Source organism: Diceros bicornis, chromosome 17 (genome assembly GCF_020826845.1).
Source record: "Diceros bicornis minor isolate mBicDic1 chromosome 17, mDicBic1.mat.cur, whole genome shotgun sequence".
Taxonomy (NCBI): Eukaryota; Metazoa; Chordata; class Mammalia; order Perissodactyla; family Rhinocerotidae; genus Diceros; species Diceros bicornis.
This window is the reverse complement of record NC_080756.1, coordinates 62337765-62409853: the sequence shown is the minus strand read 5'-3', so window position 1 is coordinate 62409853 and position 72089 is coordinate 62337765. Positions and strand designations below refer to the sequence as shown.

The 72089-nt window shown below is 40.6% G+C and overlaps 1 protein-coding gene across 2 annotated transcripts; it reads right to left on the bottom strand.

The window, feature by feature from the left end:
- Positions 1–18888: 18888 nt before the first annotated feature.
- Positions 18889–57358, bottom strand: USP18 (ubiquitin specific peptidase 18). Of its 2 annotated transcripts, XM_058559183.1 has the most exons (10): positions 57087–57358; positions 55908–56004; positions 54420–54565; positions 27017–27096; positions 26688–26720; positions 26093–26188; positions 25430–25597; positions 21784–21915; positions 21212–21261; positions 18889–19507 (listed from the first exon to the last, which is right to left on the bottom strand). In XM_058559183.1, exons 1-10 carry the CDS (start codon positions 57142–57144, stop codon positions 19462–19464), a joined length of 906 nt encoding a protein of 301 aa, XP_058415166.1. In that variant the 5' UTR covers positions 57145–57358; the 3' UTR covers positions 18889–19461. The 2 variants fall into 2 exon arrangements, with proteins under 2 accessions (XP_058415166.1, XP_058415167.1); XM_058559184.1 differs by lacking the exon at positions 21784–21915 and having other exon boundaries at positions 26574–26720.
- Positions 57359–72089: the final 14731 nt, after the last annotated feature.

Below are 72089 nucleotides of genomic sequence, written 5' to 3'. Positions count from 1 at the left end.
ATAAGACCTTTCTCCTTTTTATCCCCCATTTTAAACAATGAATTAGACATCCTTCCACAAACCAAAGTCCCTTTGTGGCTGTGTCATGGGATCTAGCACCATACACCAAGGGACCCAGGAGGAATCTTGCACACCTGTGTATCCAGTAATAGGCAGACAGACCTTGGTATCGGCTGCAGAACCAAAGGAGCCAGCAAACCTGCCCAGACCCTTCTCTCCACAGTCAGGTAAAACCTGGAGAATGCTGACCTGGGCAGATATCCATACCAAGAAATAATTTACAGAAGTCCAGCCATCCCAAGGGGAGATTCCAGTATGCCATTGAAGAATATATATATATATTCATATATACATATGTATACACATATATAAGTTTGGTTACAGTGGAGGCAGTGGTAAGAGAAACTTTCCTAGCACTGCCCCCACCAAAGGAAACACTGCACAGGGCTGACCTATCCAGCAGTGGCAACTTCTCCCAACAGGGGAAAAGGATAACAGTGAGTGCCCGGCGACCCCAGTTGTGCAGGAGGCAGCTAGAGAACCCGTTTCTCTCCAGCAGCACTCAGAGTACTGAGGCAGCACGTCAATGACTGGGGGGAGGGAGGAGATTGGGAAAGAGGCAGATAAGAATTTCAGTGGTCATCAAAGAGATTGTGTTCAGCAGGAAGTCCACTCACAAACCTCTGGGAGTCCTACCCCTGGGTATGTCCCTGCCAAGTCCACAGGCACCCACACACTCAGAGTGCTAAACCCACACCCCCCTCAACTCTGTGGCCAGCTCCTTGTGCATGCTTCCTTGTGCTGTGTCCAGAGAGATCCAGTAGACTGGGAGTATGCTCAGAAAACAGGCTATAGGTCTGTGAGTAAAGAATAAACCACAGACTTGAGCGATAGTGCCACCTTCTGGAAAACAAAAGAGAGGTTTTCAGTGCCCAGCCTGATGAGTTGTAAGAACCAGAGAAGATATAAAACCTTAAGAATTCTGCCAAAGAAGGAGCTAGAAGAGTGGAGCAGATGTAACCATACAAAGATAAACCTCAGATAATAACACCACTGAACAAATACCCTATCTGAAGGCAACTAGCAAAGATTTAAGGAGGTGTCTGCTACTTCAATGCGAAAGTAGCAAATGCAAAACTCCAAGGAACAAGAAAAATCAAGGAAACATGCAATCATAAAAAGAAAATAATAATTCTCCAATAACTGAGCTCAAAGGCATAGAATTTTGTGATGTAGTTGATAAAGAATTCAAAATAGCTGTTTTGAAGAAACAATGAGTTATAAGAAAACTAAGAAAGACAATTCAATGAAATCTTGAAAAAACATATGATCAAAATGAGATTTTACCCAAGATAGAAATCATAGAAAAGAACCAAATAGAAATGCTGAAGCTGAAGAATTCAAAGAATAAAATGAAAAATACAATAGAGACCATCTAAGTAGAGTAGAGCAAATGGAAGATAGAATAATTGAGCTGGAGCATAGGAATTTTGAAATAACCTAGATAGAGGAGAACAAAGAAAAAAGAGTGAAAAAGAGTAAAGAAAATCTACATGATCTGTGGGAAACCTTCAAAAAAACAAATATTAGAATAATCGGGATTCCAGAAGGAAAGAGAGGGAGAAGGAATGAGAAAATTTATTTAAAGAAATAAAACTGAGAATGTCCCAAACGTGGGAAAGAGAATTAGACATCCAAGTTCAGGAACTTAACAGATTAACCTATTATCTTAATGCAAAAAGACCTTCTCTTGGTGACATCAGCATCATGGCAGAGTGAGTTGTTCCCTTTGTCTCTCCCCGCTAAGTTATAACCAACTGGACACCCATTGAACAACAAAGGACTCCCTACACAGCACAACCGAATGCCTAAGAGATCCATGCATCTGTACGTCTGAAGGTAGGTGGATTGGACCTCCAAGAGGCAGGGGAACTAGGGAAACAACCGCCTCCTCCTCCCCCACCGGCAGCAATCCTCACACCTGCACATCCACCTGTGAAAGGAAGCTGCAGGGGCAGACAAGGCACTCGCAGCTTAGTCCCTGGCCCCCAGCAGTGGTGGGTGGCACACACACCCTGAGGATTTAGGACACAGAGTGGAGTCAGTGACCCAGCTCCCTCCCCCGGCAGCGGCAATCCATAATGCAGATCTGGCATGTGTGCCTGCCAACAAAGGCTGCAGGGGCAGACACAGCACTCGCAGCTTAGCCCCTACCCCCCAGCAGATCCAGCATGCTGGGCCTGTGAACAGAAGCTGCAAAGGAAGACATGGCACTCGCACCTTAACCCCTGATCCACCAGCAGATCTGGCACACACACCTACGAACACAGGCTGCAGGGGCAGACATGGCACTCATGGCTTAGCCTCTGCCCCCCACCCAGTATTGGCGGGTGGCATACATGTCCTTAGGATTCAGGACACAGAGCAGAGCCAGTGAACCAGTGCCTCCCCCCACCCCCCAGCAGTGGCCCAGTCCCTCCAACAGTGGGGACAATTTACAAAACACGAATTTTCCCAGCTAAGGCAGGGCACCCTCACTTGAATTTTCAAAACACATCCATTCATCCCAGTGACCAGAGGCTGCACAAGGGAGCAGCAATGACAATCACTTCATGCTTAGCCCCTGCCCCCTCCAGAGATGACAGATGGAAACTGTGACCTGAGGCTTCAGAAACCACAGCAGAACCCGTCACCCAGCTTCCAGTGGCAGCTCTACCAGGAGTAGGGGTGCTGCATACAAGTCCCTGGGTTCCTTGGCCCCCAGCAGCAACAGTGACACCCATGAACCCAGCAACCCTGGAAGCGATGAAACCATGAGCCCCAGACAACCCAGGAGCAGCAGCACAGGTGGTGCATGGGGCAGCAGCGTCCAAGCCCATGGAGAGCCCACAGCCAGTGAGGAACCATGAGACCCAGGTGACCTGGGAAGCAGCAAAGGGGCTCACAGCCTGGTGACCCCAGTGGCAACACCTGAGATGCAGCAACATCATAAGCAGCAAGGCAACAGCAACCTCAGAGACACATGAGCAGCATAAGGTGCACACTGACAATGCCTCTAGCAGAGACAGTGCAGAGTGGAAGGTGCACACTCTCATATACAACCAGAAGCAGCTCAGAACCAAAGTAACCAAAGCTGTACCCAAATAAGAAAGGTGGTTACTACCACAAATACACTGGCAGAGGATCAACTCAGGAAGTACCATGAGAAACTACAGTAACACGGCAGAACAGAAAGAAAATGACAAGTCTCCAGAAACCAACTTTAAGTCACAGAAGATTACAATCTAAGTGACAGAGAATTCAAAATGGCTGTCATGGAGACACCATTGAGTGACAAGAAAACTCAGAAAGACAATTCAATGAGCTCAGGAATAAAATAAATGAACAGAAGGAGGACTTCACCAAAGAGATTGAAACTCTGAAAAAGAAACAAACAAAAATTATGGAGATGAAGACCACAATGAACGAGATGAAAAATAAAGTAGGAGGCATTAAAAATAGAGCAGACCACATGGAAGAGAAAATTAGCAAGCTCAAAGACATAAATATAGAAATGATTCAGGTGGAAGAGGAGAGAGCAATAAGATTTTTTAAAGATGAAGAAACTCTATGAGAAATATCCAACTCAATTAGGAAAAGTAACATAAGAACAATAGGTATCCCAGAAGGAGGAGAAAGAGAAAAAGGAGCAGAGAGCTTATTTACAGAAATAATAGCTGAAAACTTCCCAAACCTGGGGAAGGAACTGGATATACAACTATGTGAAGTTAATAGAACACCTAATTATCTCAACACAAAAAGACCTTCTCCAAGACATATTATATTAAAACAATCAAAATTCAATGACAAAGAAAGAATATTAAGGGCAGTTAGAGAGAAGAAAATAACTTGCAAAGGAACTCCCATCAGGCTTTCAGTGAATTCCTCAGCAGAAACTCTATAGCCTGGGACAGAATGAAATGCTATATTTAAAACATTGAAATATAAAAACTGTCAGCCACAAATACTCTATCCAGCAAAGTTATCCTTCAGATATTAAGGAGAAATAAAAGCTTTCCCAGACAAATAAAACCTGAGGGAGTTCATTGCCACTGGAGCTGCCTTACAAGAAAGGTTGAAAGGAGCCCTCCTACCTGAAACAAAAAGGCAAAGGTTTATGAAACTTGAGCAAAGTAATCAAGATAGAGAATCAGAAAATTGCAGCTCTATACCAGAATAGGTTAGCAAAAACTTAATTATAGCATAGAGGCTAAAGGGAAATAAAGCATCAAAAATAACTATAACCACTTCAATTTGGGCACAAACTCACAACACAAAAAGGATAATTAGCAACAACAAAAACATAGAAGGGGAAGAGGAAAAGGATGGAACCTGCATAGGCAAATGGAGATAAGATGCTATCAGCAGAAAAAGGACTATCTCATCTATGAGATCTTTTATACAAACCTCATGGTAACCACAAAACAAGAACTCGGAGGAGAGTCACAAATCATAAAGAGAAAACAGAAAAACATCACAGAAAACCACCAAACTGAAATGGAAGACAGAAATACAAGGGAAAAAACAAAAACAATGGAAATATAGAACAACCAGAAAACAAGAGATAAAATGGCAGTATTAATCCCTCATATATCAATAATCACCCCAAATGTAAATGGATTGGGTTCACCAATCAAAAGACACAGAGTGGCCGGATGGATTAAAAAACAAGACCCAACAATATGCTGCCTCCAGGAGACACATCTCAGCTCTAAAGACAAACATAGGCTCAGAGTGAAAGTATGGAAGATGATACTCCAAGCAAATGGCAACCCAAAGAAAGTGGATACAGCTATACTTATATCAAACAAAACAGACTTCAAGACAAAAACAATAACAAGAGACAAATATGGACAATATATAATTATAAAAGGGACATTCCCTGGGGCTGGTCTGGTGGCATAGTGGTTGGGTTTGCACACTCTGCTTCAGCCGCCCAGGGTTTGCGGGTTCAGATCACGGGCATGGACCTGCACATCGCTCATCAAGCCATGCTGTGGTGGCATCCCACCTACAAAGTGGAGGAAGATTAGCACAGATGTTGGCTTGGGGGCAATCTTCCTGGAGCAAAGAGAGGAAGATTGGCAACAGATGTGAGCTCAGGGCCAATCTTCCTCACCAAAAACAAAGGGGGGATTCCACCCAAAATACATAACACTTATTATTATATATGCACCTAACATAGGATCACCAAAGTATATAAAGCAAGTATTAAAGACCTAAAGGGAGAAATTGATGGCAACACAATAATAGTACGGTACTTTATATACCCCACTTACATCAGTGGATAGATCATCCAGACAGAAAGTCAACAAGGAAACATTGGCCTTAATTGAAACACTAGAACCAGATGGACTTAATAGATAAATATAGAACATTCCATCCAAAAGCAGCAGAATACACATTCTTCTAAAGTGCACATGGAACATGCTCAAGGATAGACCATATAATGGGAAAAAAAACAAGTCTCAATAAATTTAAGAGGATCAAAATCATATCAAGCATCTTTTCTGACTGCAGTGGTATGAAAGTGGATCAACTACAAGAAGAAAGTTGGCAAAGTCACAAATGTGTGGAGACTAAACAACATGTTACTGAACAAGTATTGGATTAAAGGAGAAATCAAAAAATACCTGGAGACAAATGAAAATACAACACACCAAAATCTGTGGGATGCAGCTAAAGTGGTATTAAGAGGGAAGTTTATAGCAATACAGGCCTACCTTAAGATATAGGAAGAAATCTCAAATAATATAACACTACACCTAAAAGAACTAGAAAAAGAAGAACAAAGGAAAGCCAAAGTCAGCAAAAAGAAGGAAACAATAAAAATCAGAGCAGAAATAAATGAAATAGAAACTAAAAAGATAATGGAAAGGATTGATGAAACTAAGAGCTGGTTCTTTGAAAAGATAAACAAAATTAACAAACCCTTAGCTAAATTCACTAAGAAAAAAGTGAGAAGGCTCAAAAAAATAAAATCAGAAATGAAAGAGGAGAAATTACAACAGATACCACTGAAATACAAAGGATTATAAGAGAATACTATGAAAGGCTATACACCAACAAATTGAATAACCTAGAAGAATGGGATAAATTCTTAGAATCATAAAACCTCCCAAAACTGAATCAAGAAGAAATAGAGAATCTGAATAGATGATTCACAAGTAAAGAGCTTGAAATGGTAATCAAAAATCTCCCAAAAAACAAAAGTCCAGGATCAGATGGCATTCTCTGGTGAATTCTACCAAACATTCAAAGCAGATTTAATATCTATTTTTCTCAAAATCTTCCAAAAAACTGAAGAGGATGGGACACTTCTTAACTCATTTTATGAGGCCAACACTATCCTGACACCAAAAACAGACAAGGACAACACAAAGAAGGAAAATTACAGGCCAATACTGCTGATGAACAAAGATGCAAAAATCCTCAAGAAAATACTGGCAAACCAAATACAGCAATACATTAAAATGATCATACATCATGATGAAGTGAGATTTATACCGGGGATTCAGGGATGGTTCAACATCTGCAAATCAACCAATGTGATACACCACATCAACAAAATGAGGAATAAAAAACACATGATCATCTCAATAGATGCAGACAAAGTATTGACAAGATCCAACATCAATTTATGATAAAAACTCTGAATAAAATGGGTATAGAAGGAAAGTACCTCAATATAATAAAGGACATATATGACAAACCCACAGCTAATACCATCCTCAATGGTGAAAAACTAAAAGCTAGCCTTCTAAGAACAGGAACCAGACAAGGATGTCCACTCTTACCACTCCTATTTAAGACAGTATTGGAAGTCCTAGCCAGAGCAATCAGGCAAGAAAAAGAAATAAAAGGGATCCAAATTGGAAAGGAAAAAGTGAAACTGTCACTATTTGCAGATGACATGATTTTATATATAGAAAACCCTAAAGAATCCATCAAAAAACTTTTAGAATTAATAAATGAATACAGTAAAGTTGCAGGATACAAAATCAACATACAAAAATCAGTTGCATTTCTATACACTACTAACGAAGCAGCAGAAAGAGAAATTAAGAATACAATCCCATTTACAGTTGCAAAAAAAAGAATAAAATACCTAGGAATAAACTTAACCAAAGAGGTGAAAGATCTGTACACTGAAAACTATAAAACCTTGCTGAAAGAAATTGAAGAAGACACAAAGAAATGCAAAGATATTCCGTGCTCTTGGATTGGAAGAATTAACATAGTTAAGATGTCCATGCTTCCTAAAGTAATCTATAGTTTCAATGCAATCCCTATCAAAGTTACAACAACATTTTTCACAGAAATAGAACAAAGAATCCTAAAATTTATATGGTACAGCAAAAGACCCTGAATAGCCAAAGGAATCCTGAGAAAAAAGAACAAAGCTGGAAGTATCACACTCCCTGATTTCAAAATATACTATAAAGCTATAGTAACCAAAACAGCATGGTACTGGCACAAAAACAGACACACAGATCAATGGAACAGAATTGAGAGCCCAGAAATAAACCCATACATCTATGGACAGCTAATTTTCGACAAAGGAGCCAAGAACATACAATGGAGAAAGGAAAGTCTCTTCAACAAATGGTGTTGGGAAAACTGGACAGCCACATGCAAAAAAATGAACGTAGACCATTATCTACACCATTCACAAAAATCAACTCAAAATGGATTAAAGACTTGAATGTAAGACCTGAAATCATGAAACTTCTAGAAGAAAACATAGGAAGTATGCTCTTCGACATTGGTGTCAGCAACATATTTTCAAGCACCGTGTCAGACCAGGCAAAAGAAACAATAGAAAAAATAAACAAATGGGACTACATCAAACTGAAAAGCTTCTGCACAGCAAAGGAAACCATCAACAAAACGAAAAGACAACCTAACAATTGGGAGAAGATATTTGCAAACCATATATCTGATAAGGAGTTAATCTCCAAAATAAATAAAGAACTCATGCATCTCAACAACAAACAAACTAACAACCCGATTAAAAAAATGAGCAAAAGACCTGATCAGACATTTCTCCAAAGAAGATATACACATGGCCAACAGACACATGAAAAGATGTTCAACATCATTAACTATCAGGGAAATGCAAATCAAAACTACAATGAGATATCACCTCACGCCCGTCAGAATGGCTATAATTAACAAGACAGGAAACAACATGTGTTGGAGAGGATGCGGAGAGAAGGGAACTCTCATACACTGCTGGTGGGAGTGCAAACTGGCGCAGCCACTATGGAAAACAGTACAGAGATTCCTCAAAAAATTAAGGACAGAACTACCATATGATCCAGCTATTCCACTGCTAGGTATTTATCCAAAGAACAAGAAAACACCAACATGTAAACATACATGCACCATTGTGTTCATTGTAGCATTATTCACAATAGCCAAGATTTGGAAGCAACCTAAGTGCCCATGAAAGGAGGAATGGATGAAGAAGATGTGGTACATATGCACAATGGAATACTACTCAGCCATAAGAAATGAAGAAATCCAGCCATTTGTGACAACATGGATGGACATTGAGGATATTACACTAAGCAAAATAAGTCAGAGGGAGAAGGTCAAATATTGTATGATCTCACTCATAAGTAGAAGATAAAAACAACAACAAACACATAGAGACAGAGATTGGATTGGTGCTTACCAGAGGGGAGGAGGGGAGGGAGGAGGGCAAAAGGGATGATTAGGCACATGTATGTGGTGATGGACTGTAATTAGTATTTGAGTGGTGAACATGATGTAATCAATGCAGAAATAGAAGTATAATGATGTATGCCTGAAATTTATACAATGTTACAAACCAATGTTACTGCAATAAAAAAATAAATTAAAAAAAGAACGAGAGAAAGTACCTCAACATAATGGGCATATATGACAAACCCACAGCCAACATCATACTCAATGGGAAAAAGTGAAAGCCATTCTTCTGAGAACAGGAACAAGACAAGGGTGCCCACTCTCGCCACTCTTATTCAACATAGTACTGGAGGTTTTGACCAGAGTAATTAGGCAAGAAAAAGAAATAAAATGTATCCAAATTGGCAAGAAGTTAAACTCTCGCTGTTTGCAGACGACATGATTCTATATGTTGAAATCCCAAAAGAATCCACTGGAAAACTATTAGGAATTATTAACAACTACAGCAAAGTTGCAGCGTACGAAATCAACGTACAAAAAATCAGTTGCATTTCTACCAATGTGGCATCCCAGGGGATGCTGTCAGCCTGTGGGGCCCAACTCCCCCAGCTGCAGGTGAGCTCAGGTGCACCGAGTGGACTGAGCACACCATCTGCAGCACTGCCACTCCAGGTTTCACAAATTCCAGTCTAGGACCTTTGGCAGTCCTTTGCCACACCACCTTCTTTCCTCAAAGCAACACCTCCCACCTGCAGAGCCCTTTGCAGCTTACAGCCCGCTCTGCATGAATGTCATTTCATTCAGTCCTCCCTCGCAGGGGTGGCCGTCACTGTGTGTCCTCTATGTTGTAAACGAGGAACCCAAAGCTCAGGCAGGTGAAGAGACATCTCCAAAGTCTCCCAGCCAGAGAGTGACACAGCCACAGTTCCAGGCCAGCTCCCGCTGCCCTCTGGTGCCGCTGCCGGAGATGCAGCCTGAAGAGAATGCACCTAGTGCTTTGTAAGTAGGAAAACACCAGCACCATATGGGGGCCGCCTCTCCCTCTGCACCCCCGGAGTCTCCACGTGGGTCCCCCTCCTGCTGGGTGCTGGGCACAAGCATAGGAGAACAGGGACACAGCACAAGCCTTCTCCCAGCCCTCTCCCCCCAACTTTTGTAGCTGGTTCAGCCACCCCCCAGGAACATGGAGCCCGGAGCAGTAACGGCAGAGGCCCAGGAGGCCCCTGCACAGTTACCCTGACCTACTCAGCCTACCACCAACACACCACACTCTCTTGCATACCTCAGACATCCCTGGCCTGTGTCTCTTGTATCCTGGCCCATGCCCTTTTGGTTCCAGCCCAGTTCTCTAGTTCACATGTCAGAAGTGGTTTAGTATCTGCCCTCTGAGCCCTCCCTGAGGCTGAGGTAGGGCAGTAGGAACTGTGTGCCCAGCACAGCCCAGACAGAGCCCACACATGGTGCACTGAAGTGAGGAGAGGGGGGAGACCCTGTCCGTTATTCAAAAGCAATTGCCATTATTTTCTGATTTTTTTCCCTAATATGATAACTGTCATTGTTTTCTTATTATTCCTAAAGCAATATGTGTTCAGTGTGGAAAAAGAGTTTACAAAGTAAGCAAAATGAAGACTATAAAAATCCTTGCATCCAGAGACAGCCACTGTCTACACCATATTTCCATAAACGTGCATTATTTTTACAAAATGGAATCATAATGTTTATCTGGTTGTGTAAACTGCTTTTAAATATTTAACTCAGTAAACCCTATTCCATATCATTCACTATTCATTTCACCCCTGGTTTTCCTATTCTCATGACTCTGACCACCATCTAGAATACACTTCACATCTGACACAGTGTCCTCACACATACACACACACACAACTAAGACCAACAATCCACAAAACACTTGACCCTTACTGGTAGGGATGCTCTCCAATGTTTACTATCTTATTTAAAAAACCCAGGTTAACCCACTAACTAGGTTCATGGCCCACCAAAGGATGTTGAAGGCAGTGTGAGAAATTGTGGGACACTGTCATTTTAAATGGCTGCAGTGTGTTCCCACTGCCAGGGACACCAGATCCCTCTGTCAGACAATAGGGTATAAACCCACTTGTCCTCCTGAACAACCAGGTCAAAAGAGGAATAGAGACACAGGGAGCCCAAAGGGCACACAGAGGTCATCTGGCCCTTGGTTTGTTTTTATTTCTTTTCTGACAGGGAAACTTTGTTCTGGTAACACCGATGCAGAATCCCAATGTATCAAATACAGGACAGAGCTGCTCTGGGTGAGGCTGTGATGAGGCCTGGACTCCTTCCCTCTTCCCCCATACACATGTCCTGATGGCTCCCTTAGGGTTCCTAGCAGGATAGCTTGACAAGCACTGAAGGAACCCAACACCTCTTCTTCCACATTCTGAGTCTTATGAATAATGCTGCTATGAACATTCATTTACAAATTCTTGTGTGGACACATTTTCATTTCTCTTGAGTATACCCTAGGAGTAGAATTACTGGGTCAAATGGTAACTCTCCATTTAATTGTTTGAGGAACTGCCAGACCGTTTTCCAAAGGCCTGCACCAGCTCACATTGCCGCCAGCAGTGTGTAAGGGTTCTCATTTCTGCACATCCTCTCCAACACCTGTTATTATCTGACTTTTTAATTATAGCCATCCTAGTGGGTATAAAATGGTATCTCATTGTGGTTTTGATTTGCATATCCTTGATGACTAATGATGTTGAGCATTTTTTCATGTGCTTTTTGGCCATCTTCTTTGGAGAAATGTCTATTCTAATCCTTTGTACATTTTGTAATTGGGTTGTCTTTTTGTCATTGAATTGTAGGAGTTCTTTATGTATTCCGAATACTATACCCTTACCAGATATATGATTTGCAAATATTTTATCCCATTCTGTGGGTTGTCTTTTCAATTTTGAGGAAATCCAACTTATCTTTTTTCCTTGGTTGCTTGTGCTTTTGGTGGCATATCTAAAAATCCACTGCCAAATCCAAGGTCACAAAGATTTACATCAATATTTTTTTCTAAGAGTTTTATAGTTTTGGCTCCTACGTTTAGGTCTTTGAGCCACTTTGAGTTAATTTTTGTATGTAGTGTGAGGAAAGGGTCCAAATTTATTATTTCGCTTGTGGCTATCAGTTGTCCCAGCACCATTTGTTGAAAAAATTGTTCCTTCCTCCTTGAATGGCCTTAGCACTCTAGTCAAAAATCAACTGACCATCGCTACATGAGTGTATACCTGGACTCTCAATTTTATTTCATTAATCTGTACATCCTTCCTTATACAAGTACCACACTGTCTTGATTACTGTTGCTTACTGAGAAGTTGTGAAATAATGAGCAAGTCCTCCAACTTTGTTCCTGTTTTTCAAGACTGTTGTAGCTATTTTGGATCCCTTGAGTTTCCATATGAATTTTAGGATCTGTTTGTCAGTTTCCACAAAGAAGTCAGCTGGGATTCTGATAGGCATTATGTAGAATCTGTGGATCAGTTTGGGGAGTCTTGGCATCTTAACACTATTAAGTCTTGTGATCCATGAATGTGAGATATCTATTTATTTAATTTCTTTCACAATGTTTCATAGTTTTCAAAGTATAAGTTTTGCAATTTTTTTGTCAAGTTTATTTCTAATTATTTTTTTCTTTATGATGCCCTGCCAAAGGCAACAGTTTTCTTAATTTCATTTCCACATTGTGCCTTGTAAGTATACAGAAAACTGACTTTTGTATATTAATCTCGTACTTTTCAAGCTTGCTGAACTCATTTATTAGTTCTAATAGTTTTTAGTGTATTCTTTAGAATTTTCTATATATAAGATCATGTTATCTGAGAATAGAGACAGTTTTATATCTTCTTTTCCAATCTGGATGTTTTTTAATTCACTCTCTTTCCTAGTTGTCCTGGTGTTATGGACTGAATTGTGTCCCCCCCCCCAGTTCATATGTTGAAGCCCTAACCCCCAACATGACTGTATTTGGCAATGAGGCCTTTAAAGAGGTAATTAAGGTTAAATGAGGTCATAAAGGTGGAGTCCTAATCCAACAGGATTGGTGTTCTTTTAAGAAGAACAGAGAGGAAGGTGCCTACACAGAGAGAAAAGGCCACGTGAGGACACAGCAAGAAGGAAAAATCAAGCCTGCCGACACCTTGCCTTGGACTTCCAGCCTCCAGAGCTGTGAGAAAATAAGTCCTGTTTAAGCCGCTCAGTCTGTGGTATATTGTTATGGCAGCCATGACAGATTAAGATACCTGGCTAAAGGGCCAGCCCCATGGCTTGGTGGTTGGATGCGTGCTCTGCTACTGGCGGCCCGGGTTCGGATCCCGGGCGTGCACCGACGCACCACTTCTCCAGCCATGCTGAGGCCGTGTCCCACATACAGCAACTAGAAGGATGTGCAACTATGACATACAACTATCTACTGGGGCTTTGGGGAAAAAAAGGAGGAGGATTGGCAATAGATGTTAGCTCAGAGCCGGTCTTCCTCAGCAAAAGAGGAGGATTGGCATGGATGTTAGCTCAGGGCTGATCTTCCTCACTAAAAAAAAAAAAAAGATACCTGGCTAGATACTCCAGTACAATATTGAATCAAAGTGAGAAGACGACACCCTTGTCTCGTCCCTGACTATAGGAGGAGAGCATTCAGTCTTTCACCACTAAGATATAGCTGTGGGCTTTCCATGGAAGCCCTTTAGCAGGTTGAATGAGTTCGCTTCTATTCCTAGTTTGGTGTGTGATTTTATCTTGAAAGGGCGTTAGATTTTGTCAAATGTTTTTTCTCTGTCAAATGAAATAAATGTGGTTTTTGTTTTTAATTCCAATGACATACTGTATTACATTGATTGATTTTCATCCAAAAACAGGGAAAACTGAGGTTTTGTCCAACTCACCCTGCAAATCAGAGACAGATCTAACTAGGGATCCAAGAGCACCGGACATCTGGGCTAAGAATTTGAAACCGAGGATGAAAGAGCTAAAATTTCCCTGGATTAGGGTGAAACCGTGCCTGTACCCAGAAGGTTAACATGGGAGACAAAGTAACCAAAGTTTCTGAGCTTGTTTTGCAGAACAGGAAGACTGCTGATAAGAAAGCAGCTTGTTGACAGCCTCCCCCACCCCCAGCCCAACCCCACCTGCCTAAATAACATATATCCGCCCCCCCCCAACACTGAGAAGCTAAAACGACCAATGGTAACCTTCAGGCAGCACAGACTAAAAATCCACCACATGCAGCACAGAGAACCCCCCTCCCCTAATTTGCACATTCAACCCATGAAGAAATATGAAAGACAGCCGCCCATGCACAGAGGACTCTTAGAACTTCAGCCCCCAAGGTCACATGCTCCCCCTCCCCCATCTAAAACCTCAAATAAAAACCCTTGCTTGCAGCTTTTTGCTGAGTTCGGGATTACAGCAGTAAACTGCTCATTCTCCTTGCTCAGCGCTTTGCAATTAAATTCCTACTTTCTTCCGCTACACCCTGTATCAGAGATTGGCTTGCTGCCGACTGGTAAGCAAACCCACTTCAGGTTCGGTAACAAATTCCGTCAGGCTTTGCTCCTCAAGACTATCTTCTATTGCTGCCCATACCCAGGCCAAGATCAACGTCTAGGTCTAAACCGAGCTTTACAGAGACACTCTCTCGGCACCAGGAGTATGCTGGCTCTTGATTCTTCCGGAAGGTAAGGAACGTGAAGTCCAAAGCACTGGGCTACAGGGCCTGCCTCCACCCTGCGGAGCCCCCTTCGCAGGTTCTGGAGCAGAGAAAGCTCTGCAAACACCATTCCCCTCACCCTGAAGAGTCAGTCTGCGGAATCCCGCCCTCGCGTCCGGCGACCCCCACCTCGGTCCGCAGATCTCCAGACTTACTCAACCACACCCCGCAACCCCCCTTGTTCCCGGTAATACTCCAGAGCATGCTCTGAGAAGCCCAGAGGAAAGGCACAGCAGGGGACCATTTGTGGTGAAGAGCCAGAGGACTGGGGGTCAGATTTCAGGGATCCCAGCCCGACCAGTGACCAGCAGGGCAACTATGGCCAGTTCCCAGTTCCCTCAGTGAACTCATACAGAGGGGCGGAGGTGGGGGCGGGGGGGAGGCATGCCTCCAGGAGTCCACGCTCAACTAGCCCAGCACCTGACGGCGAACCAGGGGGCCTGGAGAGCACAAAGCCAGGGGCAGCAGACTGACCAGCGCAGGCCTGGCGCGCCGGGAGTCTCGGGTATGTTGCGCGAGCGCGCGGCGAGGCTCACGTGCACGCGCTTCCGCGAGCCGGCGCAGGGCCCCGAGTGCGCGCCCGGTCGCGTGGCGCAATGTCCACCCCGCCACACCCACCAGGGTGGAGGGACTCCGGCGGGTCTCCTCCTGAGTTGTAAATGCAATTGCGTGTCCAACCCCGCATTGGACACTTGGGAAAGTGAGGCCAGGAGAGAGGCAGGGACTGGCCCGAGACAGAGATGGGCAGAATGCAGAGAAGGGAGGGTTCTGGCCTCCTAGGGCCAGGGCTGAACTCTCCTATGGTGTTTGCTTTGAGAATGACAGCCTCTAAATCCTGGGGAACTCCTGCCCACCCCCTCCTCTGTGGGGCTGTTTACTCCTGGCATCCCCCATCCAGCGCGCGCGCACACACAAATACACACACTGGCTTCACAAACGCAAACCATAGGGATGCAGTCGGGAGGAGCTGACACTGTGGAGGTGAGAAGGGAGGAAAAAGAAAAAGGTTGGAGGCAGCTCTGCCATGGGGTACACTGGCCCTGCAGCAGGCTGGTGGGTGTGTGGAAAGCAGTGGTCTCAGAATCATTATTGATTCATAGGGAGGGCACTGTGCTGGTGCTGTGACCATAGTACCCAACCTCGAGGACCCACAGAACCACCTCATACAAGAGGTGATCTGCATGTTCTAAGATTAAACTATGGTGATGGCTGCACAATTCTGTAACCTGCTTGGAAAAAAAAAAAAAACACTGATTCATACACTTTAAACTGGTGAGCTCGTGAAATGCAAATTCTCTCTCAATAAAGCATGGAAACTAGAAATTCAAATCAAATTAAATTACAAGAAAATAAATAACATTACATTAGTGCATATCTGGATCTGTGGCCTAAAAATCTGTGCCCATCACAGTTTAGGTTCAGTTGCATGAGGTTATCATACTGACAAGAAGAAATTATTAAAATAATAACCTCACCTTGTGATACCAAACCAAGTGGGCTCCCCTCCTGGTGAGTTAAATGAAACTCTACACCAGTGGAAGCTGTCTCACAAAGTAAAGTGTATTTGCAGCAAATAGGAGGCCATGAGGAATCATTTCCAAAGTCATGGTGTCCCGAACAAAGGGAAGGAGGAACTTTTATTTGGTTGGGGAATGAGTCTTCAAAAGGGAGAAGCGGGTATTTGCTTGCGCAGGCTCAGTTGGAGAACATGCTTCCACATAAAAAGGCCTAAGCTCCTCCTGGAGAGATTCTTGCATTAAAAAGAAGGCAAAGGGCCATGGGCATAGCTCTTGTGGTGAGGCTTGGTCAGTTTCAGGATGGCTGGTGGTTACATCTCCCTTGAGTTTCTCGCTTGGTCAGTTTCAGGATGGTTGGTGGTTATATCTCCTTAACATAAAAAGGAAAAGAAACAACTTGGAAAAACAGTTAAATGCTTCCAAACCCACCCTTAAGTTTCTCCAGGTGCCTAGTCGGTGACACTTTGACACTATTTCCATTGAGTATAAGAAAAATAACAGGATGCTCTTGAAGGGTGGAATTTTGATGGTATTTGACCAGGGACTCATGAATACCTGGATCCACTCCCCTCTCTTCAAGGAGCCCAAAAGAGATTTATGCAAAATGAACAAAGGAAAGTAACTTTTCACTATTAGCTAGAGCTTCGGCCCCAAACACCAATACAGAACTCCAGAGAACCAAGCCACGCTACATGGACGACTCATTTTCCTGATATCAGACAGGTCTCTGTATCCTCTGTTCACAGAAGGTCAAAAGCCACTCTATTTCCACCCTGAAGTCCAATCCAAGCTCTTATCAATCTTCCAGAACCAAAGGAAAGAGGGAGAGAGAAACAGAGCAAGCTTGCCCAAAACCTGGTATGAAAGGACAGAACTCCCAGATGGGAACCGCCTCCAACATCTTATCTACCATTGAACTGTCCAAAAAGACCCTACTCACATGCACCCCCAACTTTTAACTCCCCGTAGTGACTCCACGCACTAGCAGATATAACTAAGTAAAAATTTTAATTTCTGCAACTTAAGTAATAATAAAGTTCAAGTCAAACAACAGGCTGGGAGGAAACATTTGCCATCTATTCTCCAAAATGTATAAAAACTCCTACAAGTCAAGAAGAAAAGGTCGAACACCACAACAAGGACAAAAGACATAATAGGAAATTCATAGAAAAATATAAATGGTCAACAAATATATGGAAAGAGGCTCAACTGTATTAATAATTGGTAAAGATCATATTTAACCAATAATGAGATTTTTTTTACCTATCAGACTGACCAAAGTTAAAACTTGCACAGTAACTTGTGTTAAATGGAGTCAATTTAGCAGCTTCTACCACAATTTTTAGACACTCAAGCCCTTTGACCCAAAATTTCACTTCTCAGTACCTACAGAAATATTTACAGATGCACAAAAATATTTCTAAAGATGTTCATTCACTCTGCATTTTTTAAATGGTGAAAAACAATGGAAATGCTCTAAATATTTATCAGTATGGGAATGGAAAATATAGTACATCTATCTGTGGAATTAAATGCAACAATTTAAAAGAATACTATCCACCTATATACAGACTTGGAAAATTTTCTAAGACATTAAGTGAAAAATGCAATGAGCTGAATAATTTACACAGTATAATTTATGATGTAAAAATTATGTCTGTGATATATATGTATGCAAATACATAAAAATAAGGCCTAGAGGGATACACACCTTTTACTGCATTGAATAGTGTCTCCAAAAAAATTCATGTCCACCTGGAACCTCAGAATGTGAAATTATTTGGAAATAGGGTCTTTGCAGAAGTAATTAGCCAAGTGAAAATGAGGTCACGTTGGATTAGGTAGGCCCAGTGACTGGTGTCCTTATACGAAGGCCCTGTGAACATGGAGGCAGAGACCGGAAGGACACAGCTACACGCCAAGGAGTGACAAGGACTGCCAGCAGCCACCAGAGGCCGGGAGAGAGGCATGAACAGATCCTCCCTCAGAGCCTCCCGAAGGAACCAACCCTGTGGACACCGCGATTTTGGACTCTGGCCTCCTGAACTGTGAGAGCAAATTTCTCTTGTTTTAAGCCACCCAGTTGGTGATCATTTGTTACGGCAGCCACAGGAAACTAACACACACCTGTTTCACAACGGTTAGCTTTACGGAAGAGATTCTATATATTTCTATATTGTTTGAATATTTTACAGTGAGAATTTATTCTTTCACAGCTAATTTTTTTCCAATAAAATAATAAAGAAATTACCCACGTTTTATGTTGGAATTTTCGGCTCTGCCACTTATCAAGTATGAAATCTTGAACGAGTCATTAAACATATAAATGTCTTGATTGCTTCATCTGTAAAATGAGGATGTTAACATTTACCCTGCTCACCTCCCAGGCTGGTATTGGAGTCTCCCTGACTCCTCTTCTCTCACTGTCTACATCCATTCTTCCTCCAAAATGGCTCCATAGACTGTGAATCCCTTTCCATTCACACTACCATCCCTGTCTCTAATCCACGTCACCAGCCCCCAGATTAATTTCACCAAAACACCACTAAATGTTTCTTTCCTTTTTGAACTCCTTCAACAGTTTCTCATTACCTATTTAGATCCAAACTTCTTAGCCTAGTTCAAGATCCTCTACATTCTGAGCCCCACTTACCTTCTATCCTTATCACTCACCACTTGCTTCCTTGGTAGAGGGAAGCCAGGTTTGTGAATGATCTTTGAACCTGAGCCTTGCCATTTTCAACCATGCCTTTGAGTATGCTTTTCCCTGTAAACAGATTATCCTCCACCCTCACCTCCTTTCCATTCTAAAAGGCTTCTCTCATGGCCCCACAACAGAAGCGATTTCACTTTCCTTTGAATTCCTGTAGCACAAACCCACAGTATCTTATGTATTTTAATTACCACCATTAAACTGCAAACTCCTTTTGAGAGAAAAACTTTATTGATTATTGTGCCTAGCACACTATCTTATGGAGAACAGGTGATCAATACATATTTGTCAAATAAATGAATAACAATTACAAAACACTTGAGTTTTATGGAAACAATATGGGCTCTAAAATTTTTTTCATAATATTCACCTGGTACATACCAGTATGGTCAGGCTAGTTGTAAAATATTAACTACTTCCCTACGCCCTTGCCACCCAAATGCCTTCCACTACCATTGCTGGCCAGGTCTCTCATCCCCTGGGGGCACCTGGATTCCCATAATCTCCCACTAAAGGATTAATGCCTTGCACAGTGGGAACTCAGGACCCTACTCCAGATGTGTGGCTAGGGTCCACTGTTGGAAGTATCTATTCTGACTCATCTAGACCTGTGCAGTGTCACTGTTAAATATTTTGATAATCACCCCTGATTTATAAATAAAGTTTAATTATACAACTTGAAAACGATGCTTCTTCTCATTGCAAAATCTCTTAAGAGCAGATCCGGGAACAGAAAAGGTAAATGATACTTCGTCAGTCTCTGGAGGTTTAGGGCACATCCATTAAGACTCAATCTTCATGTAAACTAGAAGATAAGCAATTTCCCCCCTAGAAAGAAAAAAAAAATGCAACAGCATAACAGAAATGAAACATTCATAGTTAAGTGATACATTATTAATTCATGACAGGACAAGCCTGGGAAACTTTCCAAGGTGTTCTTCAATTCTTTGTCTATCAAATACCTCAGAGGGGAACAAAACAGGCGACCTGGGAAAATAACCACTAAGTTGCTATTAGTTAACATCTAAATCAGTGGTTGACAAACTACGAGCCGATGAGCCAAATCCAACTCTGTTTTTGCAAATAAATTTATCCGAACACAGCCACACTCATCCCTTCATGTATTGCCTATGGCTGCTATTGTGCTACAAGGACAGAGTTGAGTAGTTGCAACAGAGACCGTATGGCCCACAAAAGCTCAAATATTTACTCTCTGGCACTTTACAGAGAAAGTTTGCCAAACCCTAATCTAAAGAGTGGGCATCTAAAGGAGATGCTTAGAAGAAAGAGAAGAGGAAGATGACACATAGATGTCTGGCCACATGCCTAGTTGGGTAAGCAGTGTGGGACAGGTTGCAGAGACTGAAGAAAAGACCCAGAGGCAGTGAACGAGACGTAAGGATTTATTGGGAGTTACTTACAGGGAAATGTCCAGTGGTGACCGGCTGGATGGACGTGTGCACCACTACCGTGGGCAGGGAGGGGGCTGTTTATATAGGCGGGGGGGCACAAAGGCTATGTGCTTGCCAAGGGGGCTCTCCCTGGTATGGCCAGCTACTCCCAGGAATAGCAGCTCACGTGGAGGGGCTCTGTGTTCCTTTAAGACATGATGTTCTTTAAGTGACATAAGGTAGGATCTGGGCTGGCCAGGCCCTGGATTCTTACAGATCCCAGCAGCTGGGCGTTCTGTCCAGAAGGAGCCAGAAGGACACATGGTTGCAATAGGCTTGTAGGCTCTTGCTGAGCAGGCAAGGCCCAGGCCCCAAAGTAGAAGACTGGAGGAGGATTTCAAACACAAATTTCACCTAATTTATTATTTTTCAAATGATTGGGCCTACTTCTGCACTGAAATCATCTTAAATATCACCTTTAGTATACAATATCACCTCTAACCCTGAAACTCAGCTGGAAAAACGTACAAAGTCTCTCTGCTTTAACTTCATCCAGCTTTTTTCTCTCCAGTTTCCCCTCTGTAGTTGTTATTTTTAAAAATATACCTACTGCTATTTACTAAATGCAAGCTACTGTAGCAGACAAAGAAAGAGGAAAAGAGTGACCCTTACCCCCAAAGAGTTCATGGTCTAATGTGAAAGTTATATAAGCAATTACGAAACAGTGTGATCCTTGCTATAAAGGAGGTATGCTCAAAATGCAGTGAAAGCATATGAGAAGCCCCTGCAAACCCACCTCCGCGAATCAGTGGAAAGTTTTACCAAGCAGGAAGAGGCCATGAGCAGAAGTATTGAAGCATGAGTGGGAGTTCGCCTCGATGATAAATTAGCAGAGGGCAACACAGGCCAGGAACTGCATGTACAAAGCCATGGAGGATATGATGTTTGGGGAGCTACCTATACTTTCGTATTGTTGGAGTCTAAATTGTGAGAAAAGCATGGTGCGGTGGGATGGGTATTGAAAGAGGAGGCTGAGCAGTTAGTCACTGGAGAGTTGCAGCTGAATCCATGAGTGTTTCATACAGTAACAAGAACCCTATGTAAACTCATTGGATTTCCATCACTCAAACACTTCTCTTACCAGCGGTAGTTATGATTTCCATAGGTACACTGGATGTCTTCCCAGGACACCTGGAAGTACATAAACAGATGAAGTGAAGCAGCCAGCTGGCATTTGCTAAGCATCCAGAGAGTACAGGGTGCTACAATTTGCCCTCCCTCACTCATCCAGGCAAACCCACCCCTAGTAACTCCCAAGACTTGGATCATTCGGTGATAGGATGCCATGTATGTGAAGTCTCTTTTAGTACCCCTGTCCCTCTGTTTCACCTTGGTTATGCCTAGCCCAGAGTTCTAACTTATGTATTTCTAACTCGTCTTGCTTTCCCTAAGTTTCCCACAGAGCATGAAGCTGCAGGGCACTGGGCCTAGGACACCAAAAACCTAGACACTGAGCTAAATGGGCTCTTACAGAGCTGTGAGCCAGATGGAGACTTCATGCAGAAGGGCTTTAAACCTCATAAAAGGCCCCCAGCACAGAGAGAACAGGACCACATTGTGTCTTGGCATTGAGGACCCATCTAGTCCTGGGCTCAGAATTTATTAGAAGTGGCTAATCCAGGGCAAGAGGCGATTTTGGATAATGTTCCTCACCCCACAAACGTTGGAGTCATTGAAGCAGAACCATTTTCCATCCACAGAATTCCGGATATAGGCACAGTAATGACCAAAGCCAGCCATCCCCACATGGGCAATCACAGCAAAGAGTTCATACTGTCCTCCAGGCTGGAAGGACAGAAGGCACAAAATGACTCATCCATCATCCCTCCTCTTCTAACCCTCATCTAGAACAAGGAAACATTATTTCATCACACATTTATTCAGTGCCTACTGTATGCTACACACTGGTGCTTCAAGGGGACTAGAAAATAGTCCTTGACCTCAAGAATCTCACAGCTAATTAAACCAGAATTATAAAGCCATGCTATATACCAGATTTATTTACAGGCGAGTTTGGGAAGACCCAACTTTTGCCCCAAAAAGGAGAAGGAACAACCAGCTGAGGAAAGCTCCCCAGAGAAGATATGCTTGAATTGATTTTGAAGGATGAACAAGACTGGCAGACAAGTTATGGGAAGGGTGGACCCAGAAATTACAAAGGCTCAGCAGCATAAAAGAGCGAAGATATCGAGGAAATGGAAGTCAGGGAGGGTGCTGGGAAGTCACAAGAGATCAGGCTACCAAGGTCAAGTCAAGAATTAGAACTTTATCCCATGAGTGACTGGAAGCCACCAGAAGGTTTTAAGCAGAGGAACATCATCATCAGACTTGTGTTTGAGAAACACTGAAATAATGTGGTTTGAAAAATGGATTGAGAAATCAGGTGAGACAGAAAACAATGAGATAAACGAGGTACCACAATAGTGCAAGGAAGAAATGGTGACAGCCTGATTAATTACTTTCAGCAGGAGTCACTAAAATGATCATTATTATTAACATAATAATTATTAGCTGACTTTTAGCATTCACTATGCATTTAGTTAAGTCTTATACATGTATTATTTCATTTAATATTCACAACAATCCTAGAAGCTGGGTGCTAATATAAATCCTATTTTACAGAGGTGGAATCTGAGCTAAGGGAGATAAAGTAATTTACCCAAGGGCCAGAGCTTACAAACAGAAGAGGCAGGATTTCAAGCCAGGCCCGCCTGGCTTCAAAGCCCAAGCTCTTTTTTTTTTGTTCGTGAGGTAGATTACCCCTGAGCTAACATCACCAGTCCTCCTCTTTTTGCTGAGGAAGACTGGCCCTGGGCTAACATCCGTGCCCATCTTCCTCCACTTTATATGGGACGGCGCCACAGCATGGCTTGACAAGCGGTGCGTCGGTGCGAGCCCAGGATCTGAACCCGTGAACACCGGGCCGCCGAAGCGGAGCGCGTGAACTTAACCACTATGCCACCGCAAAGCCCAAGCTCTTAATCCCTACACTGTACCGAGGAAGTGAGAGTAAAGGTGGAGATGAGGAGACAGCTTTGTGCAAAATTAGGGAGAAATAACTAAACGTATTTTGTAACTGGTTGGATGTGGTGGTGGAAACAAGTAGGAGGCACTATAAGAACAAATCCCAGATTTCTGGCTTGGAAATTAGGAAGATGTTGGTACCTTCAAGTTAAATATGGAACACAGCTGTTTGAGAATGAAAATAATGAATTTGGGGACTGTGTGACAACATTCAGTAGGAGGTAAATATACTGCTTTGGAGCACAACAGGAAGACCTGGACAGAAGATGTAGATTTGGAAATCTTCATTGGAACCATGAGAATTAATGGGAAGATATTTGAAAAATGGAGAGAAGAAGAAATGTAATTAAAACTAAATACCAATAAGAGGATGGGCACTTTCTCCAGCAATGGAGAAAGAAACCCTGGGAGAGAAACCTAGGGTAGACAGATTTTGAAGGAGAATAGGATCAATAACACAGAATATCACAAAAAGATCAAGTAAAGGAAAGACCAACAAGTATCCACTAGATTTGGCAGTAAGTCATTCTACTCCCTCAAATCTTAGAAAGTCGAGATAAGAGACAATTCTCTGTAAAGGGAATAGTGATGGGAGAGACAGAGTTTTGACTGACTGTGAGCAGGATCTCCACATCAGTCAGGAATACTTTATTCTTTTTTCTCAATACTGTCAAATAACGTCCCTAACCTAAGACATTGAACAGGATCAATAAGAGGGGTACAGGGGTGAGGGTAGAGCAAATGAAGCTCAGTCACCCAAAAGGGAGGGCTCAAATTATTCTCTATTTTCATTTGAGGACTTACTCTGGATTTTAAAAATGCAGGGCAATATCTAGATCTAACTATCAGTTTATAAGAAACACAAGGGATAGAGAAACATGTTAAATGACACCAACACCAACCAATATTCAACCAAATAAATTGCAAGGAAAATAAAAGGAGAGGAAACATAAAAGAAACTTAAAAGAAGAAAGGGAGGTAGGGATGGGGGAAACAAACTTAAGCAAATTCAAGTGTAGACCTTGTTTGGATCTAGAGTCAAACAAACCAAACAACTCATAGGACAGTCAGGAGACATAATGAAATACTTACAAATGAAATGGTATGGTGTCTGGGATTTGCTTCAACATGACCCAGTAGAGGTTCGGAGAAAGAAGAGGATGGAGGTTAAGTAAACTAAGACTGGCCACAAATTTTTATAACTGCTTAAGGTGCTTGATGGACCTGGGGATTCACTGTATAATTCCTCACTACCTTGGTATATATTCAAAATTTTCCATAACAAAGTCTTTTTAAGTGGAAAAAAATTTTAGGACCTACTTCATCAGGTAGACTGTGCAAGCAGAAATAAGGAAAACTAAAAGCAAAGAAAATGAGGGTCCTACGAAATGCATATGCCCTGAATAGGTAAAGAAACCTTGAATAATAGGAGCTATTACAACATATTATCAAGATCAGTTTTAAAATACCATGGTTCTAGAGCATGAATAGTAAACAGACCAATGGAACAAAACAGACAGTCCAAAAATGGACCCATATATATATGGGAATACAGAATTTGCTAAATGTAGCATTTCAAACCTATGGAGAAAAAATATTTGTCATTTTCTCTCTCAGAATCTGCCAATAAATTATTGGCTCAGGACAACTGAATTCAACTTCACTTTGATTAAATTTGGCCCAATGAATGGCTACTTTCTCATTATCCTCAAAGTGGGCATAAGCTGTTTTAAAAATAAAGCTAGATTGGTACTCTATTTAGAACCCAAGGTGTCGTGTTTACCTGTGTATATGTGAGCATTACACATTTTATTTAAAAGGAAGGTCCCGAATTATGGGTTTTTTCCCTCAGTGCTGTTAGGTATATGAGCACAAACATAATATTTAGAAATAAAACCTTTTGAATCTTAAAAGAAAAGCAACTACAAACAGCAAATGGTGGTGGTAGTGTGGTGATAACAACCCATCATTGTTATTCAAGAACACACAGGTTTCCATCATTAAAATATTGTTAAAAAATAAGTGTTTCCTGAATATATGAATGTTTCTATCAATCACACCAAGATGTTGGTGAGTTTTACTCCCTTTGTGTATCCTGAGCATGGTCAGCAGAGGACATGATTTCTGAAACAAGAGAATGACATAGATCAGACACCCAGAAATGCCATCTCTGATGAGTGGGTGACTTCAAGCAGCTCAGGGGAAGGGGAGACAAAATCGAACAGACGTGGTGTCCGAGAGACGGAAGATGGAAGAGAGGGGAGGAGCACCTCACCTGTGCCTCAGCATCACAGGCATCTCGCTCAGTCAGAAGGACCTGATTTAAATCCAAGCTCTGGGGGAAATACAGTGAGTGGCAGATTTTTTCTGTCCGCATATTCCTGATGGAGAACCGCATGAGGTGGACTGTCAAGGTCTGGGGCAAATGGGTCAGCTGCAAGACCTGAAAAAGCAAAATCCCTACGGAGATGAAGTCTTAAGGCACCTGACATGGGTACATTCAAAGAAATACCAGGGCTGATGGTATGTTCTTCTTCCCAAAAAGAGGGGAGCAGAAAGATACAATACAGAGTTTAGGGCTCCCGTTTGCTGAATCTGTTGAGCTCTCCCACAGAAGGCGTAAGCAGCCCCAGGGTTCTACACAGGTGCTGGAACCCAGGGGAACTACGGAGTCTGCTCTAGGGAGCTAGTCTAGCCCTGAGGGAAAAACTCTGCCCGCTGCTCTTGGACCTTCTCCTCTTGTCCTTCAAAGGCTCGGTCCCTCTCAGTGATGAGCACACCCACAGCTCTGAAGCCCCAGGATCCCAGATACTAGCCTGATATGGACTCCCTCCCTCACTCATCATGAGGTGCCCTCGGGGACTGCGTGAAGACTCTCAGGAAATCCACTTGGGGCAACCCCAGACTAGGGAAGTATCGGGTTTCAGGGAGTGAGTACCTGTTTCCTACAGGTCTTCTTCTCACAGTTTTCACAGAAGAACTTGCTTTTGTCTGATAACTCCCTGGGCTGGAAGAAACAGCGAAGTGCATCCTCCTGTCCCAGGAGAACAAGAGCAGGGTTGGTATTTCCCCTCTAGAGCACAACCCCTCGCCCTGCAGATGGTGATTTAAGTCTTTCTTCTGGTTATCTCCATGTCCCCATTAACGTGGTGCATATGGCAGGATCTCAAAAAGTACCTACTGATCGCAGGGAAAAAACAGGAGGGACGCTTGTTAAGGGAGCAGTGTGAGGAAAGGGAAAGTAGGAGAAAAAACTTTTTTTTTCTTTTTTTTGCCAAATCAAAGGAGAACTTAGCCAGAGCCATGCAAAGGGAATAGAAATGATTTTTTTAAACCCAAGGGTGGATTAAAGAAGCAAGAGGACATTGGCAACATTGGGTTGTGGGCGAACAGCAAATTCACCAAGAGAAATCCCTCACCAGTGTTTTCAGGGGCTTTGAGTCCATATCGAAAAGAGGAAGGGGGAGGGTCAGCATGCTACTGTTTCTGCTGCTCTCCACAGTACATTCGAGGCAAACCAAGGACTCCCTCACCCGGATCGTATACAGGGCCTGTAGCCTCTCCACCTGCAAGAGAGAGGAGCGGAGAGGTTAGAAGGGGACAAAGCCAGGAATAAACAGGTCAGGCCAACTCCCAGAAGTTGAAGCCACTAGACAGAAGTTCCAAAAATGGCAGCCACTAACGCTCTTTGCTCTACTCAAAAAGGTGAAAAATAATAACAGTGGTACTATTATGGAATTGTGATAAACATTTTATGTGGATTTTCTCTTTTAATCCTCTCTACACATTACATTAAAGAAAGCTGAATGAGTTAAATGAGCAGCATCTTAAACTTCTGAGTTCTCAAGTTCTAGGATCTTACCAAGTTCACATCAGTGATTTGGTCCTTAATTAGGTTCCAGACTGTGAGGTAGAGTTGAACAGCATCATGCTGGACAAACACTGGCCAAAGAGAAAAGTAACAGCCGAGTTAGTGAGGTCGCCAGGGACACTTCTCATGAACATGTGCCCTCGCCACCTAGATGCACGTAAGCACTCATCACTCTGTCTTTTCCTAGCCTTCCCCCTCTTTTCAAGCTAAGTTTCTACTAGACGTTAGGTGCTAAAAATGAAAAATAAGCTTGGTGTTGATTTTTGAAAACTCCTCTTAAAACTTAAAATCCAGTTCCACTGTATCACATAAGTTTTCTGTCCTCTGACCTGCCACCCACCCCTACTGGTCCTCACTGGGGGACCCAGCTAGATAAAACTAATAGTCAGCAGTGGATTCTCTCCTATGTCTATGCCAAGCCAATACTCTAATTGACCCCTCTAGTCATTCACTTCTCTGTGCCTTTATGTATTTTCTTTATTCACCTCCCTAAAAATTGACCAGTTTCCCAACACTCATATCTGACCCAGTTCTTCCCCAAAGGTGTCTAGGAGAACAAGAAGGGAAAAGACCATCTCAGTATGAGATGGTGTTAGCTAAGAGGAGGCAGGAATTAAGCAGTGATTCCTACATATGTTATATAAGTAAATGTAAGGCTAAAAGTGTTGTGTACAGATATAAATCAATTTGTGTTGTTCAAAAGAAACCTAGGAAGACACAGAAAATGAAAAACACACTGAGGACTATTTTACAAAAGGCCAGATGTCTGGCAAAATGCAAAGACATTTCAAGAAAAGGTGGTTATTGTAAATGTACTAAATATTCATATCTGCTATCTGAACACCATTTTATTTCCTTCATGATACTTATCGCAATTTGTACTTAATATTTTTGGGTTTTATTTTGTTTTGTTTTATTTTTGTTTTGGCCCATCTCTCCTTTAAATTGTAAGCTCCATGGAGGTAAAGACTCTATCAGCCTTCTCCCTTATCTACAGCAACAGCACAATACCTGGCACATAACAGGTGAACATTATATATTAGTTAAATAGATTAGTTAATCCATATTCTAAAATAATCCCAAAACTTAGAGACAAACAGGCTAGCAGCAGGGCTGAACTGACGCTGTCCCCAGGGAATTATTTACAGAAGGCTGCCTGCCACAGAGCCAACACTGGACGTAAAACAAGTTGGATCACCTTGCCATGTGAAGACATTCTCTTGTCTGACCGTAACAGAACCAAGAGTCCCAATTCACCTAAGAAATATAGGGATACTTGCCCAACCCATAATTTAATTAACGCCTGCTGTGTGCAAGGCATTGTGCATGCCAGAGAAAGTTCCTGTCCCCAGGAAACCTATATTCTAATGGAGGACCAGTGTCCATGTACAGTCAGCCCTCCATATCCGCGTGCTCCACAGCCACAGAGTCAACTGTCGGACCGAAACACCTACAATGGTTGCGCCTGTACTAAACATGTACAGACCTTTTTTTCTTCTCATTATTTCCTAAACAAAACAGTATAACAACTATTTACATTGCATTAGATATTATAAGTCATCTAGAGATGATTTAAAGTATACGGGAGGGGGCCGGCCCCGTGGCTTAGCAGTTAAGTGCGCGTGCTCCGCTGCTGGTGGCCCGGGTTCAGATCCCAGGCGCGCACCGCTTGTCCAGCCATGCTGAGGCGGCGTCCCACATAGAGCAACTAGAAAGATGTGCAACTATGACATACAACTAGCTACTGGGGCTTTGGGGAGAAAAAGGGAAAAAAAATTAATTAATTAATTAAAAAAATAAAGTATACGGGAGGATGTGCATAGGTTATACGCAATACTATGCCATATTCTATAAGGAACTTCAGCATATGTGGATTTTGGTATTCGTGGGGTGGGGAGGGTGCCCCAGAACTAATGCCTTGTGAATACTGAGAGATGACTATAATCATAATTCAAAGAAGAATAAGAAAAATTCCCTAAGGTGTACAAACTGCTATGGAAAGCTAAAGGAAGGTGAGAATACAACTGGAATGGTAGAGTGAGGGTCTCCCTAAATCTATTCCTCCATAAAAGCAATGAAAATGCTGGCAGAAATTGTCAAAATCAATTTTTTCAGGACTCTGGAAATTAACCAAAAGTTTATAAAAATCTAAGGAATATTTATTCAAAAAAACTGCAAAACCTAAGTAAGAAGAGCAAAATTTGAGCCTTCTTCAACTTGGCCTGTTCCCATTTCCTCCTTCCTCACTCTGTGGTAGCCCTGAAAACCAGAAACCTTACAACTGCCAGAGCGAGCAGACTGGGACCACAGCTCCTCAAAAAGTCTCATCACAAGAGCATTTTCATTATTTTATGTCTTACAGCTTTGTGGAAAAGCCTCATTTGAAGGAGACTGTCATTATTTGACCAGACTCAGAGCTCAAAGCCCTCTTCTCAGGGCATTTGTGGAAAACAACCAGTGACAGTTAATATCACGGTTACCTCAGGCTGCAATACCAGCTGGGGCAAAAAAGAGCCTAGCCAAAAACTTAAAAGAGATCTGGGGAATGAGATGTCCATAGGGGACTTTTAGAAGCTCTGACATATTCCTGGTGATCTAGAAGGCCATTTGCATGCCCAGGTAACACCTGAGAGGGCCCCAATCTCTTACCTCTGGCTGAAAAAGCAAGAAATGAAGGCTAAAAGTATCATAAACCACCTAAGCCTTGAAGGTGTGCCACAACAGACACACAGAGCCCTCAGCAAAGACTAGCAGACTTACTGGTTCAAGCCATTTTAAGAAATCTCTGACCAATCATTAGCTGACACATAAGCTAACCAAACAGAAACTTCAGTGGCCACACACTACGGGGAATACAGACTTTGCAGAATTAGTCCAGCACAGTCACTAAACAAACAGCAACAACAACAAAACCCATTCTAGGGATTTCTGATTTTCACTGTTGCCACATTATATTATTTAAAATGTTTAGTTTTTAACAAAAAATTACAAGACACACAATGAAACAGAAAAGTGTGGCCCATACACAGGAAAAAAGCAATCAGTAGAAGCTGTCACTGAGAAGACCCTGGTGTTGGCCTTACTAGACAAAGACTTTAGATGGGTTATTATAATATGTTCAAAGAACTAAAGAAAACCATGTCAAAATAACTCAAGTATGAAAACAATGTTTCACCAAATAAAGAATATCAATAAGAAGAAAAAATTATTTAAAAGAACCAAATAGAAATTCTTGAGTTGAATAGTGTAATGACAGAAATGAAGAGTTCACTAGAGGTGGTTAACAGCAGATTTGAGCTGGCAAAAGAAAGAATCACCAAATTTGAAAATAAGTCAATTAAGATTATACAATCTGAGTAATGAAAGAAAAAATGAATGAGGAAAAATGAACAGAGCATCCATGAGTTCAGTGATGAATTCTACCAAACATCTGGGGAAGAAATCATACCAATTCTCAAAATCTCTTCATAAGATAGAATCAGAAGGAATATTTCCTAACTCATTCTATAAGGCCAGATTTACCTTAATAACAAAATCTGACAAAGACATTACAAGAAAAGGAAACTACAGATCAATATCTCTTGTGAACATACATGCAAAAATCCATAAGAAAATATTAGCAAATAGAATCCAACAAAATATAAAAATAATTATACACCACAACCAGGTGAGATTTATCCCAGGTATGCAAAACTAGTTCAACATTTCAAAATCAGTTAATGTAATCCATCACATCAACAGGCTAAAAAGAAAATACACATGATCATATTAGATGCAGAAAAAGCATCTAACAAAATTCAACACTCATTCATGATAAAAACTCTCAGCCAACTAGGAACTGAGAGGACCTTTCTAAGTTTGAGAAGGAACATCTTCATAAAACCTAAAGCTAACATCACACTTAATGGTGAGAAACTAGAAGCTTTTCCACTAAGATCAGAATAAAGACAAGAATATCCCCTCTTATCACGCCTTTTCAACATCATATTGGAAGTCTCAGCTAATGCAATAAGACAGGAAGAGGAAACAAAAGGTATACTTATTGCAAAGGAAGAACTAAGTATGCCCGTGTTTGAGGATGACATGATCATCCATGTAGAAAATCCAAAAGAATCAACAAAAAACTCCTGGAACTAATAAGTGATTATAACAAGGTTGCAGGATACAAGGTAAATATATAAAAGTCAATCACTTCCCTATATATCAGCAATGAACAAGTAGAATTTTAAATTAAAAACATAATATAATTTCATTAGAACCCATGAAAATGAAATACTTAGGTATAAATCTAACCAAATACATACAAAATCTATAGGAGGAAAGCCACAAACTCTGATGAAAGAAATCAGAAGAACTACATAAATGGAGAGACATTCCATGTTCATGGATAGGAAAACTCAATATTGTCAAGGTGTCAGTTCTTCCCAACTTGATTTATAGACTTAATGCAATTCCAATCAAGATCCCACCAGGTTATACTGTAGATATTAACAAACTGATTCTAAAGTTTATTTGGAAAGGAAAAGACTCAGAATACCCAACACAATATTGAAGGAAAATAACAAAGTCAGAGGACTAATTCTGAACTTACTACAAAGCTTCAGTGATCAAGACAATGTGGTGTTGCAAAAGAACAGAAAAATAGATCAATGGAACAGAATAGGGAACCCAAAAATACACCTACATAAACAATGTCAACTGCTCTTTGACAAGCAAAGGCAATACAATGGAGCAAAGACAGTCTTTTTACTAAACGGTGCTGGAACACCTGAATATAAACATGCAAAAAAAAAAAAAAGAATCTAGACACCAACCTCACATCCTCTAAAAATCTTATTCAAAATGGATAACAGACCTAACTGTAAAATTCAAAACTACAAAATTCATAAAGATAATACAGGACAAAATCTAGATGATCTTGAGTTTGGTGATTACTTTTTAGATATAACACCAATGCACAATCAATAAAGGAAAGAAATGATAAGCTGGACTTCATCAAAATTAAAAATTTCTGCTCTGTAAAAGACACTGTCAAAAGCATGAGAAAACAAGGCACAGACTGAGAAAAAATATTTACAAAAGACATATCTGATACAGGTCTGTTATCCAAAAATATATAAAAACTCTTCAAACTCAACAATAAGGAAACAGACAATGTGATTTAAAAATAGGTAAGAAACCTGAACAGACACCTCACCTAAGCAGATATACAGATGGCAAATAATCATATGGAAAGATACTCAGTATCGTATGTCATTGGGGAATTGCAAATTGAAACAACAATGAGATACTGCTACACACCTATCAGAATGGCCAAAATCTGAAACACTGACAACAACGAATGCTGGTGAGGACGTGGAGAACAGGCACTCTCCTTCATAGCTGGTGAGAAAGCAAAATGGTACAGCCACTTTGGAAGACAGTTTGGCGGTTTCTTAACAAAACTAAATGTACTCTTACAATAGGATCCAGCAACTGCACTACTTAGTATTTATTCAAAGGAGTTGAAAACATGTCCACACAAAAACCTGCACACACATGTTTATAGCAGCTTTATTCATAATTGCTAAAACTAGGAAGCAACCAAGATGTCCTTCAGTAGGCAAAAGGATAAACTATGGTACACCCAGACAATGAAATATTATTCAGTGTTAAAAAGAGCTGCAGAGGATTCTAGGAATATGGAGGAATAGGAAGCACCACGAATCGGTCTCCCCATTTAGACAACAACTGCACAAGGCAGAATCTGTCTAATATAATTATTTTGGAACTCTGGAGTCTGTTGAAGGCTTGCAATTTCAGAGGAAGCCTTGGAAGATAAATTGTGGTTAATTTCAGTCACCATCAGCTCTTAGCACAGTAGCAACCACCTACCCATCTCTCACCCAGCCACGTGGCAGGTAGTTGGGCACATGTTCCTGGGGAAGCTTGTACGCAGCATGTCAGAGCTGGGGTAGGAAGAAAGGATTTTTTCCTCCAAATATTGAGGATCTGTGCTCTGGTCATTCATTGATGCTTCTGATCACAGAGGTGCAGACAAAGAAACAGGCAGCCATTGTTGTTGCACCTCTCCCCATTGTTGCAAGCCCCTCCCCCTCTGGCTCAAGTGACTTCCAGGGGACTTAAAGGGCCAGTGCCCTGATTCTTCCCCCTTCACATTTCGCTTTTCCCCTTTCAAGACATTAAAGCCTAGGACATCCAAAAACAACAGCATGTACAGGGAAAATTAGAAACTGACCATGCATGCAATGAGAAAGGCTCAGAAAGACCAGGGAAGACATTACGTTTACACCTCAGGCTGATTCTTGGTACAGAGACAGCCTACAACAATCAAAAAACCAAAATCAACAAACAAAATAACAACAGCAAATCCTGGGGAAGGGAAGAATCTGATTTCCAGAGTTGCAACATTAATAGATTTAAATGTCCAGTGTTCAACAAAATATCACAAGGTATACAAAGAGAACAGGAAAGTATGACCCATTAAAAGAAAAAAATATCAACAGAAACTGCCTCTGAAAAAGACCTAACGGTAAACACACCAGACAAAGACTTTAATACAACTGTCTTACTTATGCTCAAAGAACTAAAGGAAGATGTGGAGAAAGTCAATAAATTGACATTTGAACAAAATTGAAATATCAATAAAGATACAGAAAACCTAAAAAGAAACAAAAAGAAATCTGGAGCTGAAAAGTACCATAACTGAAATGAAAAATTCATTACAGATATTCAAAGGAAGATTTGAAAAAGCAGAAGAATCAGTGAACTTGAAGAGTGGACAATGGAAATTACTGAGGCTGAAAAGAAATTCAACAGAGCCCCAAGAACCCGTGGGACACCAACAAGCTGACCAAAATATGCACTGAGGGAGTCCCAAAAGGAGTACATAGAAAGAACAGGGAGAATACTTGAAGAAATAATGGCTGAAAACTTCCCAGATTTGATGAAAGACATGAATATAAACAAATAAGAAGCTCAACAAAGTCCAATAAGATAAACTCAAAGAGACCTATCCCAAGACATACTATAATCAAATTTACAAAAGTGAAAAAAAAAAAAGCAAATCTAAAAGCAGCAAAAGAGAAGCAAATCACCACATACAAAGGATCCTCAGTAAGATTATCTTCAGATGTCTCATCAGAAACTCTGGAAGCCAAAAAACAGTGGGCCAATATATTCAAAGTACTAAAATAAAAAAACTATCAACCAAGAATCCTATATCCGGCAAAACTGTCCTTCAAAAGTGAGGGAGAGGTGGAGTGATGTCAGCATCATGGCGGAGTGAGCTCGTCCCTTAGTCTCTCCTCGCTAAGATACAACAAAAAGGACATTCAAATACCAACAGTGGACATTCACACAACACAATAGACGTCTGAGAGATCCACACAGCCATACGTCTGAAGGTGGGGGTGCTGGATGCCCCCGGAGACAATGGAAGGATGTAAGGTGATCTACTCTCCCTCCCAAGAGGCAGCAATGTAGACAGCAAAACCTCATGTGGCGGCCAGCGCATGACACAGAGAGGAGAAGGGAAAAAAGGCAGCCCTCCGCAGGAACACTTGTGCTCTCGGAGTTGCCTCCCAACCTGTGGTAACGCTCCACACCTGAGACAGCTAAGCAATCATGGGGGCGTCCACACCAAGCTGAGCAGCCCAAGCCAGCAGACAGTGAGTGCAGAGCGGGGACACATGGGATCACGCTAGTGAAAGAAAGCGTCCCTCCCCCCACCCTACGTGGCACACAAGCTTGGCCAGTCAGCTAGAACAGGGGATCCCCACCACAACACCTATGCATACATGTGTAAAGCAGCAGCCACCAGCGGGCAAATGCAGACGGGCCCTGTCAGCACAGCTTCCAATGGACAGGCACATCTTCCAGGGGTCGCAGAGGACTCAGAAAACACAGCTCCTGCCTCCCTAGTGGTGGCAGGTGGAATCTGAGACCAGATCATACCACAATGCAATGGCACAAGTCCACCCCATCAAATAGCATCAAGAGGTATATGAACACTCCAGACCCCAAGGAAAATGACAAGTACCCAGAAATCAATTCTAAAGTCACAGAAATTTACAATCTAAATGACAGAGAATTCAAAATAGTTATCATAAAGAAACTCAACAAGTTACCAAAAAACTCAGAAAGACAGTTTAATGATCTCAGGAATAAAATTAATGAACAGAGAGAATTCTTCACATAAGAGATTGAAACTATTTAAAAAACCAATCAGAAAGGTTGGAGATTAAAAACAGAATGAATGAAATAAAGAAAAATCTGGAGTCCTTAAAAAATAGAGTTCATATTATGGAGGACAGAATCAGTAACTTAGAGGATAGAAATATAGAAATGCTGCAGATGGAGGAGGCTAGAGAACTAAGACTAAAAAGAAATGAAGAAATTCTCCGAGAAATATCCGACTCAATTAGGAAACGCAACATAAGGATTATAAGTATTCTAGAGGGAGAAGAGAGGGAAAAAGGAACACAGAGCTTGTTCAAGGAAATAATAGCTGAGAACTTCCCAAACCTGGGGAAGGAGCTGGAATTACATGTAAACGAAGCTAATAGAACTCCTAATTACATCAATGTAAAAAGACCTCCTCCAAGGCATATATTAGTAAAACTGGCAAAAGTCAATGACAAAAAAAAAAATATTAAGGGCAGCAAGGCAAAAGAAAATAACCTACAAAGGAACCCCTATCAGGCTTTCAGCAGATTTTTCAGCAGAAACCTTACAGGCTAGGAGAGAGTGGAACAATATATTCAAAATTCTGAAAGACAAAATCTTTCAGCCAAGAATACTCCATCCAGTGAAACTACCCTCTACATACGATGGAGAAATAAAAACTTTCCCAGATAAACAAAAGCTGAGGGAGTTCATCACCACAAGACCCCCCACTATAAGAAATGATCAAGGCGGCCCTCATACTTGGAAAAAAACAACCGGTTTACAAAGCCTTGAGCAAGCATATAAATAGAGAGACAAAATCAGAAAATTGCAGCTCTCTATCAGAACAAGTTATCAAACACCTGATTATAACATTAATGATAAAGGGAAGGAAAGCATCAAAAATAACTATAATCACTTCATTTTAATCACAAACTCACAAGATGGAATAAGTTGTGACAACAATAACTTAGATGAGGAAGAGGAAAGGGAGGGAACCTGCCTAGACTAAGGAGATAAGAGGCTATCCATCTATCAGAAAATGGAGTATCTCATCTATGAGATCTTTTATACAAACCTCACAGTAATCACTAAATGAAAAATCAGAACAGAGACACAAATGACAAATAAAGAGAAAACTGAGACAACCATCACAGAGAAACAACAAACTGAAATGGCAGTCAGAAATACACAGGACGAGAAAAAAGGGAAATACAGAACAACCAGAAAATAAGTGATAAAATGGCAGTCATAAACCCTCATATATCAATAATCACTCTAAATGTAAATGGATTGAATTCTCCAATCAGAAGACACAAAGTGGCTGGGTGGATTAAAAAACAAGACCCAACAATATGCTGCCTCCAGGAAACACATCTCAGCTCTCAAGACAAACACAGGCTCAGAGTGAAGGGATGGAAGACGATACTCCAAACTAAGGGCAAACAAAAGAAAGCAAGTTTGCCATATTTACATAAGACAGAGTAGACTTCAAGATAAAAAAAGAGGGCCGGCCCCGTGGCTTAGCAGTTAAGTGCGTGCGCTCCGCTGCTGGCAGCCTGGGTTCAGATCCCAGGTGCGCACCAATGCACCGGTTCTCTGGCCATGCTGAGGCCATGTCCCACATACAGCAACTAGAAGGAGTGCAGCTATGACATAGAACTATCTACTGGGGCTTTGGGGGAAAAATAAATTAATTAAAAAAAAAAAGATAAAAAAAGACAATGAGAGACAAAGAAGGGCAAGATATAGTGATAAAAGGGACACTTCACCAAGAGTACATAACACTTATAAATATATAAGCACATAACACAGGAGCACCAAAGTATTTAAAGCAACTATTAACAGAACTAAAAGGAGAAATCAACAGTAACACAATAATAATAGGGGACCTCAACACCCTACTTACATCAATGGATAGATCATCCAGACAGAAAGTCAACAAGGAAACAGTGGAATTAAACGAAAAACTAGGTCAGATGGACTTAACAGATATACATAGAACATGTCCAAAATCGGCAGAATACACATTCTTCTCAAGCGCACATGGAACATTCTCAAAGATAGACCGTGTGTTGGGAAACAAGGGAAAGCTCAATAAATTAAAGAAGATTGAAATCATATCAAGCATCTTTTCTGACCACAATACTATGAAACAAGAAATCAACTACAAGAAAAACACTGGGAAAATGACAAAGATGTGCAGACTAAACAACATGCTACTGAACAACCAAAGGATCAATGAACAAATTAAAGAAGAAATCAAAATATATCTGAAGACAAATGAAAATTAAAATACACCATACCAACTCATATGGGATGCAGCAAAAGTGGTCCTGAGAGAGAAACTCGCAGCAATACAGGCCCACCTTAACAAACAAGAAAAGTCTCTAGTAAGTAATCTTAAACTACACCTAACAGAACTAGAAAAAGAAGAACAAACAAAGCCCAAACTCAGTAGGAGGGGAATAATAAAAATTAGAGCAGAAATAAATGAAACAGAAACCAAAAAGACAGTAGAAAGGATCAATGAAAGAAAGAGCTGGTTCTTTGAGGGGTCAGCCCCGTGGCGTAGCGGTTAAGTGTGCACGCTCCGCTGCTGGTGGCCCAGGTTCAGATCCTGGGTGCTCACCAAAGCACTGCTTGTCAGGCTATGCTGTGGCGGTGTCCCATATAAAGTGGAGGTAGATGGGCACAGATGTTAGCCCAGGGCCAGTCTTCCTCAACAAAAAGAGCAGGATTGGCATGGATGTTAGCTCAGGGCTGATCTTCCTTACAAAAAAATTTAAAAATAAATAAATAAATAAAGAGCTGGTTCTTTGAGAAGATAAACAAAATTAACAGACCCTTAGCCAGCCTCACTAAGGAAAAAAAGAGAGAAGCCTCAAATAAATAAAATTAGAAATGAATGAGGAGAAATTACAATGGATGCTACAGGAATACAAAGGATTATAAGAGAGTACCATGAAAAACTATATGCCAACAAATTGGACAATCCAGAAGAAATGGATCAATTGTTAGACTCATAGAACCTCCCAAAACTGAATCAAGAAGAAATAGAGAATCTGAATAGACCAATCACAAGCAAAGAGACTGAAACAGTAACCAAAAACCTACCAAAAAATAAAAGTCTAAGTCTGGAGAATTCTACCAAACATTCAAAGCAGATTTAATACCTATCCTTCTCAAATAATTCCAAAAAATTGAAGAAGATGGAACACTTTCTAATTCATTCTATGAGGTCAACATCACCCTCATCCCAAAGCCAGACAGGGCAATACAAAGAAGCAAAGTTACAAGCCAATACTGCTGATGGACAGACACAAAAATCCTCAACAAAATATTCACAAACCGAATACAGCAATACGTTAAAAGGATCATACACCATGATCAAGTGGAATTTGTACCAGGGACACAGGGGTGGTTCAACATCCACAAATCAATCAATGTGATGCACCACATTAACAAAATGAGGAATAAAAACGACATGATCATCTCAGTAGATGCAGAGAAAGCATTTAACAAGATCCAACATCCATTTATGATAAAAGCTCTCAATAGGTATAGAAGGAAAGTGCCTCAACATAATAAAGGCCACATATGACAAACCCACAGCCAACATCACACCCAACAGGGAAAAACTGAAAGCCATTCTTCCGAGAACAGGAAAAGACAAGTGGGCCCACTCTTGCCACTCTTATTCAACATAGTACTGGAGGTTTTGGCGAGAGCAATTAGGCAACAGAAAGAAAGAAAAGTTATCCAAATTGGAAAGGAGGAAGTAAACTCTTGCTGTTCGCAGATGGCATGATTCTACATATAGAAATTCCTAAAGAATCCACTGGAAAACTATTAGAAATTATCAACACCTACAGCAAAGATGCAGGGTACAAAATCAACTTACAAAAATCAGCTGCATTTCTATACTCTAATAACGAACTAACAGAAAGAGAACTCAAGAATACAATCTCATTTACAATTGCGACAAAAAGAATAAAATATCTAGGAATAAATTTAACCAAGGAGGTGAAAGACCTATACTATGAAAACTATAAGACATTATGGAAAGAAATCGAAGAAGGCATAAAGAAATGGAAAGACAGGCCATGCACATGGATTGGAAGAATAAACATAGTTAAAAGCTATATTTACTAATAAGATAATTAAATAATAAAAGCCATTTTTTTTATAAATAAAAAAATTTATTGATTTGGGTTGGAAGAATAAACATAGTTATAAGCTATGTTTAATAATAAAATGTGAAATAATAAAAGCTATTATATTTTTTTAATAAATAAAGAAGTTTATTTTAACTAATAGTTAAAAGTTTAAAGTCCATACTACCTAAAGCAATCTACTAATTCAACACAATCCCAATCAGAATCCCAAGGACATTCTTCACGGAAATAGAACAAAGCATCCTAAAATTCATATGGGGTGACAAAAGACACTAAATAGCTAAAGCAATCCTGAGGAAAAAAGAACAAACCTGAAGACATCACAATCCTTGACTTCAAAATATACTATAAAGCTACAGTAATCAAAACAGCATGGTACTGGCACAAAAACAGACACACAGATCAATGGAACAGAACTGAGAACCCAGAAATAAACACAGACATCTATAGACAGCTAATCTTCGCCAGATGAGCCAAGAACATACAATGGAGAAAGAAAGTCTCTTCAATAAATGGTGTTGGGAAAATCGGACAACAACATGCAAAAGAATGAAAGTAGACCATTATCTTTCACCACACACAAAAATTAACTCAAAATGGATTAAAGACTTGAAGGTAAAGACCTGAAACCATGAAACTCCTGGAAGAAAATATAGGCAGTACACTCTTTGGCATCTTTTCGAATACCATGTGTACTCGGGAAAGGGAAACAAAAGAAAAAATAAACAAATGGGACTTCACCAGACTAAAGAGCTTCTGCAAGGCAAAGGAAATGGGGAACCAAACGAAAAGACAGCCCACCAACTGGAAGAAAATATTTGCAAATCATATATCCAACAAGGGGTTAATCTCCATAATATATAGAGAACTCACACAACTCAACAAAAAAAAAACAACTCAATCAAAAAACGAGCAGAGCATATGAACAGACATTTTTTTCAAAGAAGATATACAGATGGCCAATAGGCACATGAAAAGATGTTAATATCACTAATCATTAGGGAAATGTAAATCAAAACTACAATGAGCTATCACCTTATACCCGTTAGAATGGCTATAATTGCCAAACAAAAAAAATAACACATGTTAGAGAGGATGTGGAGAAAAGGGAACCATCATACACTGCTGGTGGGAATGCAAACTGGTGCAGCCACTATGGAAAACAGTATGGAGAGTTCTCTAAAAATTTAAAACAGAAATACCATATGACCCAGTTACCCTTATGCACCCCTATGTTCATTGCAGCATTATTCACAATAGCCAAGACTTGGAAGCAACCTGAGTGTCCATCGACAGATGAATGGATAAAGAAGATGCAGTGTATATATATATACATACATATATATATATATATATACACAATGGAATACTACTTAGCCATAAAAAAGACAAAATCGTCCCATATGCAACAACATGGATGGACCTAGAGAGTATTATGTTAAGCAAAATAAACCAGATGGAGAACGACAAACACCACATGATTTCACTCATATGTGGAAGATAAACACACGGCTAAAGAGAACAGTTTAGTGGTTACCAGCAGGGGAGAGTGTTGGGGGGATGGGCATACAGGGTAAAGGGGCACATATGTATGGCGACTGACAAATTATAATGTACAACTGAAATTTCACAATGTTATAAATTACTATGACCTCAATAAAATAATTTTTAAAAAGTGAGAGAGAAAGTAAAACATTCTCAGATAAACAAAAGCTGAGGGAATTCATGACCACTAGACCTGCTGTGCAAGAAATGCTCAACCGAGTCCTGCAGGTGAGATGAAAGGACACAAGGCAACACCTCGAAGGTGTATGGAGAAGTACAAATCTCAATCAGGGCAAATACAGGGGCAATTATAGAAGCTAGTACTATTGTAGCAACGGTTATTGTTTATAACTACTCTTTGTTAGCTTCCTACATGATTTAAGAGACATTTAAAGAAAAGAAAACAATTATTAGTGTAAAAGCTAATTACTCTAACTTTGGTTTGTAACTCCAAATCTTGTTTTCTACATAAATTTAAAAGAATGCATAGGGGCCGGCCTGGTGCCGCACAAGCGGTTAAGTGCGCACACTCCGCTGCAGCGGCCCGGGGTTTGCCCATTCGGATCCCGGGCACACACCAACACACCACTTGTCAAGCCATGCTGTGGCGGCGTCCCATATAAAGTGGAGGAAGACCGGCACGGATGTTAGCCCAGGGCCAGTCTTCCTCAGCAAAAAGAGGAGGATTGACAGACGTTAGCACAGGGCTGATCTTCCTCACACGCAAGAAAAAGAATGCATTAACTACATTATGTTTTATTAGCTTAATTAGTTTCTGTTTTGGAGCACACAATGTATAAAGATGTAATTTTGTGACATCAACACCAAAAGGGGTTGGGACAGAGCTATAAATGAGAATAGTTTTTGTATGTTATTGAAGTTGGTGTAAATTCATATTAGAGTGTTATAACTTAAGGATTATAAATGTAATCCCCATGCTAACCCCAAAGAAAAGAGCCACAGAATATGCACAAGAGGAAATGAGAAATGAATTTAAACATTCACTACAAAAAATCAACTAAACAAAAAAGAAGATAGGGATGCAGGAAATAAGGGACAAAAAAGCTATAGGGCATATAGAAAACTAATAGCACAATGACAGAAGCAAGTCCCTCCTTATCAATAATGACTTTAAATGTAAATGGATTAAACTCTCCAATCAAAAGACAGAGATTGGCAGAATGAATAAAAACAGATGACCCAACCATATGCTGTCTAGAAGAGACTCACTTGAGATCCAAAGACAAACAGGTTAAAAGTGAAAGAATGAAAAAAAAAGATATGCAAAGCAAACAGTAACCAAAAGAGAGCAGCAGTGGCTCTACTAATATCAGATAAAATAGTTTTAAATCAGAAAAGGTTATAAGAGACAAAGAAGGTAGTTATATATTAATAAAAGGTTTGATACAGCAAAAAGATATAACAATCATAAACATTTACACACCTAATGACAGACCATCAAAATATACACAACATTTACACACCTAATGACAGACCATCAAAATATACAAGCAGGGCTGGCCCCGTGGCTTAGCGGTTAAGTGTGCACGCTCCGCTACTGGCGGCCCGGGTTCGGATCCTGGGCGCGCACCGACACTGCTTCTCTGGCCATGCTGAGGCCACGTCTCACATACAGCAACTAGAAGGATGTGCAACTATGACATACAACTAGCTACTGGGGCTTTGAGGAAAAAAAAAAGGAGGAGGATTGGCAATAGATGTTAGCTCAGAGCTGGTCTTCCTCAGCAAAAAGAGGAGGATTAGCGTGGATGTTAGCTCAGGGCTGATTCTCCTCACAAAAAAAAAAAAAAAAAAATCAAGCAAATACTGACAAGATTGAAGGAAAAAAAGACATTCCTACAATAAAAGTTGGACACTTCCAAATCCCACTCACAACAATGAAGAGAACCAGACAAACAATAAGTAACAAAATAGAGAACTTAACACAATAAACCAACTAGATGTAACAGACATATACAGAACTCTCTACCCAAAAGCAGCATACACATTCTTCTCAAGTGCTCATGGGACATTTTCCAGGATACACCATAAGTTAGGCCACATAGTAGGTCTCAATAGATTTTAAAAAGTAAACATCATAAAAGGTATCTTCTCTGGCCACAACAGGATGAAGTTAAATATCAACAACAAAAGTAAAGCTGGAAAATTCACAAATTTGTGGAAATTAAATAATACACTTTTAACAACCAACAGATCAAAGAAGAAATCACAAAGGAAATTAGAAAATATTTAGAGATAAATGAAAATGAAAACACAACATACCAGTACTTATAGAATGCAGTGCTGAGGGGGAAATTTATAGCTAAAAAATGCTTACATTGAAAAACAAGAAAGATCTCAAATCAACAACCTAACTCACAACCTAAGGAAATAAAAAAAGAAAAAACTAACCCAAAGCTAGCAGAAAAAAGGAAATAATAAACACCAGAACAGAGATAAACTAAATAGAGTATAGATAAAACAGAGAAAAATCAATGAAACTACAAGTTGGTTCTTTGAAAATATCAACAAAATTGACAAATCTTTAGCTAGAGGGACTAAGAAAAAAAGAGAAAATTCAAATTACTAAAAGTAGACTTGAAAATGGGGACATTACTATCAATTCTACAAAAACAAAAAGGATAATAAGAGACTACTATGAACAACTGTAGACCAAGAAAATTGGATAACCTAGATGAAATGGACAAATTCCTAAAAAAACAAAGCCTATCAAGACTAAATCATGAAGAAACTGAAAATGTGATAGACCTATACCTGGTAAGGAGATTGAATCAGTAATCCAAAGTGTCCTACCAAAGAAAAGTTACAGTGCTGATGGCTTCACTGGTGAATCCCACCAAACATTTAAAAAGAGCTAATATCAATCCTGCTCAAACTTTCCCCAAAAACTGAAGGAGAAAACACTTCTTGGCTCATTTTATAAGGCCAGCACAACCCTGACACCAAATCCAAAGACACTAAAAGAAAACAAAACTACAGACCAATATCCCTTATGAACATTCACGCAAAAATTATCCAGAAAATTTAGGAAACAGAATTCAGCAGCGTATTAAAAGGTTTATACACCATGACCAAGTGGGATTTATTCCTGGAATGCAAGGATGGGTCAACATATGAAAATCAATCAATGTAATATGCCACATCAACAAAATGAAGGAGAAAAAACACATGATCATCTCAACTGATGCAGAAAATGCATTTGACAAAATTCAACACCCTTTCATGATAAAAACATCCAACAAATCAGAATAGAAGGAAATTATGACAACATATAAAAGCCACCTATGAAAAACTCACAGCAAACATCCTACTCAATTGTAAAAGGCAGAAAAAAGCTTTTCCTTAAGAACAGGAACAAGGCAAGGATGCCCACTTTCAAAGCTTCTATTCGACATAGTACTGGAAGTTCTAGCCAGAGCAATGAGACCATAAAAAGAAATAAAAGGCATTCAAATTGGGAAAGGAAAGGAAAAATTATCTCTGTTTACAGATGATATAATCTTACATGTTAAAAAAAACATAAACACTCAACAAAGAAGTTTTTAGATCTAATAACTGAAATAAAAAATAGCAGGATAAAAAGTCAACAGACACGGAGCTGGTGCGGTGGTGTAGTGGTTAAGTTTGTGCGCTCTGCTTCAGTGACCCGGGGTTCGCCGGTTCGGATCCTGGGCGTGGACCTACAGACAGCTCATCAAGCCATGCTGAGGCAGCATCCCATATAGAAGAGCTACAACTTTACAACTGTGATACACAACTATGTACTGGGTCTTTGAGGAGAAAAAAGAAAAAGAGGAAGATTGGCAACAGATGTTAGCGCAGGGCCAATCTTCCTCAAAAAAAACAAAAGATGTATTTTCAATAAAAAATAAAATTTTTTTAAAAAGTCAACAAACAAAAATCAATTGCATTTCTATATACACATGAACAATAAACAATCTGAAGAGAAAAACACACACACACGAATACATTTATAATAGCATCAAAAAGAATGAAATACTTGGGAATTAACCTAACCCAGGTGGTGAAAGACTTGTACAATGAAAACTACAAAACATTGGGGCTGGCCCAGTGGCATAGTGATTAAGTTCACACACTCTGCTTTGGCAGCCCAGGGTTTGCAGGTTCAGATCCTGGGCACAGACCTATGCACTGCTCATCAAGCCATGCTGTGGTGGCGTCCCACACATAAAGTAGAGGAAGATGGGCACAAATGTTAGCTCAAGGCCAATCTTCCTCAGCGAAAAGAGGAAGACTGGCAACAGATGTTAGCTCAGGACTAATCTTTCTCACACACACAAAAAAAAACTACAAAACATTGCTGAAAGAATTAAAGACAACATAAATAAATGCAAACACATCCCATATTCATAGATTGGAAGACCTAATATTGTTTAAATGTCAGTACTACCCAAAGCAACCTAGAGATTCAGTGCAGTCCCTATCAAAATCCCAATAAGGTCTTTGCAGAATTAGAAAAACTCATCCTAAAATTCATATGGAATTTCAAGGCACCCCGAATAGCCAAAACAATTCTGAAAAAGGAGAACAAAACTGGGGGACTCACTTCCTGATTTCAAAACTTACTACAAAGCTACAGTAATCAAAACAGTGTGGTACTGGCATAAAGACAGACATATAGGAGGAGACATCATCATCACGGCAGTATGAGACAATCCCTTTGTCTCTCCCCTTCAATCTACTGTGACTAAACATCCATAACTCAACAAAGGCTACAGTGCCCAACACATCAGGACACCAGAGGGATCCACACATCAGTATATATGAAGGGGGGTGGATTGGAGCACATAGAGGACGTGAACTAGGGGAACAGCAGAGGCAGTGCCCAGGATCCTGGCCACCGAGCCCCAGAGATCCTGGTGGGCAGCCATGGAGGCACATGCATAACTTCAGCCTCCCAGCCATGACAGTGCTTGCAGCCACAGGGAGCAAAGCAGCAGCGGAGGCAAAGCCCCACAGTCCCAAGCCCTTGGCCACGGCTCAGAGCCTGGTAGCAGCAGCAGAGGCACACACACTACTCCAGCCTCCCAACTGCAGTGGCACCTCAGCCACAAGAATATGGACAACAGCAGAGGCAGGGCCCCACAACCTCAGCTCCCTCCCCACCTTCCCTCTCCCCCTACCAAGGCAGCAGTGCTTCTGACCCAGGTAATCCTGGATGGGTGGAAGCATCAGCCATCCCTGTACCCCTGGCCACAAAGACAGAAACTGCAGCGACACTGGCAACAGCAAGGCATCAGTGATCCCTAGAGGCACAGGTTGCAACAACAAAAGTACTGGAGACATTCCTAACAGAGGTAGGAGAGGGTGGAAAGAGGGACCCTCAAATATAGCCACAGGCAGCTCAGGCAAGAGAAATCAAATACTGGTGCTACAACGCCACCTACTGAAAAACAAAAGAAAGTCCTCTAATCTCCAATCAGTTGAATAGTTAGAATCAAAACAAAGCTATCTCTAAATAAGAATGGGGTTGGCTATGACAAAGGCACCAGCAGAAGAGTAACTCATCAAGTACCATGAAAAGCCTCAGTAACATGCCATCAGAAAAAGAAAACAACTCTCCAAAAACCAAACATGAAGTCATGGAAGATTGTGATATAATTGATAAAGAAATCAAAACAGCTGTCATGAAGAAACTGAACAAGCTACAGGAAAACTCAGAAAGATAGTGCACTGAGCTCAGGAATAAAATTAATGAACAGAAGGAGTACTTCACCAAAGAGATTAGAAATTCTAAAAAAAGAACCAAACAGAAATTCTGGAACTGAAGAACTCAATAAATGAGATGAAGAATGCATTAGAAAGCACTGGAAATAAAGCAGACCATATGGAAGAGAAAATTAGCAAGCTCAAAGACAGAAAACTCAAAGCTCAAACAGGAGAGAGAACTAAAATTTTAAAATGTAGAAATTTTAAGGGAATTGTAAGACTCCATTAGAAAGGGCAACATAAGGAAAACGGGTATCCCAGAAGAAGAAGAAAGAAAAAAGGGAGAGGAGAGCTTATTTAAAGAAATAATAGCTGAGAACTTCCCAAATCTGGGGAAGGAACAAATCCATGAAGATAACAGAACACCCAATTATCTCAACACAAAAAGACCTTCTCTAACACACATGAAAATAACACTGTCAAAAGTTAAGGACAAAGCTGGGGCCAGCCCAGTGGCGCAAGCAGTGAAGTGCACGTGCTCCGCTGCAGCGGCCCAGGGTTCGCTGGTTCAGATCCCAGGCGCACACCAACGCACTGCTTGGCAGGCCATGCTGTGGCGGCATCCCATGGCGTCCCATATAAAGTGGAGGAAGACAGGCATGGATATTAGCCCAGGGCCAGTCTTCCTCAGCAAAAAAAGAGGAAGATTGGCAGATGTTAGCTCAGGGCTGATCTTCCTTGCAAAAAAAAAAAAAAGTTAAGGACAAAGAAAGAATATTAAAGGCAGCTGGGGGGAAATAAAACAATAACCTACAAGGAACCTCCATTAGGTTATCAGCAGACACTCTATAGCCTAGGAGAGAGTGGAATGTTAGATTCAAAATATTGAAAGATAAGGGCTGGCCCACTGGTGTAGCAGTTAAGTTCACACCCTCCACTTCAGTGGCCCAGGGTTTGCAGGTTCAGATCCCAGGCGCAGACCTATACACCGCTTATCAAGCCATGTGGTGGCAAGCATCCCACATATAAAGTAGAGGAAGATGGGCACAGATGTTAGCCCAGGGCCAATCTTCCTCAGCAAAAAGAGGATGATTGGCAACAGATGTTAGCTCAGGGTCAATCTTCCTCACCAAGATGAACAGTATGAAAGATAAAAACGGTCAGCCAAGAATACTCTATCCATCAAAGTGACCCATCCTTCAGATATGAAGGAGAAATAAAGGCTTTCCCAGACGAACAAAAGCTGAGGGAGTTCATTGCCACTAGATCTGCCTTACAAGAGATGTTGAAAGGAGCCCCCCTACCTGAAATGAAAAGGCAAAGGTATACAAAACTTTGAGCAAGGAAGAATCAGAAAATTGCAACTCTATATCAGAAAAGGTTAGTAAACACTTAATTAAAACATAAAGGTTAAAGGGAAAGAAAGCATTAAAAAGAACTATAAGCACTTCAGTTTGATAATTTGCAACCCAAAAAACATAGAAAGGGAAGAGGAAAAGGATGGAACCTGCATAGGCTAATGGAGATAAGATGCTATCAGCAGAAAAAGCACTGTCTTATCTATGAGATCTTTTACACAAACTTCATGGTAACCACGAAAAAAAAATTCAGAGCAGAGTCACAAAACATAAACAAAAAGAAAACTGAGAAATGCATCACAGAAAACCACCAAACTGAAATGGCAGACAGAAACACAAGGAAAGGGAAACAACGGAAATATAGCGCAAACAGAAAACATAAGATAAAATGGCAGTATTAAGCCCTCATATATCAATAATCACCCTAAATTTAAATGGATTGAATTCACCAATCAAAAGACAGAGAATGGCTGGATGGCTTAAAAATAAGACCCAATGATATGCTGCCTCCAGGAGACACAACTCAGCTCTAAATACAAACATAGGCTCAAAGTCAAAAGATGGAAGATGATACTCCATGCAAATGGCAAACAAAAGAAAGCAGGTGTTGCCATACTTAGACAAAATAGACTTCAAGCCAAAAAAAATAAGAGACAAAGATGGACATTACGTAATAATAAAGGGGACAATTGATCAAGAAGATATAACATTTATTAATATATACGCACCTAACATAGGAGCATCAAAGTATATAAAGCAATTATTAACAGACCTAAAGGGAGAAATTGACAGCAACACAATATTAGTATGGGATTTTAATACCCTACTTACATCAATGGATAGAACATCTAGACAGAAAGTCAATATGGAAAGACTGGTCTTAAATGAAACACTAGACCAGATGGGCTAAACATATATATATATATATATATATAGACCACTGCATCCAAAAGCAGCAGAATGCACAATCTTCTCAAGTGCACATGGAACATTCTCAAAGATAGACCATATGGTGGGAAACAAAACAAGTCTCATTAAATTTAAGAAGACCAAAATCATATCAAGCATCTTTTCCAACCACAATGCTATGAAACTAGAAATCAACTACAAGAAGAAAGCTGGAAAAGTCACAAATATGTGGCGGCTAAACAATACGCTTCTGAACAACCACTGGATCAATGAAGAAATCACAGGGAGAAATAAAAAAATACCTGGAGACAAATGAAAATGAAAACACAGCATACCAACTCTTATGAGACGCAGCGAAAGCAGTACTAAGAGGGACCTTTATAGCAATACAGGCCCACCGTAACAAACAAGAAAAATCCCAAATAAACAATCAAACATTACACCTAAAGGAACTAGTAAAAGAAGAACAAACAAAGCCCCAAGTCAGTAGAAGGAAGGACATAATAAAAAGTGGAGCAGAAATAAATGAAAAAGAGACTAAAAAAATAATAGAAAGGATCAACGAACTACAAGGTGAGTCTTTGAAAAGATAATCAAAAGTGACAAACTTGTGCCTATACTCACTAAGAAAAAAGAGAAAAGCCTCAAAGAAATAAAATCAGAAATAAAAGAGGAGAATTTACAATGGATACCACAGAAATACAGAGGATTCAAGAAGAATACTATGAAAAGGTATATGCCAACAAATTGAATAACCTAGAAGAAATGGATAACTTAGAATCATACAATCTTCCAAAACTGAACTGAGAAGAAACAATTTGAATAGACCAATCACTGGTAAGGAGACTGAATCAGTAATCAAAAACCTCCCAAAAAACAAAAGTCCAGGACCAGATGGCTTCCCTGGTGAATTCTACCAAACACTAAAAGAAGACTTAATACCTATCCTTCTCAAACTCTTCCAAAAAACGGAAAAGGAGGAAACACTTCCTAACTCATGAGACTAACATTACCTTGATACCAAAACCAGACAAGAAAAATGCAAAAAAAGAAACTTACAAGCCAATGTCACTGATGAACACAGATGCAAAAATCCTCAACAAAATATTAGCAAATTGAATACAACAATACATTAAAAGGATCATATGCCACAATCAAATGGGATTTATTCCAGGGATGCAAGGATGGTTAAACATCTGCAAATCAATCTAATATGCCACATTAACAAAATGAGAATAAAAATCACATGATCATCTCAACAGATGCAGAGAAAGCATTTGACAAGACTGAGCATCATTTATGATAAGAACTCTCAATAAAATGGGCATAGAAGGAAAGTACTTCAACATAATAAAGGCCATATATGACACACCCACAGCTAACGTCATACTCAGTAGTGAAAAATGGAAAGCATTCCCCCTAAAAACAGGAACAAGACAAGGATGCCCGCTCTCACCACTCTTATTCAACATAGTATTGGAAGTCCTAGCCAGAGCAATTAGGCAAGAAAAAGAAACAACAGGTATCCAAATTGGAAAGGAAGAAGTAAAACTGTCACTATTGGCAGATGACATGATTTTATATATAGAAAACCCTAAAGAATCCACCAAAACACTATTAGAAATAGTAAACAAATACAGTAAAGTTGCAGGGTACAAAATCAACATACAAAAATCAGTTGCAATTATATACACTAATAATGAACTAGCAGAAAGAAAAATCAAGAATACAACCCCATTTACAATCGCAACAAAAAGAATAAAATACCTAGGAATAAATTTAACCAAGGAGGTGAAAGATGCATACACTGAAAACTATAAGACATTGTTGAAAGAAATGAAAGAAGACAGAGGAAATGGAAAGGTATTCCCTGCTCATGGATTAAAAAAATTAACAGGGGCTGGCCTGGCGGCGCAAGCGGTTATGCGCACGCACTCTGCTGCGGCAGCCCAGGGTTCGCCAGTTTGGATCCCGGGCATGCGCCAACGCGCTGGTTGTCAAGCCATGCTGTGGCAGTGTCCCATATAAAGTAGAGGAAGATGGGCACGGATGTTAGCCCAGGGCCAGTCTTCCTCGGCAAAAAAGAGAAGGATTGGCATCGCACGTTAGCTCAGGGCTAGTCCTCCTCACAAAAAAAAAAATTAACATAGTTAAAATCACTATGTTACCTGAAGCAATCTACAGTTTCAATGCACTCTCTATCAAAATCCCAATGACATTTTCCATGGAAATAGAACAAAGAATCTAAAATTTATATGAAACAACAAAAGGCCCTGAATAGCCAAAGCAATTCTGAAGAAAAAGAACAAAGCTGGACGTATCACACTCCCAGATTTCAAAGTATACTACAAAGCTGTAGTAATCAAAACAGCATGGTACTGGCAGAAAAACAGACACACAGATCAATGGAATAGAATTGAGAGCCCAGAAATAAACCTATACATCTATGGACAGCTAGTTTTCAACAAAGAAGCCTGTTCATACAATGGAGAAAGGAAAGTCTCTTCAATAAATGGTGCTGGGAAAACTGGACAACCACACACAAAAGAATGAAGGTAGACCATTATCTTACACTGTACACAAAAATTAACTCAAAATGAATTAAAGACTTGAATGTAAGACCTGAAACCCTAAAACTTCTAGAAGAAAACACAGATAGTACGCTCTTTAACATCAGTCTTAGCAGTATCTTTTCAAATACATTGTCTATTCAGGCAAGGAAAACAAAAGCAAAAATAAACAAATAGGACTACATTAGACTAAAAACCTTCTGCGTTGCAAAGCAAACCATCAACAAGATGAAAAGACAACCTATTGATTGGCAGAAGATATTTGCAAATCATATATCCAATAAGGAGTTAATATCCAAAATATATAAGGAACTCATACAATTCACTAACAACAACAAAAAAATGAAACCATTAAAAAATGGGCAGAGGATCTGAACAGACATTTTTCCAAAGAAGATATATAGATGGCCACAGGCACATGAAAAGATGTTCAACATCACTAATCATTAGGGAAATGCAAATCAAAACTACAATGAGAGATCACTTCATGCTCGTCAGAATGGCTACTATTAAAAGGACAAGAAGTAACAAGTGTTGGAGCAGATGTGTAGAAAAGGGAACCCTCGTATACTGCTGATGGGAATGTAAGTTCGTGCAGCCACTATGGAAAAGAGTACGAAGTTTCCTCCAAAAATTAAAAATAGAACTACTATATGATCCAGGTATTCCACTTTTGGGTATTTATCCAAAGAACATGAAAACACTAATTGAAGAAGATATATGCACCTCTATGTTCACTGCAGTATTATTTACAGTAGTCAAGACTTGCAAACAGCCTAAGTGCCCTTCAACAGATGAACGGGTATACATATATACCCATACATACATACATACACACACACACACACACACACACACACACACACAAACACACACACGATGGAATACTACGCAGCCATAAAAAAGATGAGATCTTGCCATCTGCAATAACATGAATGGACCTTGTTATTACGCTAAGCAAAATAAGTCAGATGGAGAAAAACAAATATAGTATGATTTCACTCATATATGGAAGATTAAAAAAAATAACAAACAAACAAACACACAGAGACAGAGAATAGATTGGTGGTTACCAGAGGAGAAGAGGAGTGGGAGGAGGGCAAAAGAGGTAAAGGGGGACATCCATATGGTGATAGATGGAAACTATACTTTTGGTGGTGAACATGATGTAGTCTACACAGAAGTCAAAATATAATGATGTACACCTGAAATTTATATAATGTTACAAACCAATGTTATCTCAATAAAAAAATCAATGTAACACAACATATTAATAAAGGACAAAAGGCACATGATCATCTCAATTGATACAGAAAAGCATTTGACAAAACACTCTTTCCTAAGAAAAACACTCAGCAAAATAGGACTAGAATGGAATTTCCTCAACTTGATAAAGGCCACCTATGAAAAAACAAGTTGACATCACATGTATTTATGAAACACTCAATGCTCTTCCTTAGGATCAGGAACAAGACAAGGATATCTGTTCTTGCTACTTCTATTCAACAGCATACTGGAGATTCTAGCCAGAACAATTAGCCACGAAAAGGAAATAAAAGGCATCCAGACTGGAAAGGAAGAGGTAAAAGTCTCCCTATTTGCAGATGACATGATCTTGTACCTAGGAATTCCTAAGGAATCTAATAAAAACGTATTAGAACTAATAAATTAGTTCAGGGAGGTTGTGGATATAAGATCAATATACAAAAACCACATGTATTTTTATAAACTAGCAATGAATAATCCAAAAATGAAATTAAGAAAAGAATTCCATTTACAATAGTATCAAAAAACACTTATTAAATTTAGCAGAAAAAGTGCAAGACTTGTACACTGAAACTACAAACCATCTTTGAAAGAAATTTAAAAAGACCTAAATAAATCGAAAGGCATTCCATACTTATGGTTCTGAAGACTTAAGATTCTTAAGCTGGCAATACTCCCCAAATTAATACACAGATTCAATGCAATCCCTATCAAAATCCCAGCTAGCTTTTTTGCAGAAATTGACAAGGTGATCCTAAAATTTGTATGGAAATGCAAGGGACCCCAAATAGCCAAAACAATATTGAAAAAGAACAAAATTGGAGGACTCACGCTTTCCAATATCAAAACTTTCTACAAAGCTACAGTAATCAAGACAGTGTGGTACTGGCTTAAGGATAGACAATGAATAAGGATAGATCAATGAAACAGAATTAGAGTCCAGAAATAAACACGTACTTTTATGGTCGACTGATTTTCAACAAGAGCACCAAAACACTTCAATGAGGAAAGAACAGTCTTTTCAACAAATGGTGCTGAACAATTGGAGGACCACATGCAAAAGAATGAAGCAGGAAGCCTACCTCACACTATTCACAAAAATTACCTTGAAATGAAACACAGATCTAAATGTAAGACTAAAAGCATAAAATCTAGAAGCATGGTAAGTGACTATGAACGGGTATGGAGTTTCTTTGGGGGGTAGTGAAAATGTTCTAAAATTAGATTGTGATGATGATTGCACAACTCTGTGAATATACTAAAAACCTCAACTGCACATTTTTCAATGGGTGAATTTTATAGTATGTGATATACATCTCAAAACTGTTTTTTAAAAAACTAACCTATTAATAAGTTTTCTTTTGTAGAACATGGTTTCTCCTTATTAATCCTTTACTCTGTTTTCCTCAGATTCTTTACCTGCAGCTGAATCAGCTTTGAGGAGACTATTAGCCTTACTCTACTGAGAGGCAGAAAAAGAGTGAGTGTGAAAGTAACATATGCATAAATAATGCCAATTCTGCACCTGTAAAAACGCAGGCTCTTTAAAACATTTCAGACCTACACGATGCCTCCAATACAAAGGGTCCACCATCTGCCTAACTTCCTCCTGGTTCGCTCATGACCATCAGTCCCTGTCCCTCCCCCTCTCCCGAGCTCCCACCCTCCTCAGAGCCTAGGCCCGGAGCCAGAGCTGGGAGGACCGTCTTACGTGGTACGTTGTACTTCTGGAGACAACAGGCGAGCTCCATGGGCCGTATTGCTTTCTGCCGTCCGTCCTGCATCTTCTCCAGCAGCAGGAGCAGCTGGAAGGGGACACTTCTCCTCTGCTCCTCCACTCCCCTTGGCACTGTTATCCTGCCAAATCAGAACCACCATGAACCTCCATACCCCACGGTTCTCAATGCTAGGTGCATACTGGAATCACTTGGGGGAATGCTCACAAATCCCCATGTCTAGGCCAGTCTCCATGTCTGCAGACTAAGTCAGATTCTGGAGGAGGGGCCCAGTTACCAAAATTTTTACGTTTCCCAGATGATTTAAATATACAGATAAGGTTGAGAACCACCATGTTTGCAAATTGGCTATAGAGAGCACTCTCTCAAGAAGGGAATCAGCACAACTGCTGCCTCATCCCCTCCCTACCCTGCCCAACAATGACTAAATTAAGGACAGATGTAGCAGGTGCTGGGTCCATGGCAAAATGGCCAGCCTGAAGCACTCCACACTGAAAACACAAACACTGATCTAGGTCCTGGGAAGAAAGAGCAACACGAAGCCATGTCAGTGTATCTTGATAATGATTTATTTAATTCTAGGCATCTCTCAATTGCTCATGCCAATGGAAGGGAAACAGGAGAAAGCACAGGGCAGAAAAGAATGTGTGATAAAGTATATACGTGTGTGTGTATATATATAAAGTACGTGTGTGTGTGTGTGTGTTTTGTTTGCGAAAAAATGGAGACACTTGTGGACCTAGCCATTGATTTACTCCTCATTTGACACTGGTCTAGTTCCAACCTCCTTTTAACCAAGTCAGTAGCTGACAATCCTGGCTGCATTTTAAAATCACCTGGTGAATGGACATTGAGGGTATAATGCAAAGTGAAATAAGTCAGAGGGAGAAGGTCAAATACCGTATGATTTCCTTCATTAAGTAGTAGATAATAACAACAATAAATAAACACATAGGGACAGAGATTGGATTGGTGGTTACCAGAGGGGAGGGGGGTAGGGAGGAGGGTGAAAAGGATAATTCAGCACAAGTGTGTGGTGATGGGTTGTAATTAGTATTTTGGCGGTGAACATGATGTAATCTATGCAGAAATAGAAGTATAATGATGTACACCTGAAATTTTTACAATGTTATAAACCAATGTTACTGCAATAAACAAAAAATTAAAAAGAAAAAAAATTAATAAATAAAATCACCTGCCAAGTCTTTTTAAAAGTACCAATGCCTGGGCCCCACCCTAGACCAACGGAAACCAAACACCTGAGAGTGGGACAAGGCATTTATATTTTTTTAAAACTTCTTAGGTGATTATAAAATAATGTGTAGTCCAAATTGTGGAGAACAAGATCTTTTCTCTGGAAACTTTTGAAAGAAGGTTTCTAAAACTCCAAGTCCCTGTAAATAACTGAATATGTGAAAATGTAAAATAATATACATGTTAATCAGCATGCATAACAGTCTTACCTCTTCAGTATCTTGGTGAAGCCCACGTTCATAATCAATACCTGAATCAGGGAGTTAAGGCAGCAGGTCTGTCCAATGTTGTGTAAACCAACTAGGCCTATAAAGAAAAGAGAAAACAATACTGAGGGCAAGGCCCAGCTAAGGGATTTAACAAAAATCAAATGTTTTCCTAGACTCTACTAAGGACATGAAATCCTGTAAAGAGGCACAAAGAATTCATTAAGGAGCTTGCAAACAAATCGGACAGGAGAGATAAAACATGAACTTCTGAAAAGCAAAATGGCAGTAAAAGTTTTAACAGTCTATTAGGAAACAAGAGATGTCACAAGAAAGTATATTACCCATTGTCAAATGAGTAGTACAAGCAATTGTTTTAAGAGCAAAGGAAAAGAAAAAAACATGACAGAAAGCATAACTGGGAGAACTGTGAATTCCTCTCATTCAAATTGCTCCTTTCAGAGCTGAGTCAGAATGGGCGTCTATGGGGCTGAGGGATAAGGGTAATTTCCCAGCTAGTCCATCTGCGACTCCCGTGGTAAGGACCCTCCCCAGGCCCCACCACATGGTTGGAGAAAATCAGACGAAAGCTTTTAGGGAGATCCACTAATTTAAACCCACCTCAAGAGGCTGGAAGCCAGAGGAAACTTATGAGGACATGAGAAAACCAAAAGATAGTAATTCTCTGACTCACTAGCAACCAACCTGTCCTTTCCCAACCCAAGCCTGGGCTCAGCAGGCCCCACAAGGTGAGTAATTTAAGAAGGAGGGAGTACCACTAATCTCAGAGTTCCTGGGGAAAGGCTTTTGGTGTATATGAGACAGGGCAACAGGAACAGAAAAATCTAAGGGTAGCAGGTAATCACAGATTTCCACTCTCGAATCAGCAGAAGCACTTTGCCTCTAGACACAGAAGCACACAGGCACTAAAACGGGAACTAATGCTGAGTGTCCCTATATGCCAAGCGTTGGTTTAAAGTAGTTCCCACAGATTATCTCATTTATTCCTCCCAACAACCCTATGCACTCACTACTATGATTATTCCCATTTTACAGATGCAGAAATGGAGGCACAAGAGATGAGGAGTCGTCAGCCACAAAGCTCTACTGTTTCAGAGTACAGCGGGTAAGTAAAGCATTTCTACGTGGTCAAACAGAAAAAAACAGGAGGGATCTAATGACCGTGAGGGCAGTCCCAGGCATGGAACCGTTCTCTTGGCTGCTCCCTCTTCTTCCTCATGTTGTTGTCTTCTTCCTTCTTCTCAATGGGTTCTGCCGAGAAATGCTGAGACTCAGCCAGGACTGACCGGCAAATATCCTCAGGAACTCAAACTCCTTGCCCATTAGTGATCATTCCAAAATCTCCAGGCCGCCAGCTGCCCGGCCCATCTTCAGGACGGCACAGCCTCACTTCCTGGAAGAGCTCACATGGGCCAGCCTTGGTGCGACCTCTGTGAAAACACACCGCAGGCAGGTAAGGAGAAGAGAAGGGAGAAAGCATATTCACGTGATAAGTTGATTCCAAAGAGCCAAGTCTTGGAGGGAGATAAATGGGGAGACTGGCTTATGAAGCTCCAGGGCCAGAAATGACACCGAGGCTAGACACCCCTACCCTTTGTCCCACGTTTCCACTTTTTTCTTTATCAGAGTGGACTGCCATATACTCTCCCCCCAGGTTCTCTATCTGGCACGACATTCACCCACAGGGTCCAGGCCAGAAACCTGGGTATTTCCTTGTTCCTCACACCCAGGCCCGAACAATCACTGGGGGCTGTCAATTCTGCTGCCTAAAGGCGGCTCACAGCACTCTCCTTGCTCTCCATGCCCTTGACTTCCCAGGAAGCCTGTCCTGGCTCCTCAGGCAGGCCTGGGTGTTGCTATGCTCCCACATACTTTGTACACAGAGTTACTCAAATAACTGACTGTGCTCTCACGTGGGGAAAAACTGCCTCTCCACTGTGGCGGACCCCTCCTGCAGGACAGACGCCACACCCCAGGCTAACAGCTCCCAACTGAGTCCCTCCCCAGGAATTTACCCCAGAGAAGAAAGCTGGCCCAATCTCTGTCCAGTGACTGGCAAGTGAGGGGGCATAAAGGCCTTACCTCCTTGCCTCAAGGTGAAATAGCTCTGAAGGGTCATCCAGCCCCAGAGCTCCCCTCAGGATGAGCTGAGGCCTCTGCTGCAACTGTTTGGCAGTTCAGCTCCTCCCTCTGCCCATCCCTGCTTTGTCACCCCTTCCAGGTGTTGTTCCCAGGGGTGCTCCCCAATGAACCTCCCGCATGCACATCTCAGAGTCTCAGCCTCTGCCCTGAGACCCTAAACTGTGAACACCTGGAAGGCGAGGACTGCATGTTTTCAACTGCTTCCGCGACACAGTGTATAGTGGGCATTCAACAAATAACCATTGAATGAACGACTGAGGACTTACAGGGAATAAAACAGGTGTCCTCAAATAACTAAAAGGCCACAATATGGAAGAGACATAGACAGAGACTTCTTGTCTTTGGGCCTTGGGGTCGGGGGATCAAACTACCTAATGTGTGAAAACTACCAACAAACGGATTTCACTTGAAAATGAGGACTTGCTCACAGCCAGTGAGCCAGCTTCAGGAGCTGTAATTTGTCCCTCAAGGAAGTGTTCAAGCAGAGGCTGGGCCAGCCCCTGAAGGAAGGAACTGAACAGTAAATGGGGGGTGAGATCTTTCATTTCCCTTCCAAACCTGAAGCCTGTAATTCTTCCACCTAGATATTAATTTTAATTCAAGTAGGAGCATCCAAATGTGTCCCACTGAACTGCGTATTCTGGAGAATTACCGTGGCAGCTGGAAAGAGCAATCACTGCTGTTCCTGGTGAAGACAGTCCCCTTACACACATAAAAATAGCCTCCAAGAAAAAAATATATATATATTTTTAAGATTTGTGTTACAATTTTTAAGATTGTTATTTTTCAAATAATTCAAACTTATGAAGAAAATTTGGAAAATGCAAAAACGTATAATGAAGAAAATATAAATTACTCATAATCCCAGGACCTAGGGATAACTACCATTTGGTATGTATCTTCTCAATCTTTTTTCCTACGTATTTTTGACATGGTTGATATTATACTGCTTTTCCCATTTCACATTATAACAAGATTTTTCCCAAGTCATTATAAGGTCTTCATAAATATTTTTTTGATGCCTGATATAGTAACAAAACATTGGGGAATACTCTGGTTGTTTTCCATTTTTTACAATTATAAAAATACTAAAGTGAACATTTTTAGGCATAAACCTTTTCTCTACCTATTTGATTTTTCCTCATGCAAACTAAAGGTCCCTGGACACAAGAAAACCATAGCTGTAAATGAGGTCACGTTCACAACAATACCCAAGTTCCCTAGTCTCCTCCTGACTCCTGACGACAGACTTCAGCCCCCTGTAGTTCTCCCCAGGCGTGCTTTGGAATCTCAGGAGGAGTCTCTCATGTGTTTTGGAACGAGGTCACAACCATTGTACCCCGCCTCTACCTGCCTCTCAATATCCACCGGGTATCTGCAGGGCACTGCCAGACGCGGCAATCAGTGCACGAAGACTCCCTTGTATCTCCAAGTAGGGGCTCAATGTGGAAGTGGGATACAGGCCCAGCTCCTCCCACTGCCTCATGCCTTCTGATTTCACCAAGTTCCTTCTGAAAGGGCTTCAACCTCTGCCTGCAGCCACTATCTCTCCAGGGTTCTCAGTCCTGTCCCCAAGTCTAAGCTGAGAAGCATAAACCATACTGTCTTCTCTATGTCTCCCTTCTCTCCACTCAGAGGCATATATGCAAGATTTCCTCAATTGTTCCCCTGTCCCCATGAAAATAAACCTGCAGCCCTCTAACTTACCTGACCGTCAGACACAACCAGGCGCTAAGTCAAGGTTTAGGAGAAATTAAGTACACAAAGTTTAAGGTTCTTAATATATGTTGCTAAATGCCTTGCACCAGTTTATACCCTGACCAGTACTGTGAGAGGTGCAACAGGACACAGTGGTTAATGAAGTAACCCAAGTTCACTGATGTTTACAAGAACAGGTTTCATGGAAAAGGTGAGTCTGGAACTGCGTTTACTTAAAAGGAAAGAGTATGGTTTGAAATAAGGGGCATCTTGAGGCAAGGCAGGTGATGTACAAAAAAGATCAGTGGTTGGGGAAGCAGGATGCAGGGAACAGTATGCAAAGGACTGTAAGATTTGCATAGGTGAATCCAAACTAGGACTGGAATAAAGTGTAAAAGTTCCTGAATTTTAATTTTTATAAAAAGTTACTGGTCACTAGTAGTCAGGGAAATGCAAATCCTGACCACAATGAGTACTATTTTACACTACTTGATTGGCAACAATTAAGAATTCTGATTGAACCGTGCTGGAGGGGATTGGATAAATAGGATCTTTTATATACCACTAGGGGAGGGGTGTGAAATGGTAAATCACTTGGGAAAACAATTTGGCATCATCTTGTAAAGTTAAACATTCACTTAACTTCAACACAAAAATTCCAAGAGAAATTCTTACATGTGTCCCTGGAGAAATATACAATGGTCATAGCAGCCCTGTTTATAATAGAAAAAAACATGGAAACAACCCAAGCGTTCAACCCAGTCAACAGAAGAATGAGTGCATAAGCTGTAATAAATTTACACAATGAAATAATATTTATCAGTGTATATGAGTGAACTATAGCACATGTCACAATATGGTAAATCTTAGAAACATAACGTTGAGTCAAAAAAGCAATTCTTAGAAGACAATATATCATACTTCTTTTTGTAGATTCAAACTGAAGGAAAATGGAACATTATGTTGTTTAGGCATCAATATGTGTGTGTGTATGTGATAAAGCTTTTTAAATAAATAACGAAAATCACAAAGATCACATGATTACCTCTGATGGGGAGACAGAGGGATGAGATAAGTGGAGAGCACATAATTGCTAGGAATATTCTAGTTTGGGGGTGAAGGAGTTTCATATCTGTTTATTTTATTATTAATTAGTTAATTAATTAATTGGAACTTGGAGTCAAGGCTCATGGTCTGAGGAAAAGAAACAGGGTCCTCACACAGGCCTAAGAGAATCATTCCTCTCTCTGTGCAGAACATATGAACAGCTCAAGTAGTAAGGCAGAGCTAATACAACTGATGACAAATCTGAATTACAAATCACTTCATGGATTCTCCCCAACAACACTCAGTTTTGTTTTTTTTTTTAACTTTATTTATTTATTTTTCCCCCCAAAGCCCCAGTAGATAGTTGTATGTCATAGTTGCACATTCTTCTAGTTGCTGTATGCGGGACTCGGCCTCAGCATGTCCTGACAAGCGGTGCGTAGGTGCGCGCCCGGGATCCGAACCCGGGCCGCCAGCAGCGGAGTGCGTGCACTTAACCGCTAAGCCACGGGGCCGGCCCCAACACTCAGTTTTAATTGACTGTTATGAGGAGACCTTAAAGGCAGCAGTGCCATCAGAAAGCTTCTACTGTAAAGCCTTCTGGTAGAGAAAGGCAGAAGCTAAATGAAGTTTGGGTATGTAGGCACTGTCCCCTAGTGAAATATATGAAGAATATCCAGGTAGAAATGAGCTGAAGAAAGACTGCCAAGCGGTATACCAAGTAAATAAAAATGAGCACACATTAAACATAAATAGTAAAAGACATGATATGAAAACCCGAACTCATATGGAAAGATGAGTCATTGTTATCCATGGCCAGGGCACTTAATGAAAGTGGCACTGTATCCAAATGCATTCTAAACATTGTATCAAGACTTAAATTTTTCAGATGAAGTAGGAAAACCTCAGTGGCTTCGACATCATTATTTAGCCAAGATCTGCTCCTTGGCTTCAAATCTGGCCTCAGCCTTTGAAAGGCCAAATAACCCAATGCCCACTTCACTGGCATTTCTGGGGTCCCTGCACTCGTGCACGACAAGTGATCACTTTGGTTACCACCATATGTAATCAATGTAACAAAAAGGGAGGTCATTTGGACTAACAGTTAATATCTGCATATCCAAGGCCGGCCCCGTGGCTTAGCGGTTAAGTGCGTACGCTCCGCTGCCGGCGGCCCGGGTTCGGATCCCGGGCGCGCACCAACACACCGCTTCTCCGGCCATGCTGAGGCCGCGTCCCACATACAGCAACTAAAAGGATGTGCAACTATGACATACAACTATCTACTGGGGCTTTGGGGGAAAATAAATAAATAAATAAAATCTTTAAAAAAAAAAAAAATCTGCATATCCAGTTGCAAATATCTCATACATAACTGAGGGTAGAAAATCTCATCTGTTTTACATGTTGAGATATAAAAACATAATTTTTACTGCAAAAGTAAGATGCTGCAATAATGAACAGTTTGGGCCATTAATTTTACACATAAAACTATTATTTAAAAATCTTACAAAGAAAAAGAAATTAAAATTAATTCATATATTAAAGAGAGAATAAATTTTCTGAATAGTTTATGAATAATATATTTTGGGGGCTTACAACTATTTATTAAATTTTAAAAGTAATTTAAAATAACAGAGTTAAGATTGTATCAATTCTATGCTTTATAAAATTGTTTGGCATAGCAGCATTCCCAATATTAAACAAAATAATCTTTAAAAATTGTATTTAAGTTTTAATTATTTAATCCCAATTAAGCCATGAGTCTTTCAAGAAAAAGCCTATTTGCAAATTCTTCACATCTTGTGAAGATGAATTAAAAGCACAATGTACACTTTACCACCTCAAATTATCATGAGAAGGCAAAACCCCAACCATATATACTAAAAAATCAATAATAAATCATCGTTCAATCCAGGTGTAATACAGAATATAAAAAAACTGAAAAAAAAGAAGAAAAGTGTAGAGAAAAACAAGGTACCCAACACACAGTTTGTTCTCACTAGTCCAACTTCAAACATCACAGACTCCACACACAGCTCAAGCACACCACTCTCTGTAGTGTTTAGTGTAGTTATGGAAGCTAACAACTCTGTCCAGATGATTGCCTTAGACTGTCACCCAATTTAATAGTTGGAAATGAAACTCTCAACTTTTGAGAGTTGCCCAAACTATGACTCCTAGGAATCCTAGAATTGCTCTGGAAAATATGTTCCTAAAAATAATTTTCCTGAATTATATTCTGCTGTGCACACAAAAAAAAACAGTGATCATTTTAAACGTGCTACTTCCATATCATGTACATTAAGCATCTGAATTGGCAGAAACACCCAGAGTCTCTTCTAATCTTAACAGTATGGTGGATTAATGGTGAATTCAGCCAGGATTCTCTCCTTGCAAATCTGATAGAAGAAATATTTATAGACTGGAAAACCAGTTTTTAAAATGTCAATGCCATACAATTGTCATCAACAGTGGGACAAACAAGATGAAGGCTCCGAATGGTTTAGGAGTCACAAACGTGCAGTCAGGACCGGCTTCTTGAGTGTGCAGCCTGGGTAGCTGCAAGGACCTGCACTCAGAAAAGCCTTGGCCTGGTTTAATGCTCTCCTGCTGCGGTCGTGAATTCTTAATTTTTTAATAAGGAGCTTCATGTTTTTCTTTTACCACGGTACCCACAAATTACGCAGCCTGTCCTGCATACAGTGCTCTGTTCACATCCTTCAGTTGTGTTCAGGGAGTAATTATAGCACAGAATAATATAATATAACAATTATAGCACAGAAATCCCGGCCAAAGGAGATGACAGGAGGACGGTGCCATCACTCTTCATCAGTGACGAGCACACAACCTGACACCAGAGAGATGCCAGAACTGTTTTGTTGGGTGCTTAGATGTTCAAACACTGTGGAATAGCAAACATTATGTGCTTAAAAGGCAACTCAAACAGTAACAACCAGCCAAAAAACCTTCACACCACAGGTGGCAGAACTTAGTACCTGCAGTTTGTTCACTGGAACCTACTGAAGAAGTAACCAAACTAAAAGTCTGCCTGAGAAGCCCAATATTTCTCACGCGACACCTGCTGTAAGTTCCTCTGCTCCTTCAGCTCCAGTGAACATGCTGAACTGCTATACATTTAAGTGAAGGCGAGACGATGATGGCCTCAACTGTACCCAAAGACTGACCTGAACACTCAGGCTTTAGTGTTCTGCCAAAAGGTGCCAAAATGTAGGCAGATGCTGTCAAGACTATAAAAACACAAGCTCATATAAAAGCTTTTCCAAATGCATAGGAATTTTCAGTGTTTTCTCAATTAATGGATACTAAAAGTACAATTATTATCTTGAGGGGGATGGGGTCCTGAATTTTTTTGTTTTGTTTTCCTAAAGTACTGGAAACCACTGGTCTAATGTCTTGCTACTAGAAAGGCAGGTCTGTGGACCACAGCACCAGCAGCACCTGGAAGTTTGTTAAAAAGGCAGAATATTAGGCCCCACCACAGACCTACGGAACTGGAATCCGCACTTTGACAAGATTCCTAGCTGGTCAGTATGTGCATCAGAGTCTGAAAAGCTGCTCTAGACAACGAGCACTGAAGCAGCTCCGGCTGCCGAGGGCTGACTGGGGGCGTATAGGTTTTAATGCAGAGCAACTACCTTCAATGAGATTCATGAAGATTGTTTGCAGCATTAGTCTCCCTCAAGGTGCGTGATTTCCCGGCAGCTTTATTTCCATTTGAGGAGGTTATTAGTGAAAACCTCATGTTGCTTATTTGCGTAGATATGGACAATAGAAACCTCTCAGTGCAGGTCTAGCAGCAGCAGCCAGCTTTTCATACTTACCCCACTGCCCTAGCGTTCCACACACTGCCACTGGGAGTGGCGCTGCCACAGCCAGCCTGGACGCCAATTTGGTACCATGTATCACAACTTCAAAAACGATCATAGTGGACAGCTGTCCTTTCTGCCAGCCCAGTGCCTCTCCTTTTGGCAGCAGACTCACCTTTTCTTTTAAAAAACGATCTCCATTTTCAGACTATGAGGACAGGGTGGGGCTCACCGCAACCGCCCATACCTAGCCCTGACACCAAGGGCGGTCACATGACCCAGGCCTGGCTGCAGAATGCGCAGGTGGCTGTTTCAGCAAAGGTCATGCGACCCAATCAGGGCCGATCACCATCAGCACCTAGATTTCTCAGATGGGGTTCACACTGGAAGGACATCCATCAGACCATCTGTCCCAACACAGGAAGAAAACTCACCAGCCAAAGAAAAGGGCCAATGAAAGGAAACAGAGCCAAGAGATGGAGTAAGACAGAGAGACAGAATCCTGAAGCCACCAGCTTCAGGCCCAGATCCAACCAAGCCTCAACCTGCCTGCCCACCACACTTCTCCACTCGGAGTCTCCTCTGCTGTTTTTAAAATTAGTTTGAAATGGGTTCCTGTCACTCGTAACTGGAAGAGTACTGATTAATACTGATTCTACTGCTAGGACTCTATCTTCAGGAAATAATCAGAGATACATACAAAGATCTATGTAAGAGATGCTTTACCAAAATTCGTTTTTATGGCCTATTTTATGTGTTTTACAAGTAAAGTAAAATGAAACGTTAATAAGAAAAATTACGGCATTTAGGACATGGTGGTGAAATCATTCCATTACCATTTTGTCCATTCTTTTAAAGATCTTTTTGTTCCTCCTTAATTAACACTAGATGATTTTTTAAAGGGAGATTTTTTGTTGTTGTCAACTGCCAAAAAATAAAAGTATCCTTTCAAATTCAAGGGCTACAGCACTATTTGCAATGGCCAAAAAAAAAATGGAAATGCAACAATAAGAGTTAAGTAAATTATAACACACTCATAAAATGGAATACCATGGTAACATTAAAATCATTTTAGACAGTTTAATAAAGATGGGGAAATGACCAGACTATTTCATTGAATAAAAAAAGAAATTATAAAGAAATCATACGGTATGAACCTAATTTTATAAAACATAAATGTAACTATACACACACACACATACACAGAAAAAAGACAGACAAATTATACCAAAAATGTCATTAAAGGGTAACTCTTATTGGTGCGATTACAAATTATTTTTGTCTTTTTCTTGATTATTTCTCTTTAATTTTCAAATTTTCTGTAATTAATATGTAATTTTTAAATAAGCCGTAATTGATTTAGGGGATAGATTTAATATCTTTTAAGGCAACCTTTATTGACAATAGTGTTCCTATTTCAAGATTCAAAAAATTAATGAATTATGGATGAAAAGTGTTAGAATTTTCTTCCTAACTCTTCTAAAAATGTGACAGAAAGGAGAACATGTGAAGTTGGGAAACAACTCAATATAAATGGCATATATTATTAAATTCATGTTAAACGGCTCAGATAACAACCAACCTCCTTTTCTTAGTAAATATTTATTTTCAATAGTCATAAACAGTTGCTCCTCTTATGAGGCTCAGCCTAGGAGAGTCAAGCTGAATGAGAACTGAGGGCAGTAGACAATTCCATGAGCAAGAAAAAGGATTTTAAGACCACTTTGAGGGAAATCGGCTGAAACAGAGTAGAAAGGGACCAGCCTGTGTTTTCCAGAGACATTGTTCTGCACTCTGCCCAGACCTCGAAAACACGGCAAATACAGCCAAATATGGCAGTAAACCATAGTGTATCATTTGGGGAGGGGGGCAGGCCAGAGCCCAAAGGGGCAACAGAAAAAGGCAGCAACCTTCAGAGCTGATCACAGAGGGAGACAGATAGGTGGGGCAACAAAAGGAAAGAAAGTGAAACTTAGAGATCTAAGAAGTATGGGGAAAGGCAGAGTGGGCAGAGAGCATGCAATTGAGCTAAGCAGGTGGCAACAAGCAACCACCAGAGAAAAGAGAATGGATATATTCCAAGGAAGTCAAATTTTCAAACTCAACCCGACTCAAAAAATTGGCTCCAACAGAGGATTCTTAAGACACTGAAATTATTCTGTATGATACTATAATGGTGGATATGTGTCATTATACATTTGTTAAAACCATAGAACGCACAACACCAAGAGTGAATCCTACTGTATAGTATGAACTTTGGCTGATAATGACGTGTCAATGCAAGCCCATCAATTGTAACAAATGTACCATTCTGGTGCAAGATGCTGATAGTGGGGGAGGCTGTGCCTGTGTGGGGGCAGGGGACATATGGGAACTCTATGCTTCCCACTCAATTTTGCTGTGAACCTAAAATTGCTCTAAAAAATAAAGTCTAGTATTTAAAAAACAAAGTTTGGTTCCAAAGAACTAAACTAACTTAGCTCCGACCCTTCCCAAAATGTCTGCCCTTAAAATATGTGGGAGACATGAATGACAGATGCAGCTGGCATAGGCCCACCACCATTGCAGCCACAGAATCAATCAGAGTCTTCGGAGAAACAGCAAAAACACATGACGCAGGAAACCTTGGGTGGTCCCAGTCTCTAACTGGGCTCTTCACTCACAACTAGACTGCCTGCAAGGAAAACGGACTCGTCTTTAAATGCCCTAAGAAGAACAAAATTAACATGCCTGGAACATGATTCACGCCACCTCGCAGTCTTCCAAATCCAACCCATCATGGCAACAAGTTTAGACCTCATTCTTTGTCCTTTGTTGTGTGTTTCTTGAGTACCAGTAATGTGCTGGGCACACAGATTAGAACACACCAGATGAAACCCAAAATAAGAAGGACTCTTGGGGCTACTCTCACCAAAAGAAACAGCCCCTGTGGAACGCATTAGGACTTAGCATCTTTGAGGCTGTGTACACGTTAAACATTTTCCCCTTTGCAAGCCCATCATTGTGTAAAAGTGCCAACACTGGGCAACACATTTTTTAACAGTGAAAAAGAAAAACAAACAAAAAAGACTTTTTTTAGTTCTCTGACAGTGCTCCAAAAGCAAGATGCAGCTGTACACCTGTGCTCCTCTCCTATTTTCCCTATGAACATGTGAGGTAAACTGGATGTCTAGAGTTAACCCTCCACCTCACTCCGCACAATGTAATACTAAGAAATATTTTTAAATGTTTTAAAATATTTGCCTTGTTTTCTGAAACAATTCAAAGCATAACTACCTCCATGCTGTAAAGCACGCAAAGCCTCTGCTTTAATTTTCAAACACTTTGAACCTAGATTTTCAGGGGTCACAGAATGGAGTTTTATATTAAAAGGTTTAAATTTAGCTTTCTTCCAGGAAAAAGGGGGAGGAGGGATGAGGGGGATTAAGACCAAAATACTCTGATTTGCACAATGTGACAAAATCTTTCAAATTTCTTAATATGGATGCCGACTGACCCAGCAATTCCACTTATAGGAATTTTCCACGAATCTATTTGTATATTCGCATGAATGAGTACATAAAATGATGTTCACTGCTGCAGCCATCTATACCAGTAAAAACTGGAAACAACCTAAATGTCCATAAACTGTTTAAATAAATAATGGACTTTTCATATTTTGCACCAATTTTTAAAAATGAGGTTGACATATCTATACGTCTTGCCATGAAAAGATGTCCATAATACACTGTTAAGTGGACAAAAGCCAATCACGGAACAATTTAAAGACCTGTGCATCTGAAAGTTCCTGGGAAGGTATACACGAAAGTGAGACTGAGCTGAGCATCAAGAACTTCGGTTTCTACATCACACATTTGTCTGCATTGTTTGAAATTTTTTTAAATGCAACACTTTTGTAATTTCTTTTCTCATTAAACACAAAATCATGCAAAAAGTCCAAATAAATATATTAGCTTGGAAAAAATTCATTGGTGCAACATATGTACGTAATGAGTACAGACCATTGTAATTTGCAGAGCCCAAACAAATTTCTTAATTCTTAAGGCGGCATCCGAGCAGAGCCCCGTTAGACGTCTTTCCTGGAAAGAAAGCTTCCAACATTAGCACCAAACTTGCCTCAAGCGCCGCGCCGGCGTCCGACCTCCACGGGGCAGCTCTACGCGGGCAGTCTCCGACGAGGCTGCTGCGCCCGCGCCGGGCCGAGCCGGCGGAGGCCGCGGGGAGGGTGGGCGGCGGGCGGCGGGCGTCCTCCGTCACCCGCCCCGCCCCGCCCCGGCCCGGCCCCGCCCCGGCCGCCCGCCGCCGGCTTTCGTTTCCCGCCGAATGGAAAGTGAAACTCAGCGCGGGCTGGGCGGGGAGGGGCGCAGGTGAGGCCCGCCCCACGTGCGTCTCCGCGCGTGAGCGTGTGCGCTGCCTCTCGGTACACGCCGTTTGCGGACGCTTCTCTTACCTGATATTTTGAGATCCCTGGAATTAAGATAAGTCTTACAATCATTTGGCGTTTCGTAGTATACGTGGCAGCATTTTTTTTTGCTATAATTTAATGCTGTAATTTCTTGAATTGTGTGACTTGAAATCGATGCCATGTAACGTCGGTAAATACGGCACCTAGGTGTAGCGTCGTTCTCTGTTCTGCTCTGCGGACAGCAGAAGAGGACCCACGTGGTGAATGACAGAGCGGACAGGGAAAAGAAAGTGAACTGTTCCTTCCTCATTAGAACTTAAAATGTGGGCCTAACTTTTAGACCTACCGTTTACCGGATCCCTGAGATATGCCAGGCTCTCTACTGAATTCTAAATCTAATTCAATCTATACAGCAATCTCTTGATGTAGGCTCTATTTTTACCCCAGTTTATAGGAGGGAATATTAAATTTCAAAGAAGTTAAATGACCTGCCCAAGGTCACAAGATTATAAATGGTGGAGCCAAGATGCCAAAGGGGTCTGACTCCACAACCTTCAGTTGTAACTACCACTGCCAGCAGCTCTGACTTTAATTTCACCCCTTCATATAAAATAAGAGATCAGTGAAATTAGGAGTTCACCAGGTGCGCATGCAGATAATACATATAAAGTTAAAGGATCTATAACACGCACACATGAAATGCTTGTTGCCTCTTTAGAATGTATTTCATGTATAGTGGGGCAGTGGGGTGGGACAGAAGGGTTATCTGCCAGAGGCCTCAGATTCCGGCTGCTGGACAATGGTAAATTTGGGAAGCAGAATGAAATCTCTTCACAAGTGCTCATCCTTTCTGAAAGCCATCCAGCGGCCACAGGTGAGGGTGAGAGGCTCCAGGAGTGAGAGGCTCCAGAAACCCAAAGCTGCCAGGATCTCACTGAGGCGCTGGTATGGTGTGCAAGAAGGCACATATTCTCGGGGCCGCCTGGTGGCATAGCAGTTAAGTTCACACATTCTGCCTTGCGGCTGGGGTTCCCCAGTTCTGATCCTGGGCGCAGACTTACCACTCATTGAGCCATGCTGGGGTGGAGCCCCACATAGAAGACCTAGAAGGACCTACAACTAGGATATGCAACTACATACTGGGGCTTTGGGGAGAAAAAAAGGAAAAAGAGAAAGATTGGCAACAGATTGGCTCAGGGCCAATCTTCCTCAAAAAAAAAATTTTTTTTTAAAAAGGTACATATTGTTTTTTTTCCTTCTGGTAACGTTGGTTTATAATGTTATGTAAATTTCAGGTTACATCATTATATTTCAATTTCTGTGTAGATTACATTGTGTTCACCACCCAAAGACTAATTACAGCCCATCACTATAAGCGTGTGCCAATTCACCCCTTTCACCCTCCTCCCTCCGTGGTTCCCCTCTGGCAACCACCAATCCTATCTCTGTCTCTATGTGTTTGTTTGTTGTTGTTGTTATCTTCTGTTTATGAGTGAGATCACACGGTATTTGACTTTCTCCCTCTGACTTATTTCGATTAGCATAATACCCTCAAGGTCCATCCATGTTGTCACAAATGGCGAGATTTCATCCTTTTTATGGCTGAGTAGTAGTCCATTGTGTATATATACCACATCTTCCTTATCCATTCTTCCCTTGATGGGCACTTAGGTTGCTTCCAAGTCTTGGCTATTGTGAATAATTGTGAACATGGGGGTGCATATATCTTTACATATTCGTGTTTTCTCGTTCTCTGGATAAATACCAAGCATTGGAACAGCTGGAATGTATGGTAGTTCTTAATTTTTTGAGGAATCTCCATACTCTTTTCCACAGTGGCTGCACCAGTTTGCACTCCCACCAGCAGTGTATGAGAATTCCTTTCTCTCCACATCCTCTCCAACACTTGTAATTTCTTGTCTTGTTAATTATAACCATTCTGACGGGAGTTGAAACTACAATGAGGTGATATCTCATTGTCGTTTTGATTTGCATTTCCGTGATAATTAGTGATGTGGAACATCTTTTCATGTGCCTGTTGGCCATCTGTATATCTTCATTGGGGAAATGTTCAGATCTTTTGCCCATTTTTTAATTGGGTTGTTAGTTTGTTGTTGAGATGTATGAGTTCTTTACATATTTTGGATGTTACCCTCTTATCAGATATATGATTTGCAAATATCTTTTCCCAGTTGTTAGGTTGTGTTTTCATTTTGTTGATGGTTTCCTTTGCTGTGCAGAAGCTTTTTAGTTTGATGTAGTCCCATTTGTTTATTTTTTCTATTGTTTCCCTTCCCCCGTCAGACATGGTACTTGAAAATATGCTCCTAAGACCTATGTCGAAGAGTGTACTGCCTATGTTTTCTTCCAGAAGTTTCTTGGTTTCAGGTCTTAGATTCAAGTCTTTAATCCATTTTGAGTTAATTTTTGTGTATGGTGTAAGATAATGGTCTACTTTCATTCTTTTCCATGTGGCAGTCCAGTTTTCCCAGTACCATTTATTGAGAAGACTTTTCTTTCTCCATTGTATGTTCTTGGCTCCCTTGTCAAACATTAGCTGTCCATAGATGTGTGGGTTTGTTTCTGGGCTCTCAATTCTGTTCCATTGATCTGTGTGTCTGTTTTTGTGCCGGTACCATACTGTTTTGATTACAATAGCTTTGTAGTATATTTTGAAGTCAGGGATTGTGATGCTTCCAGCTTTGTTCTTTTTTCTCAGGATTGCTTTGGCTATTCAGGGTCTTTTGTCGTTCCATATAAATTTCAGGATTCTTTGTTCTATTTCCATGAAGAATGTCCTTGGGTTTCTGATTGGGATTGCATTGAATCTGTAGATTGCTTTAGGTAATATGGACATTTTAATTATGTTTATTGTTCTAATCCATGAGCCTGGAATATCTTTCCATTTCTTTATGTCTCCTTCAGTTTCTTTCAATAATGTTTTGCAGTTTTCAGTGTATAGGTCTTTCACCTCCTTGATTAAATTTATTCCTAGGTATTTTATTCTTTTTGTTGTGATTGTAAATGGGACTGTATTCTTAA

Coding starts and splice junctions, on each gene's coding strand:
- USP18 (XM_058559183.1), bottom strand. CDS start 57,144: ATGAGGAAGAAGAGGGAGCAGCCAAGAGAACGGTTCCATGCCTGGGAC. Junction 21,916..25,429: donor CCTGTGATGCTGAGGCACAG/GTGAGGTGCTCC, acceptor CTGTCCTTCCAG/CCTGGAGGACAGTATGAACT. Junction 19,508..21,211: donor GGAAATCATAACTACCGCTG/GTAAGAGAAGTG, acceptor TTTTCTTTCTAG/GGGGGAAATTGCTTATCTTC.